Source organism: Pelobates fuscus, chromosome 6 (genome assembly GCF_036172605.1).
Source record: "Pelobates fuscus isolate aPelFus1 chromosome 6, aPelFus1.pri, whole genome shotgun sequence".
Classification (NCBI taxonomy): Eukaryota; Metazoa; Chordata; class Amphibia; order Anura; family Pelobatidae; genus Pelobates; species Pelobates fuscus.
Window position 1 is genome coordinate 103,480,348 of NC_086322.1, and position 72,089 is coordinate 103,552,436.

The following is a 72,089-nucleotide window of genomic DNA, read 5'->3' on the forward strand; positions in this document are numbered from 1 at the left end:
GCCACTGGTGACAAATGCGATCCTCAAAGCTTTCCTAGCAGACCTCCAGAAGACCTTACAATCAGACATGTCCTCCCTCCGCACCGAAATTCAAGGCCTGGCGGGACTTACAGGATCGCTGGAGGTAACCTCTGACCAACACACAAAACTAATAGCCTCCTTGCAAAAAGAGGTCCTGGGTAAAAGAGACTGGGTAAAAGTATAACAGAGAAGGGAAGGGAGTTCCACAGATAAGGTGAAGCCCTGGAGAAGTCTTAAAATTGAGCATCAGAGGTGGGAGTATGGACAGAGGAAAGATGTAGGTCTTCGGCAGAGCGCAGGGGCCTAGACGGGACTTACTTGTGTATTAGGAAGTGCTTTCTCTGTTCCCTCCCCCCTACTTTTGTCTCCTTAAACTAAAGATATCAACTGTACAGTGTAACAGGCTATAAGTATATACACATATACACCTGGGCTTGTAGACACCCTATAAGGGATCACACTTGCTTGCACTGTATCATCTGTTTGTAAATACTTCTCAACACTTGAGGGGTTCTGTACATATGTATGCGCACCAGCACTTTTCTGTTTTGTGATTGTTTCTGTACCTTATTACCTGGGTATATTGTGGGTGCTGCAAACCTATTTATATTTTATCTTAATTTTTTGCGCCAACTTATCTACTGCACATTTTTTTTGTGTATTAGGAAGGATAGGTAAGTTGGTGCAGCATTATGTAGAGACTTATACGCAAGCACCAGAATCTTAAATTGAGCCATATATCTTACTGAAAGCCAATGTAGGGACTGACAGGGGGCGAGGCGCAAGATGCGCAGGCGAACAGGAAGATTAGCCTCGCCGCTGCATTCGTTATAGATTGCAATAAGAACAGATAAGAACACTGAGAAGGGGATTTCAGTAATAAAGGTGAAAGAGAACAACAGCATGGACATGCACCTTAGGGAAAGAGGACCCTGAAGCTCTAACCTGCAACTCTCGCAAGCTTGGAGCGTTGCGGCAGTTACCATCTGCACCCCCAAAACACAATACCCTCACACACACACACACTACTGCCACTATCCCCTACTACAGCTGGTATATTGGCAGAACCCAGATAAGTTGTGAAATGGTTGTTTGTGATTATTAGACATGTGCGATTAATTTAGTTTCGAAAATACATTGAAATTCGGACATTCGGATGCTTACAAATGTCCAAAGTGCAGAAGTTCCGAAGTTCGGTAGTTCGGAAGTGCCGAACCAAATGACATTGGTCCGAATTGCCGAAGTGCTTCGAATTTCTGAAAAGTGGGAAAACAAGAGAGAGAGAGGGAAAATTACGTGAATGATGACAGGAATCTTGACCAATAAGCTAATTCCTGGCACTGGGAGCACTATAGATGTGTAATTGGTTGTGGTGGCAGTACTATAGATGCTTGGGGTGGCATTTTTGCCGCCCCCCTGAAAGTGCAACCTAAATGGTGGGGTTAGCACTATAGGGTCAGGAATACATGTTTGTGTTCCTGACCCTATAGTGTTCCTTTAAGTGTGTGATGCTATCGTTGTTATTACTAAGCACATTAAAAATTTATATTTACAAAAGTAGCACAAATACATATTTTAACACACAAACAAATTGTATATTTGTTTTTAAAATGTAATAATGTGGGGAGAGTCATCATATTGCTTAAAGGGACACTATAGTCACCAGAACAACTACAGCTTATTGTATTTGTTCTGGTGAGTAGAATCATTACCTTCAGGCTTTTTGCGGTAAACACTGTCTTTTCAGAGAAAATGCAGTGTTTACATTACAGCCTAGTGATAACTTCACTGGCCACTCCTCCTAAAATGCATCCAAACATTCATTATCTCCTCCCTCTGCATGCAGACACTGAACCTTCCTCATAGAGATTCATTGATTCAATTAATCTCTATGAGGAGATGCTGATTGGCCAGGGCTGTGTTTGAATCATGCTGGCTCTGCCCCTGATCTGCCTCTAAGCACTGTAATTGGATCAGGCCACCACTTATGATGATGTCAGCAGACTGCTTGTTTTTCTAAATCAAACAGCATGCAGATTTACAGCTTCAGGCTTGAATACAGTAAGATTTTGCTATATTTATGGAGGCATGAGGGGTCCAGGGGGCTAGATGGTGGTGTTAACACTATAGGGTCAGGAATACATGTTTGTGCTCCTGACCCTATAGTGATCTAAAACAAAACTGACACAAATTTGGTTTTTCAACACACATCAGCAAACACAAAGTATAAACAAATGGTATATTTGTTTTTAAAATGTAATAATATGAGGTGCAAAGTGGATGGAGTTTTATCATATATGCTTAATATCTCCAAAAGCAAATCAGCGCAAATGTATGGTATATTTGTATTCACATTTTAAAAACACGGGGTGCCAACTTTACAGAGCTGAGTCAAATTGGATGGCGAGTTATCTAATTTTCCATGACAAAAACCGTACGCTTATAACTAAAAATCCAAAGCAGCATAACATTTTTAACAGCACAGACGCAGCACTAACCAATCAGCTCGGTTTTATCTGTTTTGGCCTTTGTAGGGGAGCTAGATGACCTTTATTAAATCATGAATTACTCAAAAACTAAATAAGACAGAACAGAGGTTTAAATGGAACAAACCAGCACAAAGCAGCACTAACCAACCACACAGTGGATTTAAAAAAAAATGTCACAGATTGTAGGAGGGCCAGCTTCACACAGCCCAATTTTTGCCATTCAGTTTTCAATTGACTACAAATAACTCAAAAGTGAATAAACACAAAATGTATATCATGTTTAGAAACTACGTACAAATTTGCAATACTTACCTAAACATTGAGCTATTTTTTCTCATGCTGAAACTCGACCACGACCTCAATGTATCTTTATTTAACGGTTCTACATTTATTTGCCTGAGATGGAAGCACCCACTGATGACTTGTTTGAGAATTGCAGCAAAGGGTTACATGCTGCTGAATCCAAGCCCATCCCCTAGTGCAGAGCTGTGAACCTTCATTGTGTTACTGGCAGCCTACTCTAGCTGTGGTGAAGCTTTTAACATGGAACAGCACAGAACCTTCTGTATTCTCATTATAACCCTTAGCCTGGCGGCCTCTTCCTTGGCACACCATAAACTGCTGGTTTTTCTTCTTGATGGACTTAGGTTCGATTATGTTGATGATAAAGAACTTGCTGCTCTTCCTGGTTTCAAGCAGATTGTGGACAGTGGGGTAAAAGTGGATTATATGACTCCAGATTTTCCAAGTCTCTCTTACCCAAACTATTACAGTCTAATGACAGGTGAGTAGCACTACTCTGTGGGAATTACTGTTTTATCAGGTTTTTATTCTGTAATGTGGGCTTATTCCAAGAGTTTTGGACCCAAGTTCTACTCCCTTTTTTACTCTGCTCTCCGTCTTTATGGTGAACTCAAAATGTTTGCTATCAGGGTTATTCATTAAATTAGAATTGCTGGAAACTCAGTGAATTTCAAATTTTAGTCTAAATGCGCCAAACTGGAATCATAGCTGACTTGGAGAATTTCAAAATTTTGACTATTTTGTCCTAAATTTTTTAAATCACTGTGATTTCCCAGCAATTCCCAGTTTGCTCAACTTTTTTGAATAACCCTGTATTTGTAAGTAGATCACAGAGCTCCACAACAATAAAACATAGGCGGTGTTATTCACTGAATTGTGTGCTGTTAGGACATAATAGCTTAACCGAGAACAAACCTGTACATTTTTAAAATTCAGCTACAATTTGAAATGTTTTTAATTTACTTTATTTGCATTCAGAGAGCCCTGTATTTTGGTAGGAAACTTCTAATTTAAGAGTTGTGCACCTCGGTGCCTCAATGCATTAGTGGTGTCCTATTTCTAGAGGTCACAAGGTGAAATTCCCTAAAATTGCAGCAGGATATAATTCGCTAAAATGATGTAACTGTAACATTCCAAAACCTAAAGCACTTTAGCTTGCTGAATTGCTTGATGTTTGAAGTGTTTCCTTTTTTTTTAAAAAAATGAAAAAATAGAAATTGACACTTTTTTTTTAATAAATTATACTGGCTACACCCCCCGGTTGTGAAGCACACAATTGGTCCTGTTACTTCCTGGTTCGGTTAGCTTAGTGGAGGCAGCAATTGCTCAGAGCACCTGCCTTGCCAATACTTCTCATTGAGCTGCATTGGAAAGTCTGTGATTGGACAGCCAGATTACATCTGGACTCGGTATAAATTCGGATGTGGACAGTAGAGTGTCTATTAACCAAAGAGGAGTAGTTTTCCATGTGTGAGCATGTATTTGGTAATGTGCATGCTAACCCAGTGTGCATGTGTATCTTGCTGATGCACACTTTGACATAGATGATGTTCACATTGTAATTACCAGCAATCTCAGTACATCCTTTATAATGGCCAAACCTCCCAGTAACTTGGATTGCTGGTAGGAAATGGAGGTATGGCAGGCATATTACTCAGTTCAGAAACAGGTTTAGGCAAGTCCATGGTTTTACAATAGTGTGTCACCAACAGTGAAAGGGCTAAACTTTAGAACCTTTATTCTTAAACACATGTAAATGTTATGATGGAAATTCATTAAGCAGATCCCCTTTTTTTTTTTTTGTCAATCATATTTTATTGAAATTTTTCACAGGTATCAACAATATTACATAGCTCATATGTCAAACAGAGTTTTGTGCATAACATTTGCTAACATGGTTACGTCTAGTGTGTTATTGAAACATTGTTAGGACATTTAAGCAGATCCCTTTTAACTCATTATTTTATACAATTTACACCATTTATGAAGTACAACTGGCATTGCTTAGTGTGTGTTTTCTATTCCACAAATGTTAAAGAAACTTACAATGTGATCTGACATATGATATTCTGGTTATATCATATAACAATGTGTAGTTTATTAATCCATTTTATTGCTGATGTGTAACTTTTGGTGTTTTGTTGCCATTTTGACACAACTTATTTTTAGCCAAATAACTTACTCTACTTTAAATGCTTAAAGCACACAAAGTAGATATAAACACATAAAGTGATCCAAAACTCACCCTGCTCATTCTCTATAGTAAAGCGTTAATATTCTATGCAAGATAATGTCTGAGCCCCCACCTTCTTAAATTCTGCTCTGTATAATGATTGTAGAAATGTGTGGGCTAAGGTTAGAAAAACAGTTCACCAGGAATGGAAATTCACTGTTTTTTTACTAGTTTGCCATGCTACACCATTCTTGCTTTCCCCATGGATAAAGCTCATTCAGTCAGCTTTACACAGTCCCCAGCATTCTATCTCCTTCAGTGTAAACACACCTTCTGCCCACCTACAACTGGCGCATTGTGGACCAGTTTCATCCTTCCAGTGTGGGGTACCTGTATTGTAGTCCCAAACTGTAGTGGACATATAGGATGCTATGGATTGTAACTACTGTATCTTCACTACAATGGCTCACAGCAGTCACAGTTCACAGCATCTAAAGCATAGGTAGCCCTGGCACTGGCCTAACTAGCTATCTAAAACCTGGTGCTCAGTCGTGTTATTAAACTCATCGTCTTTAGAACAAAGCTACACTAACCGTGTTGGAATGGCTTACTTTGCCATTACGCCTCATGCATACTGTGAATCCATTAAGGCCCAGCCAACCAGACGGCTGTACAGTTCAGCCATCACTGCTGTTTAGTTTATTCCATAACAGATACTTGTGCTTTACAATGTTAGGCCAAATTATCAGGAAAAGTGTCCGAATAAGGATTTAAATAACCGTCCCATAGTAGGGCTTGGAGCACTGTTTTTCCAGGCTGTATTTTTTTTTTGTTACTTCATGTATAACCTGGGACAAGGGTTGTAAATTTAAAAACCATGTGCTGCTATTTTTCCTTCACAATAATTTAATTCCAAATTTATAAACGGGACTAATACTATAAATACCTGTATGCCATAAATTAAGTCATGAAGTCTGAGTTTCTCCTCAATAATAACGGCTCACACTTTGGATGATGCCGATACAGGAGGTATTGCACAGGATTTGGTTCACTTGTGCCTTTGTAGGCCTGTAACATGTGCCACCAACAGACTTTCCTTTTTGATGCTCAGTAGATATGTATGACTGGTACTCCTCTTGGCACTTGAAGCAAGGTCTATACATCTGGGTTGCTCTTTTTTTTTTTTGGTCCATTATCACAAAGTATCTCTAACATTTTGAGTATTCTGTATGTCTCCCCAAATATAACGACTAGTAATCTTATTGTGACTGGAGAGATATCAGTCATACCTCCTTTCAGAGTCTGTGAAGAGAGAAATTGTTTGGAGTTGCTGTATATCTCATACAGATATAATGTTTTGATTCCTTTCTTACTAGTATATACTGCTGTTATACCTGCTGAAGATAGTAATGTATGCTGCTTTGTGGGTACACTCAGCCTCTAGCAGTGCTTGATTACAGAATACAGTTATGTACCCTTTAAATCACTTCCAGCTGCCTTGCACTAGACTACAGTGGCATTAGAAGATTCTTGTGCTGGAATGCTCTTTGTCCTGTGGGAATAGGACTGCAGTTATTGAAATGAACACTCAGAGCACTGTAAGAACTTCATTGGAATCAATGGTTTCTATTTTAAATGCAAATATTTCATTTCAGCGCTCGTCAGCTCTGCCCCCTCCACTTCTGTTTGAGTCCAAGTCTTCAGTTAGGAAGACTTGTACCTTTTTTACTCCATTGGTTTGTGACTGGTTTGCTACTGATAGCCTTAGAGTGTCAGCTAACATTCTCAACCTATCAGCAGCTCCCAGTCTGACAGGATTATTCACCAAAGTGAAAATTCCAAGTGAATTTTACATTAAAAGTGATACTAAAGGCACCCAGACCGCTTCTTCTCATCTATCAGAGAGCCACTAGAGGCGCTACCTGGGGTTTCACGAGGTTTGATCCCATGAAACATCGCTGGACGTCCTCACACTTTGCAAGAGAATGCACAGTTTGTAGAAATTTCCTATAGAAAAGCACTGAGGTAATGCTTTCCCATGGGGAAGGCCTAATGCGAATTCAGAACTTGCCGCACATGCGCATTAGGTCCGCCCCATGCCCCCATCAGCTGACGTCAGCCAAGGAGGGGCACAACCCAGCGTCGAAGGACATTGGCACTGGAATCAGTTAAGTGAATAAATGGCTTTTAACCCTTTATTTTCCACGGAGTGGAGGGAGGGGGGCTGTGAAGGAGGTGGTGCCATAGGGCACTATAGTGTTATGAATGCAGTTTAATATTCCTAAAACTATAGTTTTCATTTAAGTCCTGAGTAGTCGAATTGACCACAATGAATTTTACTAGTTTGCCTATCGGCATGTGAGGTTCTCGCGATCACATGGTCGGAATAGCCGGCTTATGTTTATGTAGTGCCTGAGCTCTCAGACTGTCCCCCTCATGCCTGTAAAAAGTTTGTAAAAGTTATAAAACAGTTTTTAAATTAAATAAAAATTACTTATAAAATATATATATATATATCCAAGCAAATACCGGCACTCCAGGAATTTTTCAATAACACAAGTTTTCTTTATTCAATACAGGACGTCAACGAGGAGCTGAAACGTTGACGTCCTGTATTGAATAAAGAAAACTTGTGTTTGCTTGGATATATTACTTTTATATATTACCGGTATTTGCTTGGATATATTACTTTTGCTGCCAGAGCACCAGGTACCAATTTATTCCTTTTGTTGGAGTTTGCAAGAATATATATATATTAAAATACACTTAGAATTACGTTAATTGTGTGTATATATATATATATATATATATCTTTTTATTTTATTTTATTATGTATATATATTAATAAAAAATAACCAAAAAATAAATTGAAAAAAATGAAAATTTAAAAAAAGAAAATAAATTGAATAAAATTATATACCAGTTTTAATTTGTTCTAACTGTATTTTGATATTAATATACATATATATTAAATATAAAATACATTTATAATGATGTTATAATTGCATATACCGGTATGTATCTGTGTGTGTGTGTGTGTATATATATATATATATATATCAAAAATAGGTAAACAAGGCACTCCTCCTATATTAAATCTTATAAAACAAGTGCCTGATTGCTATATATATATATATATATGTGTGTGTGTTTGTATGGCATTTTAACTGTGAATGTCACAATACTGCAATAAAGTACACATTTGTATTCAGCGATGTCTCACGGGCGTGTGTGTATGTGTGTATGTATATATGTATGTGTGTGTGTATATATATATATATATATATATATATATATATATATATATATATATATATATATATATATATATATATATATATATATATATACAATTGTGATTGAAAACCCCTTCCACCTTTAGTCCTTGGAGATAGTTAATACAATGTTAAACAAAAGTCTGCACACCAGTCAAGCCATAAGACTTGCTTTTCCCACAGAAATCACAAATCTGCAGTGATGTTACTAGCGCAAAGGATTATGGGTGGGCATATGCAAATAAGTTTAACAAAGTAACACATTTTTGCCTCATTCCATTTTAAACATGCTGATGATTTGCATTAACAATTAAACCGCTGCCCATGAGTGGTTTACTGGCTTTGCATCTTTTCCCAAGTTGTGTTTCAAAGCTCTTGTATACAGCAAACACAGACTCAAAGGAATCCATGTTTAAAATGGAATGAGGCAAAAATGTGATTCTCCCTCAGGGCTCCCTTTCCCACTGGGCTGAAGCGGTTAAAATCCCAACAGCCACTTACCTTAATCCAGCGTTGTGCTCCCTCAGCGCTGGTGACCTCTCCTCCCCCGCCGGCGTCTGCTCCGAGTGCGCATGCGCAGCCAGATCCATGCGTGCATTCAAACCGCCCATAGGAAAGCATTACTCAATGCTTTCCACACTGAGAATCGCGGAAGCGGCCTCTAGTGGCTGTCAGGGAGAACATCAATGTAAACCGTCAATGTAAACATAGCAGTTTCTCTGAAATTGCTATGTTTACAGCTGCAGGATAAAAACTAGGGGGACCTGGCTCATTGAGCTGCAGTGGTCTGGGTGACTGACTGATAATGAAATTAGTTAAGGTAAAGCTGACTTTGCGCACTATGCAAATAATTTTTCTGCTTCAGTCTCTTTAACACTGTGGCATGTTCCGTTTCTTCTACACTCACTACATACACCTTTTCTCTGTCCCAGACTGAATAACAGGAGCTTCTGCCTGCTAGTAAGAAGGTTAGAACAGGAGCGGGCAAGTGAGTGCTAGGGGACAGTCCTTAGAAAGTGTGGAGCGAGTGCATCATTAGACGCACGTATGTCAAGCTCAGGGTGCTGTATGCATGGTATGCTCTTTGTTTGCGAACATGCATTCTTGGCAGACAGCCTTTCATGCATTTACACCAGGCTGACCTAATTCTTCGTGCAGACACGCCCCCTTTTTGGGCATGTTTGCCCCTTTGGGTGGTTCTGGTTACGTGACTTGCGTCAGTGGCCCACCATTTTACCTAGCCCACCGACATTCTGCTTCACCAGACACTGCTGTTAGGGGATATTAATTTACTTGAAAGATGAAAGTGAGAGGTTAGCATAGAGTATGCGTTTTCTTATAGCTATATTCTATGAGTTTCCCTCCAGTACCACCTCCAACAGATACATGACACTTGGGAGGTATAACTGGTTTAGAGTGTTCCGTCGATAAGATTCTGTAATTGTCAGCACCAGGCCCAATGGGCTCTTAATCTGGCCCTGCCCGTGAGCTGAATACAAATATGTGTATTTTATTGCAGTAACCGCTAACAGTATTGTGACATTCACAGTTAAAATGCCACGCAGAACTAAAAAAATAACATTTCTTATTTCTCTCTCTCTCTCTCTCTCTCTCTTTTAAAAAAAAATATTTTGTATTCATATTAAATTATGTTTAATACACAAATATTTGATGTGACATGAAAGCCCTGTTTCTCCTGAACAAAATTACATCTGATAAGTGTGGGTGCACATAATATGAAAGAGGTGAATTACGCCTGAACAGACATATAGTCAAATTCAAGGTTTTCTTTACATTTGTTTTGATCACAACTTGTACAATTGGCTCCGTCCTTAAGGGGTTAATGGTTTAAACCCTCAAGACAAGCCTGTGCCAGGGATCTACTTGGGATTCATAACAACTTAATTCCGATGAAGTTATGTTGCCCAGAGTGACCCTTTACTTACACCATTTAGTTTTTAGTTCCCCAATATGTTGTCACAGGAGCCAACAGTAAGTTCTACTCAGACTGTTTTTAAAAGCTACATTAATATTGACTTTGAATTACTTCTTAGGACATTCTGTTAACACACTGGGGAAGTCAGGAATGTGTTTAGCGATATGGGAAATATAGATCTGACAGTTTTATCTTTTATGAACACTCTGTGACATTTTAATGTCCAATAATTAAAATTAGATACTTTTTTGTTATAATTATAACACTCATAGCAAGAAAGCAAATGTTACCCCCTGACACACACAATTGAAAAGATATAAGGAAGATATCAGTGAGATGCTTCCCAGTGGTATTGGTCTAACATTTCGATTTATGGTGTTTAAAGGAACACTAATGCGTTAGGACAGTGGTTCCCAAACTTCTTAGGTTCAAGGCGCCCTTAATATTTCAATATTTTTGCAAGGCACCCCAAGTCAAAATTTCCAGGTTGTATATCTGTACAGCGATGCAGCATTTACTGGCGCTATAGTGTAACACCAGTGTTGGTGTTTGAAGGGGTGCTTGTATACATTTATTGTGTTTTAATACAGGGGTGTGTTTGTATGTAATGTTTGCGTCTGATTGCAGGGGTGTGTTTGAATGTAATGTTCACTTTTAAATGCGGATGTGCACTTGTGTGAAGTCAGGGCCGTCTATAATATGATTAGGACCCTGGGCAATGCATTTTCTTGGGCCCCCTGGGCCCTGCCCCTCCTATCCCTCCCCCCAATTACGCCCAATGCGCAATCACACTGACAGACGTACTGGCACATACAGACACAGACAGACATTAAAACATTCACAGATACACACTGACACACAAATATATACTGGCAGACATACTGACACACACACACAGACACATACACTGGCAGACATACTGACAGATATACTGACACACACAGATACATACACTGACAGACGTATTGACACACACACAGGCATACTGACACACACACAGACAGACGTACTGGCACATACACACAGACAGACATTAAAACATTCACAGATACATACTGACACACACATACACTGACACACAATTATATACTGGCAGACATACTGACACACACACAGACATACATACATACATACACACACACACAGGCACATACACTGACAGACGTATTGACACACACACACACACACACACAGACACATACACTGACAGATATACTGACACACACAGACACATACACTGACAGATGTATTGACACACACAGACAGACATACATACACACACAGACAGACACATACACATACACTGACACACACAGACACATACACTGACAGAAGTATTGACACACACAGGCATACTGACATACACATAGACAGACATACTGACACACACAGGCCTACTGACATATACAAACACACATACATACATACACAGACAGACATACTGACACACACAAGCATACATTTAGCCACCCTCCAGGTTCTTACCTTTTCCTGGAGGGTGGTTTCCCTGGGGTCCAGTGGCAGGCTGAGGCAGATGGGAGTTCTCCTCTGGAACTCCCCTCCGTGCCATTCTCCTCCCGCGCGGCTGTGCTCTCCGTCGGGAGGAAGTGACGTCACTTCCTCCCAGCCGGTACAGGAAGGGGCCCGGTCGCGCTGTTTAAGCGTCACAGCGCCAGACCGGGCCCCTGCTCACACATGCTCTCCGGGTGGCCCTTAGTGCATGAGCCACCCGGGGAGCCTCCTCAGCCTGCGGGCCGGTGCGGCTCTGTGCAGCCGCACCGCCGGGTCCAAGGGGGGCTGCGCAAATCGCGGGGCCCACGGGGCAGCTGCTCTGGGCCCCCCAGGAGCTACTGGGCCCGGGGCAGCTGCCCCGTTTGCCCCGCGTTAAAGACGGCCCTGTGTGAAGTATTTCTTTGAGTGAAGGGTTGTGTTTGTATGTAATATTTGTGTTAGATTACAGGAGTGTGTTTTGTATGTTGTGCTTGTGTGTGCATACACTACTACATACATAAATACTTACACAGATATACATACACACAAATTCATATACACACATACACACATAGATACACACACATACACCGACATATACACACGCACCCTGACACACACAAACATTGATACATGCACACACCATGATACAGATAGACAGTGACATAAAAGAAACACACAATGACACACAGATGCACATACAAAGATGTATATCCTGACACACAGATGTTTGCGCGCACACCCAGACACACACCCTGACACAGAAGCACACTGACATATATATATAGAAAGTCTGTGTCTTGGCACTCACCCTTTCCAAAATAAACACTAAGTAAATATAAATGCCTAGGTGCTATCCCACGTTATATTATATGAATGAATGAAAAGAGATGCACTCACAGGTCTTGATAGATAAAAAAATCGGTATTTTTATTCTCCAAACAGGATACACATTGTCCGATCGACGTTTCGACCCCTTAGGGTCTTCCTCAGGATCAATGTACCCCCACAAATAAGACAAATATATACAAAACATAAATAATGTACTCACCAATCGTGATACAGTTCCCCCACCTCCATCGTGTGTACCCGGAAGTGTCCTCGCGATCATGTGACCTGACGTGAAACGTGCGTACTGACGTATTAATTTGTTGCTAAGCAACCAGTGTAACAGTGAGTAAAACAGCGAGAACGTTGCTTGTAGGGTATGAAAATAAAGATCTGCATGTGTGTATGTTATGTATGTGGTAAAGGATCCAAGTGGCAATCCCAAAGCTATGCAAAGCTATGTAAAATCATCCATAGAGTGATCAGTGTATATAGTATATACATGTGAACGAAAAAGTAAGTTAATGAAAATTACCCAGTGAATAAGTAAAACAGTGAAACTACTGATCTCCTCTACATATGTGAAAAAGTGATGTGAGTATATTATACATAATAAACAGTGGAAATATATATATTATTTTCCAAACATACACCTACAATATTTCTAAAAAAATATATCTACTGGAAGACAAGAATGGTTCCGGCATGAGCAAGGAAAAAAGGCATATCTATATAGCAAAAATTTTTTTTTAGGACTTTAAGTATAGGCAAATAGCCAAAATCCATTCCACTTAAGTCAAAGGCACAGGTAGTCAATTGATCACTCCTACCGTCGACAACTATTCACCCTTATGGTTCTGCATAGAATGTCTTTATAACGTCCTCTAGGAATAAATATTCTGAATATAGGTAACGAAATTGGGATAAATCTAATGTCCCCTTCATCCAGACATACAGGAATATAAGAGACAGATCAGAGTCTCCAGATGAATGGACAAAAGTACGAATTCAAATAGTCAAAAAATCAAAAAATCAAAAAAGGGGGCAGCGACAGCAAAACCCAAGCCGAAACCAAACGGAGACATCCACAATAGCTGTCCCTCCCCAACCAGACATCTATAGTCTGGAGAGATAAGTACCCATGACAATGTAAGGTAGGAACTATCCATCCAAAAAAAAGGGGGAGTCTATAGTGGAAAAGTCCCTGCTCTCGGACTAAACTAACAAAGACCGGCTTAGAGCCCTGTACAAAAAGGATCGGCCATAGATAGATACCACAAAAAACAGCTATAAAGTGTTCAAGAAAACCAATGAAAATACAAATATACAGATTTACAAATTTACAAGAACATAGATAGCACTATATTCTCGTTGAGTCCCTTAGGGGCCACAGTGTCCAATCGGTGTATCCATTGGGCTTCCCGTTGTAACAGCATCCTCGATCGGTCACCCCCTCTCGACATTGGGGGGATGTGGTCTATGGCCACAAATCTTAGAGTTGGTAGTCTGTGTTCCATACTTAGGAAATGTTTTGCAACTGGTTTGTCGCTATGTTGATCTCTGAATGCCGTCATAATCGTGGATCTATGTCCTCGTATCCGATCCCGTAGTGTCAAATCCGTTTTGCCCACGAATGATAGACCACATGGACACGTGATCATATATATGACATGATCAGTGGTACATGTGATATAGTGAGGTATTTTGATTTTTAGGCCACTATGTGGGTGGGCAAATGTTGTACCACTGATCATGTGACCGCAGGTAACACAGCCAGTGCATTTATAGCACCCCTTCTTAGAAATCTGTTTAGTTTTGCGATAGCTTGCTACCGGGTCATTCTTTACCAGCAAATCCTTCAAGTTTCTGTTTCTTTTATAGCTTATAGTTGGGGTGTCTTGGAACGTTTTGGGTAGTGTTTTATCCGATCTGAGTATTCCCCAGTGTTTCTGAATGGATTCTCTGATTTTAGCGGTCCCTGTATGAAAAGTGATGGGTAGATAGATCTTGGGTGTTTTCACCGTTTTAGTAGTTCTGGTTATCGATTTTTCCCGTTCCCAGATGTCCAGTGCTCTGGTGTGGGCCAGCCTCAATATGTGTGGTGAGTATCCCCGCTCTCTAAATCTTTCCCACATCTCTTTAATCTGATGGTCACACTTGTCCATTTCCGTGTTATATCACAAGACTCTGAGAAACTGTGAGATAGGAAGGGACCGTTTGAACTTTTTGGGATGGAAACTGGACGCCATCAGTAAGGTGTTGCGGTCGGTCTTTTTCCGATGTAAAGTAAATTGTAGTTTGTCATTTTTCTTATATATTGTGACATCCAAAAATTGGATTGCCAAGCTGTCATGTTCAACACTTAACCTAACAGGCGTAGGTAGTGAATTGATCTCTCCGATCATGGTTTCCAAATCCATCAGAGTCCCAGTCCAAACAAAAAACAGGTCGTCCACAAAACGATAATAGTGCTTGATGTGTTGGCCATATTTATGCAAGATGTATGTCTGTTCAAACATAAACATATATGCGTTGGCATATGACGGTGCCATGGCCGCCCCCATTGCAGTTCCCGCTAACTGAAGGAAAAATTGGTTCTCGAACTTAAAGTAATTACATGTGAGTGCTATAGACAAAAATTCCATGAGGTATTCAATGGGCGGTCCCTCATATACTGTAGATGTAATCAAAATTTCACTCTATGGATGATTTTACATAGCTTTGCATAGCTTTGGGATTGCCACTTGGATCCTTTACCACATACATAACATACACACATGCAGATCTTTATTTTCATACCCTACAAGCAACGTTCTCGCTGTTTTACTCACTGTTACACTGGTTGCTTAGCAACAAATTAATACGTCAGTACGCACGTTTCACGTCAGGTCACATGATCGCGAGGACACTTCCGGGTACACACGATGGAGGTGGGGGAACTGTATCACGATTGGTGAGTACATTATTTATGTTTTGTATATATTTGTCTTATTTGTGGGGGTACATTGATCCTGAGGAAGACCCTAAGGGGTCGAAACGTCGATCGGACAATGTGTATCCTGTTTGGAGAATAAAAATACAGATTTTTTTTATCTATCAAGACCTGTGAGTGCATCTCTTTTCATTCATTCATATATATATATATATATATATATATATATATATATATACACACACACACAGATGCACTACCTGACACTGTATTAAAAAAAAAAATTGAAATAAAAGTAAGCATATTTCTCAACTATTCTAAAGCGCAGAGTCTCCCTCAGCACTGCCGTGACCTTCACCTCCGGTTACGTCATGCCTGCAGAATGACGGGCCAATCCAATTCTCCTTATACACGAGCATTGGGGAACATTGGTGCATGTGTAGTGCTTGCCGTGATGTGCCTACAATTCCTCCAGCACTCCTTATTGTAAAATGATTATAGCCTTTTATTGGCAAAACAACAACATTTCAACTGTGTTTCTTTATCAAGCATTACTTGAAGAAACACAGTCGAAACGTTGCTGTTTTGCCAATAAAGGGATATCATCTTTTCATAATAAGGAGTGTTGGACAATTGTTTTTTGTTTACTCTTTTATACTTATCTGGCAAGGCAGAGCCGGAGTCATTGCATCCTTAAGAAAAATAAAAGTGAGTGCTTGTTCATACCATTGTTACAGTGAGGAGAAAAAGTATTTTTTTTATTTTATTTTTTTATTCTTTCTTTTTGTGTGCATTGGGTAATGCATTTCCGAGAAGATGGCAGAGTGTAGAAGTAGTTGTCGAACACAATAGGGATTTATACTCCTTTAATCCCGCAATACTAATATGTCAAAGCGTCCGGTGAAGTAAAATGAGAGACACGCTGAGCTTATTGGACACACAGATGTGTAATATTGAGTGTGATTACATTGCGTATGGGTCACAGGCTAGTTTTTCATGCGTGTGTAGACTACATTATTGTCACCTGTTCGGTGGATAGGCAAGCTTAGGTACCGTGGGGGGTCGCCAGGGCTCCAGGGAAGTGCAAATGTGATATTAGCGTGATAGGGGTTGGAAATGGTGTCACAGAGTGGTAGCAGAAAAGTAATACAATCTCATGGCTCAAATGAGGCAGAAACCATGCTCAGCTGCAGTGAAAAGAGTCAAATAAGTATTAGACATGACAGCAGTGTGCATTAAAGAAAACAGTCGTCCCCATGAAACATAAAGTAGACACAGGTTGTTAGACACAGGTATCCAGGTTATATTAGGCACTAGTGTTAATGGGTGCTAGCTTTGGTGGCTTTCGGTATGTATGTGCTGGGTGATATGTTCTGCGTCCCCGAGCACAGGAGGTGGGGGCATGAGTGTCACCCTGCTGCCTTTCCTTGTACAGAGCGGTTCTGCCAGTGTCGGTACATTCCCTACATGGTATTGTACCTCTTGCGTTGGCCTTGTGTTCGGTTAGATGTGTGAGGGGGGACTTGTCTGTCTGTTGTGTGCGTGTAAGCTAATCAGGGCTCCAGTGTGGTGATAGTGTAGATTTGTGTATGCTTGGGGTATGAACATGTTAAAGCGAAGAAACATTAAAACAATTAAAAACAACAAAGTAAAAAAAAGAAAAGGAAACTCATAGTCAGCTTGGTCTAGCAGTCCTTTCAGTCAGGGCTCTTGTTTACCCTTTAGAGTCTCAGGTGCCCGTTGGGTGCCGGTTAGCCGTTTGTGCTTTGAATGCGGTGGAGGGTGGGGTGGTGGGTCCGGCTGGCTGAAATGGTCTGACTTTAGCCATGTCCCATACGTGAGGGGGCTTTGGTCTCTGAGCTTGGGTGGTTTGTTCCGAGTAAGGTGGCAGTCCTAGTGCTGTCAGCACGGAGTCCATTTCTGATGCGTCGGTTATGCGGGTTGTTGCACCACCATACGTGATGACCAGGCTTCTGGGGAATGCCCATCGGTATGGGATGGAGTGTTGGCGGAGTGCGGCAGTCAGGGGTTTGAACAAGCCTCTCCATATCAAAGTAGGCCTGGATAGATCTTGATAAAAAGACAAAGTGGCAGTTTTGAAGGGGTGAGTAGCCTTTCCTCTCACTGCTGCCATAAAGTTTAGTTTGGCAGACCGTATCTGGAGCTGTAGTATGACATCCCCTTGACAAGCCAGACACACCTGGTATTACAAGGACTCACTTACATGACGGCAGTAAAGAGTGTACAGAAGTGATACCACAGACTAATAATAATGACAACCCTGAGCAAGCAGGACCTGACAGCAGTCTAGTTCAAAGCATGCCAACAAGGGGTGGGAAGAGTCCAGTAATCTCAGAGAGGGCTAAAAGACTATTTGCACAACCGGGACCATTCGTCACTCTGAGTGGCAGACATTCACAACCACCTGAGAGACTTAACCTCTAGAATGTTTTTACAAGGACAGTGATTTGGACTCCAAATTTCACAATGTTGATTTATTCTAAAAGAGGGAGATGTTGGGTACTATACCAAACTTCTATAATATGAAGTTGTTAAAGTACCTACAGTGTTCCTTTAAAGAAAAGATTTAAAAGTTTAGCATGTCTGGATGTAACATACAATCCAAGTACCACACAACTACAGCACAGGAGCACTCCAGATCACTCTCCAAAAGCCGGTGCTCCACACTGCATGATCCACAATCTGTACAGTGAACTAATAAAATCCACAAAGAATTTATATGGAGGCATAAGAAAACAGGATAGATGACAGTCGGAATTCCTGAATTATAATTTATTCAGGCAGAGTATAAATAATAGTACAGAGGTTAGCACATCATTAACCCTCGAAGGTTCGCCCAGACCACTTCATCTCAATGTCATTTTAACCCTGCTATACAAAACATTACAGAATTTTTTTTAGAGTCCCAGTGCTGGAAACAAGGTACAATCCAGAAATAATGATTGTAATATATGGGGCTATAGGTTCCTATTAACGCATTTCATAAACGAAGCACTTAATCATAAGGTCTAATTGCTTTTTAACACATTTAGTGAGATTACATCCTGTGATTGATTATAATGGGGACTGTAACTACACAGCTGCTTACACGATCTTTTATGGTGTATTTCATTTCTATTAGCCATGTGCCTTACAATCTATAGTTTGACTTTACATTTTCTTTCCAAATATTATTATGAAGTCATTGATTAATTTATCCTCCACTTCCATCCACTAAAACCTAGTTTCTCAACACGTGGTACTAAAGGCAATGCCAAGAGGCAGCAGGCTGGGGGAAAATGGAAGTGGTGGCGGTAAGGGAGCCTTAATCTTGATGATCTTCCAACACTTCAGATTAATAGTTCGTACACTTTAAAAAAAAAAAAAAAAAAAAAATATATATATATATATAATTTACTACCTTTAATCTGGCTTGTTCTCCAATATGGGATTAAATATCAGTGCCTACATGTTTTATTTGGAATTTAAATCAATAGTAATTACTTTCTTGAGGGAGGGGTACTTGGGAATTCTTTTTTTCGACCTGCTGGGGTACTTCTCCATAAAAGGTGAGAGACCCTGCACTGACGCACTCTGTATCTTATTTCATTGTCTCAAGCTGTTTGACTTTAGCTCTTTAAGTAATAATTAACCATTTAAAATATCCTTCCAAGAAACATATACAGGGTTATTCGGTAAAGTGAGAATTCAAAGTGCATTTAAAATTTAAAGTCAAAATAATCAAACTGTAAAATCCTCAGTCAGCTAAACTTTTCATTCAGCTACTTTGGCCTTAAAGGAACATGTGCTAGGAATACCAACCTCTGTGATGGTCCAACCTAATGCTCCTAATAGAAGAGCATTGGGGACCTAACGACAGTCGAATCAATGCTTTCCTATGGGGGCTTCTGATTAACGTAAATTAGTTTTACTTGGTCAGTCTGACTGCCATAGAGGTGGATTTAACCCTACAGTGTAAACCTGCAGGCTAAAAGGACACAGACACGACACCCAGACCACTTCATTGAGATACAGTGTTTCTTTACATTTGAAATTCACCTTAAATTGAGCTTGAATTCTCACTTCAGTAAATATCTAAATTACAAGTCATAATTTTGAGATATATAAATTAATCTGATACATTAAAATATTCAAAGTTCCTTCAAATGGGATGCTAATGCATTGGGCTGAATGTCATACTATAGCGTTACAGCTATCATGAAAATTTCAATAAAATACTTGGCTCAGGTTTAGTCTCGGACAGACTCGCACTGCTTGACATGTACAACAATACATTACACAGAAGACTATTAGGGAATGAGCATGTGGCCATTGTCCTAGCCACCTGCTTGGGAGTGAACTGGTGGTTTTAGAATGAAATCTTATTTAATTTTTTGGCCCGCTGGCTACTATTCAGACTATGGTCTAATATTTGCACAGTAACGCCATGGATTCTGTGTTCTCTTCCCCCAGGTCGTCATTGTGAAGTGCATCAAATTACTGGCAACTTTATGTGGGACCAGAAGTCTAATAAATCATTTGACATCGGTGTCAACGTAGATAGTCGGTTACCGCTTTGGTGGGATGGATCAGAACCTCTATGGGTCACAATGGAAAAAGCAAGAAAGAAGGTCTTTATGTATTACTGGCCTGGTGAGTGTACAAGGTTCATATCCACAGGACATTCTCTTTTGGATGAGACATTCTCAATCTGAACTTGCAAGCTTTTCCCTTTTGTGAGCTTCCAGTTCTTATATTGTTTATACATTTGGATTTACAAGTTGCCTATAGAGTGAATGTAAACGTAACTTACACAATACATTTTATGTATTTTTAGATAGAAAAATTACATTTGAATGTTAATGATTTCCATGCATTCAGTTGGCGGGTGACACTTTGCGGTGGATACCTGCAGAAATTACATCGACAACCATAAAACTCTCTTCCCTATCTCTCTTCTCAGTTATATAATTCCATATATTTCTAATAAGAATTTGTTTTTCTGTGTACTTTTCAGGCAGATTACGTTGTGCATACATTTCTATTCAACCTATAAACAAAATTTACCAAGTGCTAAGGTTTGTTTACATAGCATGTGGTTCTGACAGTCTCGAGTCTTTATCACTTTCTCAGGTTGTGAAGTGGAAATTCTGGGTGTTAAGCCAAGTTACTGCCGCGAATATTATGACAACCCATCAGATGTTAATTTCATGAAGGCAGTTTCCGATGCTCTTCAGTTTTTAAGGTGAGCCTTTAAATCACCAAACTTCTTGATGGCTAAAAAATGAAAGAAGAATGTTTACTAAAACTTATATTATTATTACCATTTATATAATGCCAATAGAGACTCCAAGCACCACGCCCACTTCAAATCACTGATGTGGCCATTGTTCTTAATGGTGCTTTGAGTAAACCTCTAGACACCCTATCCTAGAATTAGTTCTTTCTTTTTTTTAAAAAGTAAAAAAAAAAAAAAAAAAAGTTTTGTATAGATAATACACTTAAACATATGCAAAAACATCACATTCAAAATAATCGATACATTTCAAATTCAGAATAACAGATACATTTAAAGTTCCTTCTGCCTTAAAAGCGGCACTGTCATGCCGAACTTACCTTTCCTCAATCTCTTCCTCTTCTCCCCCTCTCTCGGGATCTGTTATTCATTTCTTCCATTCTTCTTTAGTTTTCTTTAAAATCATAAGACAAAGTAGGGACTCTGTCTTATGGAGGATTCCTCCGCTTGACCAGCTCTGACCAGCGGAGGAGCAAAGTGTGCTTCATTTCCGCTGGTCAGAGCAATTTTCCCATGATCCCTAGCTTTCCTCCCTGTTCCCACAATGCTTCCTGTCAGTATTGCCGAACGTCCTGTCACTTAGACAGAACGCCGGCAAAACTGCCGAATTGCATCCTAACAGAATGAGCACTGTTTCTCCATTGGTGTTAGGATGCAATTCGGTACTTTGTTCGGATCGGAATTTCATTCTAATGAATGAAACTCCGATCCTATTCATTGCTGTGGCTGCATCTTGCAGCCGCTTAGTAGATAACTCCCTAATTCCCACGGTATCAGGGAGCTATCTACTAAAAGGCTGAAAGACCTAAATTGGTCTTTCAGCCAAATTTACTAACATCAAGTAAAAATGACTTGGTATTAGTAAATAATATGCCCCTACTCGCTATACCGCGAGTAGGGGCATGTCTAGTAAGCAGTGAGCAGCCTGTGGCTGCTCACTGTAGAAAAAAAAAAAAATATTGCCCCCCCAATAATGGTAATAAAGGGGGGGGGGACACTTACTGTCCTCCCCCCCGGCCCCCACCCCTGGGTGGCGGGTGGGGGCCATAATAGTAGTAGGGGGGGGGGACACCTACTGTCCTCCCCCCCGGCCCCCACCCCTGGCCGGCGGGTGGGGGCCATAATGGTAATAAGAGGGGGGGGACCTACAGTCCTCCCCCCCCCGGCCCCCACCCCTGGGCGGCGGGTGGGGGCCATCATAGTAATAAGAGGGGGGGGGACCTACTGTCCTCCCCCCGGCCTCCACCCCTGGCCGTCGGGTGGGGGCCACAATGGTAATAAGAGGGGGGGGGACCTACTGTCCTCCCCCCCCGGCCCCCACCCCTGGGCGGTGGGTGGGGGCCATAATAGTAGTAGGGGGGGGGACCTACTGTCCTCCCCCCCGGCCCCCACCCCTGGCCGGCGGGTGGGGGCCATAATAGTAATAGGGGGGGACCTACTGTCCTCCCCCCCCAGGCCCCCACCCCTGGGCGGCGGGTGGGGGCCATAATAGTAGTAGGGGGGGGGGCCTACAGCCCCCCCCCCGGCCCCCACCCCTGGGCGGCGGGTGGGGGCACTAAGTAAATTCCCCCCCCCCCCCATCAAGGTGACTAGGGGTGCCCAAGCCCCTAGTCACCCACCCCCCACCCAAATAAAAAATGCCCCTACCTACCCCCCTCACCCTAAAAAATAGTGAGGGGGGAATAAAATTGCTAACCTGTAAAGTAAAATTAAACTTACCATTCGACGTCTTCTTTTTTCTAAAATCTTCATTTTTCAGCCCCAAAAAAGGCCAAATAAAAAACCATCATAGCCGTCGAACTAAAAATAAAATAAAAAACCCGAGCGCACAAAAAAATAATCCATCTTCACCCATGGAGGGCTCCGCGCAGACTGAGCTCCGCAGGGCGGGGCAAGGCTTATAAAGCCTTGCCCCGCCCTGCAATTAGCCTAAGAACACTCTGATTGGTGGGTTTAAGCCAATCAGAGTGCTCTTTGTCATTTTACAAGCGTGGGAAAGTTCTTTGGAATTTTCCCACGCTTGTAAAATGACACAGAGCACTGTGATTGGGCCCCCCCCCCCTTATTACTATTATGGCCCCCACCCGCCGCCCAGGGGTGGGGGCCGGGGGGGCAGGACAGTAGGTCCCCCCCCTATTACTATTATGCCCCCCACCCGCCGCCCAGGGGTGTGGGCCGGGGGGTGGAGGACAGTAGGTCCCCCCCCCCTTATTACTATTATGGCCCCCACCCGCCGCCCAGGGGTGGGGGCCGGGAGGACAGTAGGTCCCCCCCCCCTTATTACTATTATGGCCCCCACCCGCCGCCCAGGGGTGGGGGCCGGGGGGGGGGACAGTAGGTCCCCCCCCTATTACTATTATGGCCCCCACCCGCCGCCCAGGGGTGGGGGCCTGAGGGGAGGACAGTAGGTCCCCCCTCATTCCCTTTATGACCCCCACCCGCCGTCCAGGGGTGGGGGCCGGCGGGGGAGGACAGTAGGTCCCCCCCCCCCCCTTATTACCCCTTTTTTTTTTTTTTTTTTTACAGTGAGCAGCTGTTTAGTGGACATGCCCCTACTCGCGATATAGCGAGTAGGGGCATTGGGGAGATTTTAATCTCCCTTGTGCTATTATGGGGGTCATATTGACCCCCATAGAGTGAGGAGGGGACCTGGGGGGCTTATGAAGTGGTGGGGAGCACTGCTCCCTGCCGCTTCTGTCTTTACATATTGCAAGGAGGGAGCTGCACGCCGGTAGCTCCCTCCTTGTAATAAACCGAACAAACAAACGAACACTGATACACAGTGTTAGTTTGTTCGTCTGATTTTTTCTATTCATTCATTCGTCTGTCTGATTGTCAGGGTACCTGAGGCCTCTACCTCTAAGGGAGGTAGAGACTTGGTGGTTTATCCGTCCAGGCGAGCTGTTTCCTCCGTTCCTCGCGGTTCATCCAGTCACTTAAACACCGGCCGCGAGGAATCCACGTCCTTTTCTAGCAGGACGCTCAATACGTGACGTCATGACGCTATCACGAGCGACCTGTCACTCAAGTGTCCGATATCCAATCGGTACTTGTCAGAGGCGTGATTTCCATCCAGAGCCAGGGTATTTAAGCTTACTCCTCACTTCAGCTCATTGCCCTGTCGTGGTTCTAGCTTGTCTAGTCACTCAGTGCTCTGGTATTCTGTTTGCTCTATTGGTTTTGACTCGGCTCGTTGTACTACCCTGCTTCTCTGTTATCCCTTGACCCGGCTTGTCTCTCGCTTATCTGTCTTCTCGTTTCCTCGACCTCGGCTTGTCTCTGACTATTCTTTATTACTCTCGGTACGTTAGTCCGGCCATTCTAAGGCCCGGTATACGTACCTTTCCACTCTTTGTACTCTGCGTGTTGGATCCCTGTCCCGATCCTGACATTACGACAGGGCCAATGGATCCTGCAGGTACAAACAGTCAGCTTGGTTCTTCGGATCCCAGGTTTGACGCCATGGAGCATAGGATGGATCAGATGGCTTTGGCACTACAGGCACTTTTGTCTCGTGCTAGTAATCCACCTGAGGAGACACGTACTCCTTCTATTTCTCCTGCAGTCTCAGGTCTAGAGGTAGCCACTGTAGGTGCTTCTTCCCGTATTACCCCACCAGTACGTTATGGCGGGTCACCGGAGAGGTGTCGTGGCTTTCTAAACCAGATTAGCATCCATTTCGAATTACAACCCCGCTCTTATCCCACAGATAGAGCAAAGGTTGGATTTATTATTACTCTACTCATTGAAAAAGCTTTGAGATGGGCCAATCCTTTATGGGAGAATGATAATCCACTAGTCTATAATTATAATGCCTTTGTAGCTGCGTTTAGAAGAACTTTTGACCCCCCTGGTAGAAAGGTCAATGCAGCTAGATTAATGTTGCGCCTTAGACAGGACAATCGAACACTTGTGGATTATGCACTAGAGTTCAGGTCCTTGGCGTCAGAAGTTAAGTGGAACGAACAGGCTTATATAGATGTGTTTCTGAATGGGTTATCAGATGTAATTCTTGACGAGGTCGCTACTAGAGAACTCCCTGAAAATTTGGAGGATTTAATTTCTTTTATATCTCGTATTGATGAACGCTTAAGAGAGAGGCAGAACACTCGAGATAGGACCCGTAGACCCTCCTTTAAACTAGCGCCTACCTTTCAAATCTCTGAGTTCGAAGACTTACGTATTCCTGAACCTATGCAGATAGGCAGTACTCATCTCACTGAGAGGGAGAGACAGTACAGGAGAAGGGAGGGTTTATGTATGTATTGTGGAGTCAGGGGTCATTTACGCCTAAATTGTCCCAATCGTTCGGGAAACGCTCGCACCTAAGTTCCTCTAGAGGACAGGCCTTGGGTGTTTCTACTTTGTCCTCTATTCACAACTACAAAGAGCTCAGGCTTCTATTACCCGTTTCTTTAAAGTGGGAGAAGGGAGTAGTTAAGACTATGGCACTAATCGATTCTGGAGCTGCTGAGAGCTTTATAGATCAGGGTTTTGCTGCCAAGCATGCTATTCCATCCCAGTTAAAAGAGACACCACTGGCTGTTGAGGCCATCGATGGTAGACCGTTACTTGAGCCTGTTATTTTCCATGAGACCATACCGATTAACTTAACTGTTGGCATCCTACATAGAGAAGACATATCCTTACTGCTCATTTCTTCTCCGTCTATTCCCATAGTTCTGGGGTACTCCTGGTTGAGGAGACATAACCCTATTATTAATTGGGAGTCAGGGGAGATAGTTTCGTGGGGACAGAATTGTCAAGAGAAATGCTTGCGGAAGGTCTCACCCCTCGGTTTAACCAACACATCGGCTAACTCTGACAACCCTACAGAGACACAAATTCCGTCTCAGTATCTAGATTTAAAGGCTGTATTTGACAAAAAGAAAGCCGATACCTTACCTCCACACAGGTCCTTTGATTGCAAAATTAACCTACTCCCTGGTACCATGCCGCCCAGAGGTCATGTATACCCGTTATCTACGAAAGAGAACTCAGTTCTAGAGGAGTATATTAACGAAAACTTAGACAAGGGATTCATTAGAAGGTCCTCCTCCCCTGCCGGGGCTGGATTTTTTTTTGTTAAAAAGAAGGATGGTTCTTTGAGACCTTGTATTGATTATCGAGGCCTAAATAAGATAACCATTAAAAATGCCTACCCGATTCCCTTGATTACCGAACTCTTCGATCGTTTGAAGGGCTCTACGATTTTCACCAAGTTAGACCTCAGAGGGGCATATAACTTGGTGAGAATCCAGCAGGGACATGAGTGGATGACGGCATTCAATACTCGATATGGTCACTATGAATATACTGTTATGCCTTTTGGGTTATGCAATGCACCAGCTGTATTCCAAGATCTGATAAATGAGGTTCTTAGGGAATTTCAGCAAGATTGCGTCATTGTATACCTAGATGATATACTCATTCATTCTAGTGAGATTGAGATTCATCACAAACAAGTCAGGAGGGTTTTGCACAAGCTTCTCCAGCATGGCTTGTACTGCAAGTTGGAGAAATGTAGCTTTGATCAAACCCAGGTAACCTTTCTCGGCTATGTGATCTCTGGGGAGGGATTTAAGATGGATCCGGATAAGCTCCAATCCATTCTAGAGTGGCCTTTACCCAAAGGTCTTAAAGCCGTACAGAGATTTATTGGTTTTTCTAATTATTATAGGCGCTTTATTAAGGGCTATTCTTCCATTATTGCACCTATCACTAACATGACCAAACAGGGGGCTGATACTAAGAATTGGACTACTGAAGCTCTCCTTGCGTTCAAGACTCTCAAGGAGCTTTTCGCTTCCGCTCCAATTTTAGTTCACCCCGACACCTCTCTGCCTTTTTTACTTGAGGTAGACGCATCAGAGACTGGTTTAGGTGCTGTCCTATCTCAAAGGTTGGGGGTTGATAAACCATTACATCCATGTGGATTTTTCTCTAAAAAATTGACCGGTACTGAAAGCAGGTATGACATTGGTGACAGAGAATTACTAGCGGTTATCAAGGCTTTGAAAGAATGAAGACATTTATTGGAAGGTACATTACATCCTGTTACCATTCTGACAGACCACAAAAACTTGTCTTATATCGGAGAGGCCAAGCGTCTGTCCTCCAGGCAGGCTCGTTGGTCGTTGTTTCTTACCCATTTCAATTACGTTCTGACTTACAGACCTGGGTCAAAGAATTCTAAAGCCGATGCGCTATCTCGCCAATATGAGCCCTCTGCTTCAGTTGAACCACTTTTGTCCTCCATTGTACCCAAATGCAATATTATTGCTAATACCAGTCTCAAAATTCATTCTCCGCTACTTGACCAGATCTTGAAGTCACAACATCTAGCTCCCGGAGACACTCCTGAGGGAAGAAACTTTGTTCCTCCTGAACTTCAACTGGAGCTCTTACAATGTTTTCATGAAAGTAAAATAGCTGGTCATCCTGGTATTCGCAAGACATACTCTCTGATATCCAAGGATTTCTGGTGGCCTTCACTTCGAAAAGATATTGAGGAGTTCGTCGCAGCTTGTGAGACTTGTGCCAAGACTAAACTACCTCATGCATCTCCATGTGGCCTGTTACACCCCTTGGACATTCCTGAGAAACCTTGGTCCTGTTTGTCCATAGACTTTATCGTAGATTTGCCTGCTTCCAAGAGACAGACGGTTATTCTCACGGTGGTGGATAGATTTACTAAGATGGCCCATTTCGTGCCATTACCTAAACTTCCGACTTCTCCTGAATTGGCGGAGATTTTTGCGAGAGAGGTTTTTCGTCTACATGGGATTCCTTCGGAGATTGTTTCTGATAGAGGTTCTCAATTTGTCTCACGTTTCTGGAGATCCTTTTGTTCTCAAATGGGCATCAAATTGAACTTCTCTTCTGCCTATCACCCTCAGTCTAACGGAGCTGCTGAACGTACTAATCAAAAGATCGAACAGTATCTGCGTTGCTTTGTTTCCGAACACCAGGACGATTGGGTCGGTCTGATTCCTTGGGCGGAGTTCGCACACAATAACCTTGTTTGCGATTCAACTCGCTCTAGCCCTTTCTTCATGAACTATGGCTTTCATCCTTCGATTTTTCCTTCGGTTTCCTCTTCTCAGGGGATACCGTCGGTTGATGATCATGTCGCCAACCTGAAGAAATTATGGGATCAGACTCGGCAAATTCTATTACATAGTTCCTCGCTGTTCAAGAAACACGCTGACAAACATAGAAGAGCGGCTCCTGTTTTTGTTCCTGGGGATAGGGTATGGTTGAGTACTAAGAATATTCGCCTAAAAGTCCCATCTATGAAGTTTGCTCCTCGCTACATAGGCCCTTACAGGGTTCTCACTCGTATCAATCCGGTTGCGTATCGCCTTGCTCTGCCACCTGCCTTACGCATTCCTAACTCTTTTCATGTCTCCTTGTTGAAACCTCTTATTTGCAACAAATTCTCCTCTAAGGTCTCCTCGCCTCGTCCTGTTCAGGTGGAGGGTCGGGAGGAGTACGAGGTCAGCTCCATCATTGACTCCAGAATTTCAAGGGGAAAATTGCAATATCTGGTCAACTGGAGGGGATATGGTCCTGAGGAGAGGAGTTGGGTACCTCAGGAGGACGTTCATGCTTCTCGCCTTCGCAGAGCATTTCACCTCCGCTTCCCATCTCGCCCCGGTTCATTCCGCCCGGTGGGCGTATCTGAGAGGGGGGGTACTGTCAGGGTACCTGAGGCCTCTACCTCTAAGGGAGGTAGAGACTTGGTGGTTTATCCGTCCAGGCGAGCTGTTTCCTCCGTTCCTCGCGGTTCATCCAGTCACTTAAACACCGGCCGCGAGGAATCCACGTCCTTTTCTAGCAGGACGCTCAATACGTGACGTCATGACGCTATCACGAGCGACCTGTCACTCAAGTGTCCGATATCCAATCGGTACTTGTCAGAGGCGTGATTTCCATCCAGAGCCAGGGTATTTAAGCTTACTCCTCACTTCAGCTCATTGCCCTGTCGTGGTTCTAGCTTGTCTAGTCACTCAGTGCTCTGGTATTCTGTTTGCTCTATTGGTTTTGACTCGGCTCGTTGTACTACCCTGCTTCTCTGTTATCCCTTGACCCGGCTTGTCTCTCGCTTATCTGTCTTCTCGTTTCCTCGACCTCGGCTTGTCTCTGACTATTCTTTATTACTCTCGGTACGTTAGTCCGGCCATTCTAAGGCCCGGTATACGTACCTTTCCACTCTTTGTACTCTGCGTGTTGGATCCCTGTCCCGATCCTGACACTGATGAATGAATGAATAGGTGAAATTCCCGTTCGCATGTCCAGATGTTTCACTGGGCATGTGCGGGAATCTCACAGTCTGTGTAGTGTGGGTAGATGACGTGTCCCACAGGGACTTCACCTACCCACACAAAGATGGCGGCGCCCTGAATATAGATCGGGGCAGAAAATAAAGAATAAAAAATAGGTAATGTGGGGGGCATAGGGGCATTTGGGGATGACTAGGGGGTCGATTGGATGTAGTTGAGGCGGGAGTGGGGTTAAAAAAAAAAACGGAATTCGGCATGACAGTGCCGCTTTAAGCTCTTCCACACAGGAAGTGTGAAGTAATAGGTGATGATATTAAACTGTGACTTTTGCCAATTGTCTTCTATGCCAGCTACAGGTAAATTAAACAAGGAAATGTGCCTGTGCAAATATTATGCTAATTATCACACAAATATGAATAGCTTGTAGATTGAAAGGTGAAATGCTGCCATCATCAACAGTATATGCAAAATAGAAAACAAATATTCTTTTAGAGCAGTGAATCCCAACCTTTTTTCACTTGAGTGCCCCTTGGTAGCCAATTTCCATAAATTGTACCCCTCATCATAGCAACATCTTTGTTATTAATACAGTTGCTGTTATTCCACATTTATATGCTCTTCTCTGCCCCAGACACCCCTGTTTTTCTGCCTCAGGCTCTTCCTGCTTCATGTCTGCCCCAGGCTCCCCCTGCTTCTCTTCTGCCCCAGGCTAACCCTGCCTCTCACTGTGCAGATAGACCTAGTGACACAAATGCAGATACACAGACACACACACACACACACACACTGACACACATACAAATACACAAATACATAAACTGACATATGTGCAGATACACAGATACAAACTCTGATACAGATACAAACACTGACACAGATACAAACACTGACACAGATGCACAGACACACAGATACAAACACTGATACACATACAGTTGCACAGACACACCGATACACATACTTACACACATACAGATGTACAGACTCACAAATCAAAGCAATGACACACTCACACAGATACAAAGATGCAGATACACAGACTTGCATAATAAAACATGTAGATTGTAGCGGAATAGATGCTCTAGCTACACTTTTATTCCATTTTGTTTGGCTGTCCGTACACCCCCCATTTGTTTACTTAACCAACTATGTGTGGGTCCCCAGATTCCTTTTGTATTTTGGTAACTCTGTGCCCATTATTGGTGCTGGGTATGTTGAATTTATTGCTTGTCTGTGCCTCTCCCCCTCCCCCTTTTTCCTGTCCTATTGTTTCCCTACCAGGGCGTTGTTCCGGGGACACTGCCAGACCAGTTTAAACTGGCTGCTTTGTCTGTCCTCAATCTCCCATCAGCCCTTGCTATTGTCTGACCCCTCACTTTCTTATACTATAGTAATCTATGCACCATTGTATGTAAATTAGGCTGTTGGGGGCATAAAATATGTGTGCTATATCTATTAAAGTGAATTGACTCCCAGAACTATGTTTCGTCTGGTTACGGGAATGGATGTCTGTATGCTTTAATGGTTCCAGAGTGGCTCAAGGAAGGAATTAGCGGATGTAATCAGTCGGGTTACCTGTGGTCCACTACATAGATATACAAACACTGACACACATGCAGTTGCACAGGCACACTGATGCACATACTGACACACATGCAGATAACACATACACAAACACTGACACACATGCATGCAGATACAGATAAAACACCAACACATACTGACACATACAGATTGTCACGTATTCAACCTCACCTTGTGGTATTGGCAATAGGAATTGTCTTCCTAGCAGTGATGGAGGTGCCATTCAGCGGTCCGGCGCTGGTATACCTGACTGCTGCAGCATATCTGTGGATGCAGGCCGCTGTGGATCTACACCATATTATAGCCCCATGTCCGCCCACGGTAATGACGGCGTCGATGTGTGTGTGACGTCACGTAATAGACGCGCACGTTTAGGGGTCAAAGGACGGTTACGGCCAATCGGATCTGCAAGAGGGTTATTTAAACTAATTTCTCCTTTCATTCATTTCCCTGTCGTGGTTTCCCTTAGCTGGCAATCCAAGACTGTGTTCCTGAGCATTTATTTATGGTAATTAACTTTGGCTTCGTTTTGACTGCCCTGTATTCTGGTATCTTTGACTTATGACTTTCCCTCATTGTTGTATCTCCTTCTGTGTCCCTGACCTCGGCAAGTATTCTGACTATTCTCTGGTACGTTAAGTCCAGCCATTCTAAGGTCCAGTAAGACGTTACCTTTAGTCCTAGGCAGGGCCGGTGCAAGGATTCTTTCCGCCCTAGGCAGCAATCCATTTTGCCGCCCCCTCATAAAGGCAACTACATTCTATCACATGTTTATTCACTAAATTCTGAATTGCAATGAACACACTGCATAGAAACACTCATCCAGTATATGCATCCATATAAACACACTGCCTATTACATACAATCAACCATATGCACATTTCATAAATCCTCACACACACACACCGCCTAATAAATACATTCATACACTCATACTGCCGAATGCATAGATCAGTACACATGTACTGCTTAATGCATACATCAATAGACACATACTGCCTAATAAATATATCCACACACTCTTTTTCAATGTATTTGGTGCTGTTTAATTTTTAATAATATTGAGATTTAATTTATGTTACTACAAACATTTTTTCGGTTTAATATAGAATTCTATTAATATATATTTTAAATATAATTTAATATATAAGTATCTAATTACATGGTCACTCTGACATACATACACATTTTCACTAACACTTTCACTGACATGCAATGTCACATACACATTCTCACTAACACACACTCTCACTGACATACACAGTGTTGCTTACACACTTTCACTAACACACACTCTCACTGGCATACAGTGTCACTTACACATTCACTGACATACACACGGTCACTGACATACACACAGCTTCACTTACACACACACACACTGACTGACATACAGTGTCACTCACACATTCTCACTGACATGCACAGTGTCATTTACACAGTCACTAACACACACAGTATCACACACACACACACTGTCACTCAAGCACAAACTCATACCACTTTACATATAGTCACAATGTATTTACACCCACAAACACAGCAATTCAATACACACAGACCAATTTACCATCATACACTCATTCTCATAATCAGTTCCACTTACCTTCAGATGGATCATTCATAAGTGCTGTGAATGGAGCAGAGGGGTCCATCCTGCAGGTAGCTGGTGCTGTTCCTGGTGGGGGAGCAGGAGAGCCGTGCACTGTGAGCACAGGCTACTTCCTGTTCCCCTCAGAGTGCTTCCGGTGTTCACAGGCAGGGGGCAGCTGGGATATTAAGTCATGTCCCGCTTCCCCTGCCTGCAGGAAGCACAGAGCTCTGCAGGGGTGCTGGGGTTACAGCATACCCCTCTCCCGAGCAGGCAAGCAGTTGAATGGCTGCGCTGGGGGGGTGGCTAAGAAGCCGCTCGCCCAGCACAGCATCCCCAGACAGCAGCAGCAGGGCAGCCCACCAGAAAACCTCCCGGTGGGCGCCCCCCAGAGGCCGGCGCCCCAGGCGAATGCCTTATTCGCCTTAATGGTAGCGCCGGCCCTGGTGTGGTATAATTCTATGTGCTGGATCAACTAGTAATTCTGACACAGCTGTACAGACACACAGATACACACTGCCACACATGCAGATGCACAGATGCAAACACTGACACATATACAGTTGCACAGACACACTGACACACATACAGATGTACAGACACACAGATACAAGCAATGACACACATACAGATGTATAGACACACAGATGCAAACACTGACATAAATACAGATGTACAGATACAAACATTGACACACATGCAGATGTACTGGCACACATACAGATGTAGAGATACAAACAGTGAAACACCTGCAGATGCACATACACACTGATACACGTGCAGATATACAGATCCAAACACTCACATACTTACAGTTGCACAGACACACTGATACACACACCGACAAACATACAGATGTACAGACACACAAATCCAAACAATGATACAGTCACACAGATACAGATCCACACACATGCAGATACATAGACACACAGATACAAACAGTGACACAGATACAGACACAGTTACAAACACTGGCACACATGCAGATACACACAATGACACATGCATATACACAGACACAGAGATGCAATCTCTGACACACATACAGTTGCCCAGACACGCAGATACACAGATATAAACACTGAAACAAACACACAGATACAAATAGTGACACTGACACACACACAGTTGCACAGACACACTGATACACACACTGACACACGTACAGATGTACAGACACACAGATCCAAACAATGACACACTCACACAGATACACACACTGACACACACACAGATACAAACACTGACACATACAGACTGTAACGGACCGTTTTGCATACAAGAGGTTAAAAACCGTTTAGGCGATATTCCCCTTTCCAGATGCACCGACAGCTACTGGAAGCACCAATCTCCCGAACTGCAAACTACATGAATTCACCAACTCCCGAACAGGAAACACACGAATACTGGAAACAGCCGAACAGGAAAAGCATACAATCAGCTTACACTCCTGGCAATCCGCATACAATCCAATTCCCCCAATAACGAGACGACACTTCGTTTTGAGGGTCATGCAGGAACAGACAGAGCTGTGGGTTTATTGTTCTTATATACACATTAGTACCACCCACAGGGTTTTGGAAAACAACCAATAAACACGTACAATACACTCAGACACTCCCACACAAAATCCTCCCCTCTGCCTGTGATACAATTACCTTACACAATGGGTAATGCAATTATCACAGACAGAGAAATACAGTTTTTCCACATTATTCATAACTTTAAAAGTATGCATCACATTCACATAAAACTTAAATTTTCAGAATCAGCATATTCCAAAATCATACAAATTGGTCCAGTGGTTCAAAAGCTAGATCGTAGTCCTTTGTGACCAAATGAAGCATGGCTTTTCTGTCCAAAACCAGTTCCACAGAGTCTTCTATCCTGGAGATAATTGGAAAGTAATCCAATTATCTCCAAGGACAGAGGCAAAACTCCATTTAACACATGGCAGCAAAAGACAATAAAATACATAAAAATATATAACTGTGCAGCCATTGCATAAAACAGGTACATTCAACATATCCCCAGATAGCTCAGATCTGAGCGCACAGTATTACTGAATGGTGCTCAGATCACACACATACAGTTCAATTGCCATGGAGCCAAAGTCTTTCACATAGTCTTTCGTTATACAAATGGGCTCCATAGCATAGCTATCTGGGGTATCACCGCTCAAACAGGGCAAGCACCGAATGACCCGGCTTTCGTGTCTTTGCAGGGGAAAATCAAGCGTTTCAACATGGGGCCATAGTCTAAAGACAGCAGGCGGGCAACCAGGCTCCTCCAATGCACAGTGGCGAGATTGGTTTCGCCACACAGACACCGTTATGAACACTGATACGTTCGGATATACATACTGAAACACATGCAGATACACAGACACACACTGACCCGAAGATACACAGAAGCAAAATGTGACACATGCAGGTGCACACACACATACAGTTGCAATGTCACACTAATACACATACTGATACACATGCAGATACACAGATCCAAACACTGAAAAACACACTGACACATGCAGATACAGACTCACAGATACACATGCAGACATATACAGATGTTTAAACACACACACTTCCATACATGCAAACATTGACACACATACAGTTGCAAAGAAATTCTGATACACACACTGACATACATACAGATACACACACACACACACACACAGTGACTGAATATCTCCCTCATTGGCCCAGTAATCGCTGTAGGAAGACCGCCACACAGCTGAGTGAATTTGTCGCCTAAGTTCCAGCCAATCAGAGCTGTGCTGTGGGTTTCTACAATATGGCTCTTAAACGTTATATGCTTTACTCTATGTGAATTATTACATTGCATGCAGTAAGAGCACTCTGATTCATTCTCTTGTAAGCCAACCAATTAAAGCGTACTTCTCTTGGCTGTCAGAGCGCTGTTACATATATTACATTGTATGGGACAATTTTCCACACAATTTAATAGCGGACATAGCCTGGGATGGGGCCTTTCTAGCAACTGGGCAGCAATGGATGTCCAGTCTCTAGTTTTAAATCTTAAGAGCCTGCCATAGGGAGATTTTCTATATTTAATTTATGTATGTTTTCTTTTTTTAATGTGCTTCCGATTGTTATTTAACTGTTTGCCTGCTGGCTGATAGTGCAGTCAGCACTAAATAGTTAGAATACAAAAAAAAATGTAATCTGAGCACGGATTTGAAGCATCTAGACCCAGATTTGAAATGTACAGTCTATATTTCATCCGGGCCTGAATTGCAAACTCTGGACATTCTTGAATAGGGAAAAATGTCAGGATTTTGCAGTCCGAATCACCCTGTATGCATCCGGGGTTTTTGCCCCATTTAGTACAGGGTCATTTGGACTTTAGCCATTATACCTGCATCTCTTTGTCACTCAGTACCCACGGCATGCCTGCACCCAAATCCTTATGTTGTCATAAGGCACACTGATGAAGCCCCAGGAGGCGAGCCATATAATTAAATGTTTGTCCTCAATCAATCTTGTACTTCACCCAGTTTTATTTATGTACAATTCTAGCTATGCCATATACACTGTGTGTGGGTGCAACATATTTGTCATTATTATAACTTGCATTTATCGCTACAATATATTCCACAGAACTTTACAATTATTGTGTGGGTATTACTTGCAAAGTATTACTGGCAAAGTGATTGACAGACAAACTCATTTTGATGAGGGCCCTGCTTAAACAATCCTACAGTCTAGAACTGTGAACTCTTTGTATGTTTTATTACTCTCATGCCTCTGATCTAAATGTATTGGAATTACAGGAATGGTGAAACTGATATGGCAGCTGTGTACTATGAAAGAATTGATGTAGAAGGTCATCATTATGGACCCTGGTCTGAAGAGAGAAGAAATGCTACAAGAGTAGTGGATCATGTGCTATTGACCTTGAATCAAGAAGTCAAAGTAAGTGTACTTTTGGCCACCTGCAATTTTCTTATACCAGATTTTGGCACCCCGGGGAAACTCAGCTGTTGTGTAAATCGTCTGTATTAGCTAAAGAATATTTCCATTAAAAAAAATTGTTGTGGCAGTATATTTCTTTGGAAGCCATAGTTATTGATAGAAAGTCTTGTGATACTTCTCTCTTACAAACATTGGATGACACTATATGGTGCAAAAGAGTGGTTCCAAATGACATATGGCATCCTTTAAAAGCATTCCTGAAGACAGAGTATATTAATGGCCTGATATGTACCACGACCTTAAAGCGGCTCTGTCACCATCAAGGGCCTTTGCACAATTTGCAAAGACCTCCAACGGTGACTGCTCTGCTAGCAGTGCGATGGCCAAGGGATGCAGGGAAAGATTGTGGCGGAACCAACCTCGCCACTGTGAACTGGAGAAGCCTGGTTGCCCGCCTCTTACCTGCTGACTATGGCCCCTGGTAAATGTGTACTGTGGAATGCAATATTTGGGCATGTGATATTTTATATTGCTGCTACTGGGCCTTTAAGGGCCATACGTGGACATATTGGGACTTTTTGGGATAATGTCCCTTTAAGACTGTGTAGCATATTGCAGTAGTACTGTATTTTAAATTGTATATGTGTATGCAGCATTCACTGATTGTTCGGTAGAATCACTCCATTCATTATATTGAGTGAAACTACCGAACAGCCAGACCACCCAGGAATAAGTGTGCCTCCAATTACCATTTGCAACAATGTTGCAAATGGGTAATTGGCAATCAGTGCAGTGTGGTCTTTGTCCTCTGGGTGGCCGCCATTCGGGAAACAAACACGTGGCGGCGGCCATCTTAAACTCCTGAACAGCGGTGTTTTGCCGTTGAAAGTCTGGAACTAAAATCAGACACTCGACTAGGCAAACACCGCTGAGACCTCCAGACTTCCATGAATTCGTGTAGAAACTACCGAATGGCCCGCCGTTCGATAGAAAGCACCCCACGAACAAGGGAATTCATTCAAACCCTCCCCAGGCTCTCCAACTCAGGCAATTCGTGTGTTTTCATTCCCTTTTCTGTGACCGACTGCAGGGCCAAAATACATGGAACTATTTTCGGATACTTTTGCCATGCGATCGGTCAAAACTTTAACCCTCCATAATTTCCGAACCCCTGGTCCGATCTGGGTGATTTTTGGATATGTGTCTCACCCAGATCTGGGCTACCAGGGACATTTAAAAGGGGAACCCTATGTTTAGGGGTACATCCAGAAATCCAGGGAATTTGTGTCTGGAATAATGGGATTATGTGTTACACTAAGAGGAGGAGATGTGTGGGAGGTAACTGGTACATTATTGGCTGTGGTACTAATTGTTGTGGATCCCTCCCTTGCATGGGAGAATGTCTTAAAAGGAGGTTGTGTGAATAAATCTTGAGTTCCTGTTTTAACCCTCAAAGTGAAGTGTCGTCTCATTCTTGGGGGAGGATTTATTGTATGCTGTTCCAGTTTGACTGCTAGGAGTGTAAACCTATTCGTATGGTTCCTATTCAACTGTCTACAGCATTCAGCGGCTTGAGAGGATTTATATGCTTCTCAGATTCGGTGATTGTGGTGTCTGCCAGAGTGCTTGGAGTCCTCAGGAAACGCTAGGAGCATCCTTTAACGGAGGTACCCAGTCGGGGTGCCAGGCAATCCGTTACAAAGATGTTATACTTAAGTGAATCCGTCTGCTATCTTATTTCTGCCATTTCTCTTCAGCTCCTGGTGTTTCAGCTTCCAGGAGTTGACAACACTGTTGTACTCTCGCACATGGGAGCCCATGCGGGCCCCTTTCTGAGCCTGGAGATCAAAAGATCTTCCTTCTGGCTCTTCAGAAAGGCCTCCCTTGTGGTCTGTGGTCGAACTCCAGTCCTTTGAGGTTACGGCACTATGTGAGGGAGTCAGAGCACAGGTGTCTGGTTCCTCAGCTTGTGCTCTGACATCCTCACAGAGCGCTGGACCGTAATGCCTGTTGCTGCACTAGCAGGCCACTGGATCACCAGGGAACCCACTGGACAATGAGGGAGCTTACTGGATCACTAGGGATGTATTATTGCTCCCCTTCCTGCAAAGGAGGGAAATGTAATAAAACAAAATTTAAAAAATATACATTACTATGTGGGTAGTGTGTTTAAGACAGCCTCCCTACAAACTGCCATTTCGCCCTATCACTCACTCTTCCACAAACACTCACTCCCAAATCTTGTCACACTTACCAATCCTCATCCTGTTACAATTGCACTCTTACCTTGCTGCACTCACCCACCCGCACAGAGGCATAACTAGAAACCACTGGGCCTCAATGCGAAAATTGCCCTGGGCCTCCCCCCCCCCCGATACGTCTGACCTCCACTCCTCTCCCACCAGCCCCTCCATGTGTCACGTTCATACCCCTCAGCCCCTCCATGTGTCTCATTCACGGTCCACAGGGTTAGTGTGTGATGGTTGGGGGTTGAGTGTGACAGTGCTAGATAGGGTGAATTTGGCAGAGTGATGGGAGGTGAGTATGACATGGGTGAGTGACAGGATTGGGGGAGTTATTGTGAGTCTGGCAAGGTGAAGGGGCGTGACAGTGTGTGTGGTGGGAAAAAGAGTAAAATACAAACCACACTCCATTCACGTGAAGATCTGGGTGCTAAACTGGACCAAGGGCCAGCACCAGCCCCAGGGAGTAGATATCAGTGGTAGAAAGAGGATCCAAGCACTGCAACGTTTCGACCCCCGAAAGGGTCTTTGTCAAGCTTGAGAAAGACCCTTTCATGGGTTGAAACGCTGTGGTGTCTCACTTATCCAAATTATTAAAATTGAAGATACTTGGAGAGCCTGGATCCTCATTCTATCACAGTGTGTGTGGTGGGGTGACAGGTAAACAGACACACAGGTGCATACACTGACACACATGCAGATACACACCATATAACACATACCCACGCAAATGCAGACACACAAACTAACACACAGAATGACACACTTTGAGATACGCAGAATTACACTCCTATAGATACAAACACTGACACAAATACAGATACACAGACACATATATACACACATGCAGATACACAGACACACAGAATGACACACTTTGAGATACACAGAATTACACTCCTATAGATACAAACACTGACACAAATACAGATACACAGACACATATATACACACATGCAGATACACAGACACACAGAATGACACACTTTGAGATACACAGAATTACACTCCTATAGATACAAACACTGACACAAATACAGATACACAGACACACATGCAGAGAGATACATAAACACTTAAGGACAAAAATTCAAATACACAGAATGACACTCATACAGATACAAACAGGGTACACACTGACATACAGATACGCAGACATACAAATACACATACAGACACAGACAGACACATGCATACATTAAGACACACACACACACACATGCAAAATGTTTTAAAAAAACTGTTTCCTACCTTTTAGGGTGACTTCCCTGGGGTCCAGTGGCTGGCTCAGGCTGATGGGAGTCAGAGTTTCCACTCTGACTCCCTCCTCTCCTACTCCTCCTTCTTTTCCTTTCACGTAGCGCTCTGGGTAAACTGGGAGGAGTGACTAGGGCAGTTAATTTCTCCCAGGCTGAGCAGGCTCTGACCCCATCACAGGGGGCCCAGTCGAGCTGTTAAAGAGCAGCAGCATTGACCAGGTCCCCTGGTAATACTTTGCCATCGGGTGGCCCTAACAACATGGGCAATCTGATGGGCCCCTGAACGCACAGCCCCGGTGGTTATAACGCGCGGGCCAGCCCGCAACATTTGGCCTGGCAGGTACCCTGGTCGCAAGGTTATACAGGGCGGCCGAGGTAGTTCCGCCACTGCTGCCACACCAATCTTGGAACACGTACCCCTCTACCCTGACAGTCAACACCCCTCATTCTGCCACATACTGTGTCAAACTAATTATGCCTCAGCATGCCACACTCGCACCCCTCACCTTGTAACACTTACCCCCACATATGAATGTTACTTTGACTTTTACCACCTACCTCGAGATCTCTAATGTTCCCTGATAGCAGTGTCCTCTTTAAACAGGGTAATGCACGCTGCAACACTGCAAACATGTCCAGTAATAGTTTGAGAAATATGACAAAGAGTTTAAGGTGCTGGAACAACAAATTGGAGGCCCACCTTTCAACTTGCAGGACTTAAAGGATCTGCTGCGAATGTATTCGTGCCAGATACCACAGGGCATGTTCAGAGGACTTGTGCAGTCCATGCCTTGATGCTATATAGCTGTTTTGACAGCATTAGGGGACATACACGATATTAGACAGGTTGTTTAATTGTTGTGGCTGATCAGTGTATGGCCTTAGAAGATATGGAACAGTGTTAGTATAGGATGACTCAATTATAATATCTTTACTTAAAGGGACACTCCAGGCACCCAGACCATTTCTGCCCATTGGAGTGGTCTGGGTGCCAACTCCCACTACTCCTAACCCTGCAAGTGTAATTATTGCAGTTTTCTATAAACTGCAATAATTACATTGCAGGGTTAACTCCAGCTCTAGTGGCTGTCTACTAGACAGCCACTAGAGGGAACTTCCTGGATTATAGCACAGATTATCTGCGCTAGAGTGTCGCTGGACGTCCTCACGCTGTGTGAGGACCTCCAGCGTCGCTCATTTCCCCATAGGAAAGCATTGAAAATCTTTTTCAATGCTTTCCTATGGGGAGCGCTAATGCGCATGCGCATTAGGTTTACCCAGCTGGTGGGCGGGATCAGTCTCGCCCACCGGCCGACGGAGACAGTAGGAGGAGCGGTGCGGAGGCGGAGACAGCGGCGAGGGACATCATCGCTGCCTCAGGTAAGTGACTGAAGGGGTTTTCACCCCTTCAGTAACCGGGGATTGGGGGGTGGGAGGGAGAGGGACCCTGCAGTGCCAGGAAGACGGATTGTTTTCCTGTCACTGGAGATTCCCTTTAAAGGACCACTCCTTTGCTGAAGTGTTTTATTGCTGAGGAGTATCCTATTAAAAAGGTTCTTTATAAAAGTGCTGATTTATATGAGAAACCTGCACTTTTATTATTAAATCATGGAACACTTCTCCATGTGTTATAATATGTTTGCAGGTGATATGTATGATACATTGAACTGCATGTTGAAGTGGGAGGGTGAGCTGGGTGGGATATCCACTGTAAAGGAGTGGAATGATTTCTTATTATCATTAAAAGGTATCAATTAATGCACAAATCATTTGGCATCCCACTGCAAATTAATTTATAGATGGTACCTAACCCCTTCCAAACTTTTTAACTTTAATCTTAGAGAGAAACTGCGGTCATACTGGTACATTGTTCCACATCTTCTATTCGTGTCCCAAAATCAAATCTTATTGGGTAAAAATGTTCACATTAATTAATCAAATATTAGAATTCAATGTAGTTTTATCCCTGTGTCTTTCTCTCTTTAACCCCTTAAGGACACATGACGTGTGTGACACGTCATGATTCCCTTTTATTCCAGAAGTTTGGTCCTTAAGGGGTTAAGCAAATTCCTTCTAACCTGCCTAGATATAAACAAATGATACTATGCCATCTTTTAATCTCAGCAAATTCCATCATCCCCCTACTCTGGATATCACCCATTATACCAACTGTGAGTGAAGTCATAGCTGTAGTATTTGAAAATAAAAGATGTGAATTAGCTTTCTGATAAGCATCTACCTTCACCTTTATACTGCAGCATGAATGGTCCATGTGGTAAGATGGTTTGAAAAAGGAATACGGACGTTAACCATGTTCCCACCTGACTGAATGTTTGTTCTTCTTACTGACTTTTTGTTTGGTACCATGTTATAATTAATAATTTATTTTCACTTCCATACATACTTTTTTATTTTTATTTCTCCTTTACATAGGAAACTATAATTTGTATGTGTTTTCACTTATTTATCTGTTTTATTTGACAACAGTTCATTCATTATTGTATTGTATTATCTGTTATACTATTAAAAAAAACAAAAACATTAATAAATATATTCGACAAAAAAATTATAATAAAAAAATAATGGAACACGCCACTGTCTGTCAATCAAACAGCCAGGGAAGTTTCCTTCCTTCCTTCTTCAATTAGTTACTTGCGCACGGCTGCCTCCCCCCACATACCAGTTCTCAGACCTCCGATCAGACCAGTCTTGTTTCCAAACGTTGTGTGTCCATGTGCATAAGCCGTAATGCGCACACATTAGTTATTTCCCTGTGAAGAGACTGAAACGGGAGGGCTTGCAAGGGCTGCAGTTCATAGGAACTGCAACTTTTGAGCTATAACCCCAATTACAAAATGCATGCATATACCGGTATTCATTGGCAGTATGTTTACTAAACATTTAATATTTTTATTTTGTTTCTCCATGTTTTTGACCGTGGAGGTCAAAGGAACTGTTTAAGGAACAGTAATCTCATTGAAGGGAGCAGTTCCTTGAACTTTACAATTTCAGCCAATCCTATGGATAGATTAAGGAATAAAGCTTTGAAATAAACATAGAGCAACCACAATGTACATATTAAGGGTTTCTTTTCTGTTTATTTCATCCATATTATATTGTGGAATACTCGACTATACATATCGCTTTCCAGGTAGTCTGAACTAAAGTTCTGTTCTTGGTGGTTAGTTTGCCTGTGTATTTGCACCCTCAACTGACCAGTGACCACACTCCGCAGTGAGCTAAGTACAGCACACTGTAGTGGTTATGGTGCATTATTCCAACAAAAGCTTTAATTCCGCTTTCACATGAAGTGTCTGAATACACTGCAGGCAAAGGATTCCAATTAAGATTCTGTGTTTCCATCAAGTTGAAGCAGAAGTCGATGCTCGTATGTGACTGAGATAAGACACACAGGAATGTGCTAAACAGACAGATGTTTTACATTTTCTCTTACACTTTCTTGCAGAAAACAGACCTGCAGAGTGATCTGAACGTGATCCTTTTTTCTGACCATGGAATGACAGATATTTACTGGATGGACAAAGTCATAGAACTTGTTACATACATTGATCTGAATGACATTACACAGCTGAAGGACAGGGGTGCCGTGGTCAGTGTGTGGCCTGCGGAGGGTAAGGAAGACAAGGTAAACTGTTACTCTGTCTATAGTGTTCAGACTTGTCCTCAAGATCGTTTCGTTGAAGGAAGGACAGAAGATAGGATACGTTTCAGTGACATGAGTGGATATGATACAACAGAAACAAAACTAAATTGAGATACAGCCAGTTGGCTTAAGATTAAGCTAGCATGCATAGAGTGCTGTCACCAGATATCCAATGAGGAATAGCCCCCACCTCTGTGCGCTCATGTCCTTCTCACTATCCATCCCCCTCTGGTGAGGACACCATCATTAAAAGATTAACTCCTACACTATATTAACCTAAAAATATCAAGAAATAAATCTATCTGTAAAACTATCAATAAGCCCATCAACCTTGGATCTTGTGGTATCTTATGATTATGAACTCCACAATGGCATTTTTTCTGTTTCTCACTATGGTATAATACCGGGTAGGCCAAAATTAAGAGTACACCCTGTTCCAAATTATTATGCAAATTATATTTAAGTGTCACAAAGATTAAATAGTTTGTTTTTCAGTTTAACTCATGGATGGCATTGTGTCTCAGGGCTCTTTTGATCACTGAAAATAATATCGGACACCTGTGATAATTAGATTGCCAGGTGAGCCCAATTTAAGGAAAAACTACTAAACGAGGGTGTTCCACAATATTAAGCAGAGCACCATTTTCATGCAATATGGGGAAGAAAAGGGATCTCTCTGCTGCCGAAAAGAGTGAAATAGTTCAATGCCTTGGACGAGGTATGAAAACATTAGATATTTCACGAAAACTTAAGCGTGATCATCGCACTATTAAGAGATTTGTGGCTCGTTCAGAGCACAGACGGGTTTGTGCAGATAAAGGCACATTGAGGAAGATTTCTGCCAGATCCATGCATCGGATCAAGAGAGCAGCTGCTAAAATACCATTACATAGCAGCAAACAGATATTTGAAGCTGCTGGTGTCTCTGGAATCCCACGGACATCAAGGTGTAGAGTCCTCCAGAGTCTTGCTACTGTGCATAAACCTTCTATTCGGCCACCACTAACCAATGCTCACAAGCAGAAACGGCTGCATTGGGCAGAAAAATACATGAAGACTAATTTTAAAACAGTCCTGTTCACTGATGAGTGCCGTGCAACCCTGGATGGTCCAGATGGATGGAGTAGTGGATGGTTGGTGGACAGCCACCCTGTTCCAACAAGACTGCGACATCAGCAAGGCGGTGGTGGAGTCATGTTTTGGGCCGGAATCATGGGAAGAGAGCTGGTTGGCCCCTTTAGGGTCCCCGAAGGTGTAAAGATGACCTCATCAAAGTATGTGGAGTTTCTGACTGACCACTTTCTTCCCTGGTACAGAAGGAAGAACTATGCTTTCCGTAATAAAATAATCTTCATGCATGACAATGCACCATCTCATGCTGCAAAGAATACCTCTGCATCAATGGCTGCTATGGGGATAAAAGGAGAGCAAGTCATGGTGTGGCCTCCATCCTCCCCTGACCTCTATTCTATTGAGAACCTTTTGGAGCATCCTCAAGCAAAAGATCTATGAGGGTGGGAGTCAGTTTACATCCAAACAGCAGCTCTGGGAGGCTATTCCGACATCTTGCAAACAAATTCAACAGAAACTGTCCAAAAACTCACAAGTTCAATGGATGCAAGACTTATGAAGCTGCTATCAAATAAGGGGTCCTATGTTAAAATGTAACGTGACCTGTTAAAATGTTTAAAAAGTAAAAATGTTGTTATATGTTTGATTGAAATTGCTTGTGATTTCTGTAAATATGCTGCAAACACAACAAATGACATTTTCAGTTCTTAACAACCTATAAAGTGTTTTGCAACTTCCTGTGCATAATAATTTGGAACAGTGCCTTGTAAGTTTTTTTTTATGTTTAAAAAAAATACTGTTATCATTAGGAGGTTTGTTCAATAAAATTTGAATTGTACTCTTAATAGTTGATAGCATGAGAATTATGCTGACTGTTATTTACATCAATTATTTAGGCAAATGAGAAAAATATAATTTGGAACAGGGTGTAGGGTTTAAGGAGTCAGAAACATTTTTTTAATGATAACAATTTTAATGATATTAGTTACAATGAATGTTTAACGTATGGAGATTGACTTGATATGAAAGATGACACCTTTTAAATGAACTAAATTTGCCTCCTCTCAAAGGCGGACTCTTTCGATTGCATTGTTCATAACATCAGTTAATGTTTAAGGCTCTAGCCACTCAAGCTTATGCGGTTTGTTCATGTTCACCTACTCCTTCAGATAGCCCCACAGTAAGTAATCGGGAGATGAATGGTCAGGCGAACGTGTCGGCCAATTAATCCAGAATTTCTTGAAACTATCCGCTCACCGAACAGTTGTCTCAGCAGGTCCATTGTCACCCTGGCCATATGGGCAGTAGCGACATCCTGATGTCTCATACCAATAAAACTTATCATTGGTAATTTGCTTCGTGAAATTACCAATGAGGAATCTCCCAAGACTCAGTTATAATATAATTACTTACTAACAAATAAGTTATTTACCTGAATTGTGGCACACCATGTACATAGATATAGATATATAGAGATAGTTTTAGTCAAACACAGAGAAAAATGTAAATTCCCTATTAAAGAGCAATTTATTTTCTGTAATTTTCTAGTTTTTTTTTTTTTGGTGATTTTGATATCATGTATCCTAAAATCTCATTATAATTGTACTCATGTTTGCATTTTCTCTAGATATACAATCAGCTGCAATCTATAGAGCATGCTAATGTTTACAAGAAGGAAGATATTCCGGACAGATTCCACTACAAAAAAGGAAAATTTGTGTCGCCCCTAACTATCGTTGCTGAAGAGGGATGGTTTATAACTGTGGTAACATTTCTCCTGCCACAATGGTTTTATTAGATTTTTGTTTGTTTTTGTCTGCAAGTCTTACGTGGTTTTCATAGTTGCCAATTATTCCACATTTTCATTATTTTCATTTGATCAACTGTGAGTGTTAATTTTAAGCATTTCAGTGCTTAGTATAAAAATAACATGTGGCGTTAATATGACCAGACTTGGAATAAGATATCAAGCAATCTCAAAAGAAAAAAAAAAAACAAAGCAAACAAAATCCTGGCATCAGAATGAAACCCCAGACTTGGTTAATCCTTGGTCTAAGATTCACATATACCTATACACATTTATATTAAGAGTCTGCCGTCCAAACTGAAATATTTCACCTGCTTACATCGTATAAGTATCCCTGAATGTTCCTCAAACCACCAGTGGCAAACAGTGAGAACCTGTAGTGACTATTGGCTCTGCTTGGATGGAAGATGATCAACCTAGAGAGAAAGTCTATAGGTCTAGAAGCAGTGTGTGACATAATGGTGGAAACCAAGGCTTGCACTTTCTCCTCTCTCCCAAGCAGAGGATTGTTACTTGGACAAACACTTCATACTGTCTTGAAACTGGAAGTAGCAACTAGACTAGTAGAAGCTAGATAATATAACTTACTTAGTTTTCCTTAGGAGATATTCAGAACTACGGTTTTGTGCCTGGCTTTATCATAGTTCTATGTACTCGATAAGTAGGTTCATAGAACATCTGTATGTTTGCCCTGAGATTTGAGACCAATGACACACATAACCACTATAACCACTCACCAATATCTGAGTGAAGCAGGACTAGTGAGGAATAGATTTGTTTAAGAGACACTTACCTTCTATTGTGGATATAACTACATAGTGTCTGCAATTGGTCTACCAACCTCCGGGCTGCGATTAGTCTACCAACATAGGAAGAAAACAAAATATTCTTTGGATATTAATATAATTTAGGATAGTGGATTTTAATTAGTGTTTGCTACTATAACACCGTTTCTATAGTAGATTAATCATTTTATTAAAGAGACACTCTGAACCCCTAAATCACTTCAGCTTTTCGAAAAGCTTTATGTGTAAAAAGCATGTCCTATTTTATTAATTTTACAAAAAGTGCAGGTTTAAATAAAAAAGTTACTCCCTTTTGGCTTTTTTTTTTTTTTTTTTATATTCTTTATTTTTGAGTGCAAAAGAGATAACACGCATAGGGTACCCCGAAGGCAATCCACATGCTTTTACGTAACATTTTTCAGCATTCAGGAGTATGTTAGTACTTGCACATTTTTATGGTTTTTATGGTTAGTCCGCATTTATACTAGTTTAGTCACAAGATTTTGTGAGTGCAGAGTTTAACAGACAAGCTTACAGTGACTTTACACATGGGAGTATACAAGAGTAGGCATAATAAGGTTGAGAAATACTGCACTGTTTATAATAAAATGATAGGATAAGATAAAGTGTAGATTTGTCATGGAAGAGAGAGTAACATAAATCAATCAGCAGGCTGCTCTAGCTGACAATATGAGTATGTTAACACCACCGGGTAGATAACAGTGTGAGAGAGATCGTGAGGCAAATAACATTAAAGCATAAGGCACACATTTTAGAAAGAGCTCTTAATCAATAGAAGTTAACACAGAACATGTGTGAGGTGTCCCTGTGGTAGAGCAAATTTTGTCAGAGTCTCGTCAGGACTGCCATATGACCCCTCCACCAGACTGCTGTACCGAATCTGTTTACCAACATACTGCATTTGGTGGGGTATGTCTTCTTTCTGAGTTACTTCGCAACTCCAGCTCCGGGCCTTAATGAGGGCTTGTGCTTTGTGTCCATTGACCTGCCTTTTCCAAGAGGCTAAATCTTGGGCCCACTGGATCTCTGTGGCTCGGTTTCTCCCAGGGGTGTATGGTCGGCTGCCTGAATGTCCCTCCTTGCGGGCCCTCAGCTCAGAAATCAAGTGAGGAGCTGGGTTCGCTGGTGTGATCGTTAGTGGGCAAGAGATGTGAGTGCCTGTCAGGCTTCAGCCCCCAACAGAGGTTGATGGTCTGCTACGGTTTAGAGCTGTAGTGGGTCCGTTGGCTTAGCAGGGTTGTGAAAAGTGCACTCATGACTTCGCTTCAAGTTGCTACCTCCAGGCTAGACTGCCTAGCCGATGCTCCGCTTTTACCGCCTCTGTTCTTCAGCTTATAGTAGGCACGGCGGCCATCTTGTGTTTTGCCATGCGGTCTCAGGATTATCTTTCCGCTGCACATATGCCTTAAATGCTCGCTGCGTCTCCGGTGGGGTCCGGGATAACCCCCCCGGCCCACAGGGGGGGGAGTACAGGGCCCTCGTTAGGCGCGTGGGGGGTCCCGCCGGACTAAGCCCAGGGGATCGGCCGTTTCCCCCGCCAGAGCCTCACAGCAGGCCGCAATCCCACTCGCCGATCGGTTGGCATCGCCAGCAGGACGGGAGCTGGCTGTTTCACTAAGGTAGTCGTTCGGATCTCCTCTACTGTCCTGCCTTAGCTGGATGTTTGTCAGGTAAGAAAATTAGGTTTTAATGCTGCTTATGCAGGATTCGTCAGGGAGCCGAGGTGCTCCACGTCCGTCCAGCTTTAGCAGCTAAAACTGTCTGTTACTTCCTGGTTTGGTTAGCTCAGTGGAGCTAAACTCGAGCAATTGCTCAGAGCACCTGCCTTGCAAAGAGTTCTCATTGAGCTGCATTGGGAAGTCTGTAATTGGACAGCCACAGAAAGTCTGGGAAGGCTTAGAAGGGGAAGGTTTGTAAAGGCAGCAGAGAACTGTATCTTCTTCAAGCTGTTTTCAGGTATACTCCAATGAAAAAAATATAATTAAATGCATGCATGTTTTACTTGGGGGTATATTTACTAAACAGTGATTTATTTATTTTGTATTTGGGCAGTGGGGTGTGCTTTTAAAGATGCCCCCTGCAAACTCACCAGTTCCCCAAGTTCCCCAAAATGCTGCTCACATAACTAATTTGACTGAATCATTCTCTGCCAACCAAAAATCATAAAGGCTGGCAGCGGTTTGCTAAATCTCTGAACGTTACCAGTATGAAGTGATGACTTCAACAACTTCTGAGCAAACCCACTATTTTTTCAAAACATCCCAGGCATTGTAGCCTTCACATGGCCTCATGTGTATAAATAGATGATATTATGAGGTACATAGAACACAGAATATATTGTCCACAGTAGGCATGGTTTAAACAGTTTGAGTAAGCTGTGGAAGGAATACATGCACAATATTTGAAATGATCTGTTTGCCAATTCTATGTGATGTCTATTCTGACCTAGAGTAAAGACAGACTACCCTTTTGGAAGAATGGTACCAGTCAGGCCTGGCAGCATGGGTGGCACGGATATGACAATGAGTTTATTGACATGAGAGGATTTTTCATGGCCTATGGTCCAGGTAAATACAAATAAAAGTCGCAATTGTTTAATATGAAACCTGTGCTTTGAAGTAACTAAGAGGCCACAGACTCAGCAGAGGTTGATGATAACCTTTAATTACCATATAATAATAATAATATATTTCACCTATAATCAGGGGCATAACTTGGAATCACAGGACCCCCGTGTAAAACTCAAAGAAGGGCCTGCTTTATCACCCCTCCTTGCTCCCCCCTAAGCAATACACATGAGTAGGATGTGTGTGGTGGCTGCAGGTTTTGGCTGTGTGTGATTCTATGTGGCTGGTTGAGTGATAGTATATGGGGTTTGACTGTGTGTATGGAGTGATTGGCCTTGCTTGGGGTCACTTCACTGAAGTACAATTCAGTTAGGAATTCTTCTATAAAGAATATGAATAGAGATGGTATTAATCAGGCCAGTAAATGGGATATTTTAATATTATGCATTAGGTTGCATTTTTTAGAATTTTCTGTAATAAAACAAGGAATAAACTCCACATAAATTAATTGAACACAAGTCATTATTTTATTGGCGCAATCATCCGCTGGGTTCACCCGATTAACGTCCAAAAATGCTTCGAGAAGCTCCACCAACGAATGTGCGTTCCCCTTTCAACAAAGTTTTAGATAGAAAATCGTCTAAAAGGTGTAAAGTAGCTGTGCTCTGCTGTTTAATTTAAAGGGATTGTGTAACAATTTCATTGTAAAAACCAATACAAGGTAATGGGATATGAGGAAAAACTTAACAAAAAAAGGTTAGTACATGAATTCATATAAAAAACATAATCATTATATATAAGATTTGCTTACTGTAATGAACATAGTTAGGCCTCAGTTACCAAGCACCATAGGCCATTGTTCTGCAGGTAACTTTGTTTGTGCTCCGTAATTAATTAGTCTACTTAGAAAGCTTGCATTGAATGCTGTTTAACATTTTTGTTTGTTTTTTTCTTCTTTGTAAGATTTCAAAGTGAACTACAAGTCGGGTCCAATCCGAGCTGTGGATGTGTATAACATTATGTGCACAGTTCTAGGAATCGAGCCACTGTCTAACAATGGATCCTGGTCGAGGATAAAGGACATATTAATAAACCAGGCTACCATGGTACGACCTGTACAGGTGGAGCACGGCCTCCTGCTTATGTTTCTGTTATTACTTTTATCGCTATGGGCCTAGGGGAAAACTATTTCTCCATCTATTTTGTAAGACAATAGATGATTTAATAAAATTCGCTTTCATTTTTTTTATTTTTTGTGATTGATGGTTGTGGTGTTTCTCCCTACATTACACAATGTATCTTATTTTTAAACTTGATATCTATTCTTCAGCTGATGACCATGCAACATCTTTCGCCAAAATACTAAAACAAAATAAAAAATAAATAAGTGCGCTTTTTCGGCTTTCACTATTCCCAAGTCATGGATGCACTAGTGAAGCACTCACGTATGGTTTTTCCTGTTCAGATTTGTGTTCCAGTAGAATAGAACCTCATGGTGGATTGAAGCACTCAGCTGAATAGTGTGCCAGCCACGTTTTATAGATAGCATACCTACCATTCCAGGAGGGGATGAACTGTGAAAGGAATTAAAGAGGCCATGGCTAAATATGCCCCACATTTAGCGAGCCTCCTCTGGCTGTTGTATGTTAGAAGTGTGACATGTTTTGGGTTTCAGCTGTCACTTACGAGTTAGAGAGTAATCGGAGGCTAGGCGTTAGCAAGCTTTGTTATTGGCTTGATGGAACTTTCCATGTTACTGAAGCAGCAGCTCTAATAGAACTTACACATTCCATTGAAAATAGTTTGTGATTGCCAGACAAGCCAATTTATACATAAACAATTAGGTTACACTTTCTTCAGTGGAAGTTAAAGGGGCAGTAGAGGAGTGGAATAATTTCCTATTATCATTAAAAGGCATCACTCGATGCACAAATCATTTGGAACCCCACTACAAATTAATTTATAGAAGGTACCCCTTTCAAACTTAAAAAAAAAAAATATATTCTTTATTTCTTTTGTGCTTTTAGAATACAAGAAAAACATAAGAATCCTACACTAAATTTGAAACCTTCTGTGTCAACTACACCATCAAAACTAAACACATCTCCAAGTTTAACCAGCTTCTACTACTACAGCTCCCACTTTAGCTACTTCGCTCTGTAACTACCTTCTACTATCTCCCTGTTTCTGCAGTTCGTATCAAATTACGTTTAGCTTTCATATATTATTACAATGTTAGCTCTACCACTCTCCGTCTAAATCCAGCTTTGGTATCATACTAGGTTGGTTTATTAATACATTGGGTATCCATTATCATACTTTGATATGGAGTGAGTCTAACCACTGCCACTAAGCACTGTTTAAAAGACAATTCTCCTCACCCTATATTTTCCTATGTCTTATCTTGTTTTTATTTTATTGTATATTGTGCACATAGTTTTGGGTGTTAGGTTTTAGTTACTGTATTAAAAGTTAAGTTTTATAAACTCCACCCGAAGGTGGATTCTTTCTTTGTGAGGTACCATGATCTATTTAAAGTCCACCTAGGGCTCCCACTTCATAGGATACTACATACTACTTCCTACTCCCCCTGACATTCCTGTATGTTTTTTGTTCATTGTTAGTGATTTTATTCACTAGGGCTTACCCTCCATTCAGGAGATACATTAACTTATATCTATTATTTTCCAGTTGTTACTTTATTTATCTATGTTATATAGGAAACTATAATTTTTATGTGTATTATCAGTTTTATTTGACAACAGTTCATACATTTATTGTATTTGTCATTATTATATTATCTGTTATACTATTTATTTATTATAGGGGCATTCTAAGTACCCATACAACTACAGTTTATTGGGAGGAGAGGGGGGGATTTATTAAAGCGACCCCAACACCCTCACTCATTCAGCCTGAGTTGCAATGAAAGATTAAGACTGCTCAGGTGGATCAAAACAATTGTTGGTGTATCTCTAAGGAATGTGAATGGACATAACTTAAGTTTAGGGATGTATAAAATATTTTGCTCACTGAAGAACTAATCCGATGATACGAATTTCAAATATGCATATATTTGCTAGGCTATTATTATGTAAAAAAATGTTTCTATTTTAAAATATATTGTAGTGATGTTCCTTAGTTTCAAACATTTCATTAACAGTTTTCTTAGTTATTTTATTTATTTTTTTGACAATTTTTATTAACCTCTTTTATGGGATCAATACTTACATAGATAAAGCAAGACACGAGGCAACAGCTGGGGTAAGAACCATATGCCAACACTTTAATCCCTTTCGCATAAGGGTACATTTGGGACCTGATAATGACAGTATTTCAGTGTTAGAATGTCCCTTTGATCCATCGATCTCGACAGGACCATTCCTTAAGTGCGATCAATGTGATGGCTTTGTCATAGCTTGGAAAAGGTTTGAGCACTTGGTAAAGTAGGTACCCATCCAACAGGTAAGAGAAGAGAAAATAAGATTAGAAAAGAGTAGATGGTGTTTTTTTTTTTGTGCTGAGAAAAGAAGTAAAGATGGGGAGAAAAAAAAGAGGAGGGGGGGAGCCAGAGATGGAGGGGGGTGGGTATAGGTACCCCACATCTATACTAATTGAAGTATCCATTCAAATTCCCTTTGCAGATGAGTCCACAACTTGCAGTTAGGCGTACATAATATACACCCATCATATTCCTCTTTACCTGCCCTGTCTAAGTAGTTCACTGTCCACTGTAGCTAAGGTAAAATTGCCATGGCCTCTATACCTTCTCATGTACCTCAGTACACCCCTTCACCATGGCCATACTCTCCTCCCTTGGGCATATTTCCTCCACTCTCTCTCGAGCCGGGCCCAAAACATCGGGGAAGTCTTGTCACAGCCAGAGAGCAGGGATTAAAGAGTGCAAAGTTTCCTTATATATGGAGCCATTTAAAAGCATATCCGTTGAGTGAAAATTCACTCCTTCATTTGCCACAGAAGACTTGACCAGACAAGCCTACTGCTCCCAGGCATTTCCAGTATACATCATTTCCCTCATTGCAAATCTCTTTTTAGGTGAAATGAGCTCTCCCAGACGTTGGGAGCAACTTACACCTTTTTCAGTAATAAATAATTATAATGATGTCAGCCAAGTAGGCAGATCAGAGGCAAAGCCAGTACCAGCAGACTGGAATAAAGGTAAGATTTTACTACATTTAGGGGAAACGGGGCAGGTAGATGGTGTTTTTAAAACTATATTGTCAGGAATACATGTTTGTTTTCCTGACCCTATAGTGTTTCTTCTACTTTACAAAGTTTTAAAGTATAACTTTGCTCCTGCATAGGGTGCCCACGTGTCCCGGATCGCCCAGGACAGTCCTGCATTTTGAGAGGCTGTCTCAGGTCCCGGGCACCCTCATTCCAGGACAATGTAGTGTCCCGGAATGAGCCGAGCTGCACCGCTGCTGTTTCATTGTGGCTGTGTGTCGTCCTCCCCTGCCCTGCTGCACCAAGTAGCATGACCACGTGAGCACTAGACGTCACGCGTCTGGGGTCACGTGACATCAAGCGGCAGCCTAGGAGGAAAAGACCGGTGCTGCACTGCTGAGCTAAGAGACTGTGTGAGAGTGAGTCTCTCAAGTTCACAGCTAAGGCATGAAGACTAGTACTATCTTTTTTTATATAACAGATTAAGATGCTCCTTAGCAAGGCCAGTCCAAGACATTTCACAGGGAGTGCACTCACCGTCATGCACATTTACAATACAAATATTGAAGTACATTTATTGAAATGGAATGGCACAAGACAAAGAGACCCTGTGAGTCAGTGTTCCAGCAGGCCTGGACTGGCCATCGGGCAATCTGGGCAAAGGATCTCCCTGGCTGGTCCATGCAGAGCCGGCACTATCCGAACGCCGGCTCTGCTGTGTGCCTTCATGGGCCGGTGGGGAGATCAAAGATCTCCTCACCGGCCCACTAGCACTAACAAGCAGCCACCGGCTGGGGAGGGAGAGGAGGTTGCCATGACATTGTTTCGATCTCATGACAGTCAATTCATCACTGCGACTGCCAGTGATTCACCTTCACTACGACCAACAGGGATTCACCTCTATGTCCCCCCTCCCAGGCAAAGGATATAAAGTATAGATTTTTTTTTCTTAAATAAAAAACAGACATATTTATGTATTACTTTCATCTCCTCCCCCCCCACTGCACACCAAACACACACACACACACTAACTACACCCTTCACACACTTAACTCCTGGCACACGGAACCCTTCACACAGACACACACATTCACACAGCACCCTTCACATAGACACACATACACACAGCACCTTTCATAGACACAGAACCTTTCATACACAATGCACCTTTCACAAACACTGCACCCCTCTCACACACACACATACACCTCTCGCACACAGCCTCACACTGCACCCCTCAGACACACACACTGCACTCATTCCCCTCCCGTACACCAAACACACACACACTCCACTCATACACTGAACTCTTCACACAGACACATACACACACTGCACCACACACACACATACTGCACCCCTTAACACACACACTGCACTCCTCTTCCCTCACTGCGCACCAAACACACACACACTAACTACACAGTTCACACACTGCACTCCTCATACACTGCACCTTTCATCCACACACACACACTGCACTCACACACTACACCCTTCATACAGGCACAAACACACTGCACCTTTCATACACACACTGCACCGTTCATACACACTGCACCTTTCACACACACATTGCACACATCAAGAGCATTGAACCAACATGCTCACTTTGAGAGAGGGCATGCTTGTCATTGGTGATGACAAAACACCCCCTTCTCAGTTGGCTGCTGTGACTCAAAAATTGTAATAAGTGTTTGGCGCTTCTCTCCACAAGTCCACTACTAATGTTGCATATCCCCCCCAACATCACTGGACGCTGGTGGGAGGGAAGTAAATGGGGTGGGCCAGTGATGTGATTGCACCATACATTCCAGGCTGCCTGCCAATCAAGCAGGCCAGCCCACCAAAGGCAGACCATGCAGGGAGCACTGTTCCAATTCTCTCTGCATGGTCCTAATGCCCTTAGTGTAGCACAAACACTTCTAAAGATTTCATGGCTCACGCTACAGTTTTTGGGGACAGTTCCTTGGTCCCAAAAGCAGGACATCAGGGAACAAATTCAGGATGGCAGGACAGGACCCTTAAATCTGGACTGTTGAGAGACATGATGTTAGAGAGCCAGAAGTTCCTAAGGTATCCCTTCTGTTGTGTTTGTCTTCTGATCAGAACCAACTGCTATGTGAATCACTGATGCTAAAATATTCCAATATAGTTAGCAGCAGTGGTGAGCCTTCAACTTCTTCAGAAGAAGAGAAATAAAAAAAAGATAAAGCGAATGTTCCGATTCTGAGACTCATGGAAAACAACTTGCATAACAACAGTGACTGGTAACGGTCGTAGGGCATATTGTACTCTCCACAGGTGAGAGTTTGGAATCAGTCATGGTGGTAAAGGTGACATCCACCAGAAGCTTCATGCTATAAATGATCTGATATTGCCAGCTGACTGTCCAGCTCATATCCTTCATAATACAGCTAAAAATGCTTCATATGTCTTAAACTGTGACGTGGAAAGTCTAATTTTGAAGTTATATAATTACTTCTCAATATCAGCCAAGAGAGTTGCCACACTGAAAGAAATGTTTGACTTTGTTGACCTTGAATGGTCAGAACTTCTTTGACATGTACCAACGAGATAGTTGTCTCTTTATCCAGCAATTGAGAGAGTTTTAGAAAATTGGTCAGCTGTAAAAGCTTACTTTCAAAGCAGTGGTGAGGACGAAACACCTAAAGTGATATGGCAATTTATTGTGGATGTGAGACTGAAGGAGAACCTTACGTTTGATAACCTGGTGGCAGCAATTGAAAGTCTGAATTTAGAAGACGCTTTTTTAATGGATGGCCTTTATGAAGAATATACTTGTATTTGTCCACACCTTCAAACAAATTCCACCAGTACTGAAGTGGATGATGACCTCAACACTGATGTTATATGGTCAACAATATTCATGAAAGCTGGACCTGAAAAACTGCCAAACCTCTTGCAAGTGGTTGCTTTTGTCATCAGCATTCCATGCTCAAATGCAGCAGTTGGAAGAGTGTTCAGCATGATGGGAATGTGCTGGTCTCACACAAGAAGTAGATGTAGCATAGAGCTAAAATCCTAACTTCAGGTGAAAATCAATTTTGACATGGACTCATTCTTTTTACAGCTTTGTAAAACAAAATAAAAAAAACTCTTGCATTGTGCAAGAAATGACAAGAAATATATATTTAGACATTTAGTGTTAAAACAAAAGATACTGAGCTGGTGCCATGTAGTCTAGTATGGAAGAGTTTGATGAGCTGAACTAGAATCAGCATTAACATAAGATAATTTTCCAATTTACTGTATTATGTTTATTTTCAATAATATATTGTAGAGTTATATATTGGTTATGTATACATTAAGATATATGTGGGGGGGCGGAGCCAAGCAGCAGAACGAGACGGTCGCACGTACGATGGGCTCTGCGCCCAATTTGATTAAACTTACCGTTCCCAACAGAAAACACGGGAGTGACAGTCCCCAACCGGACCACAAAAGGCATGGGGAGAAAAACCAAAAAAAACTGACAAACCCAAGCCGGGAGTCAACATTGGCGATTTGTTCCGCCAAGCGCACATGGAGCCAAGATGGCCGCCGAATTAGAGGAATATATAGACTCCTCAGAAGATCTCAGCCTAGACGACTATGCAGGCAGCATGTTCGCTCCGTTGGCGCAACAGGCTCCCACAATAGGGAACTCCAGGCCTGTCACGGCAGAGGTGCTCAAAGACATGCTGGGGGACCTACAGAAAATAATCCAGGCCGATGTGGCCCAGCTACGTACAGACCTCACGGGCCTAGTGGGTCGTATAGGGAAAGTGGAGGCCTCCACTGAAACCCAGGCCCAAAACATAGCAGAGCTTCAACAAGAGGTGAAGACGCTTAAAGCACAACAATCCAAGACGGAACAGCGATTTCCGGCGCTGGAAGATCAAAGGCGCCGCAACAACGTGAAGGTTAGTGGAGTCCTCAAGGACATCCCGGTGGAAGAACTCCCGCACCTGACATGGAGACTCCTTGGCAACTGCTGGTACCCAGGCAAGCCAAAAATACCCAGGTAGAGGCAGTTTTCCGGGTCCCTAAACCCCGCAGAGCCCCAGCGACAGCGCCAAGAGACCTTGTGATCAAGTTCCGCACATATACAGAAAAAACAGCAATGCTAGCTGCCCTTAAAGGGTCCACGCCTTTTCAGTTTCAAAACATGACACTACAGTTCTATGCGGAATTGTCCGGGGACACCTTATAATGGCGGGGATCGCTACAACCATTCACGGCCTTACTCAGAAAGAGCAAAATACCGTACCGCTGGCGCACACCGCGGACACTGCAAGTTACGCACAACAACACGACCCACTCCATCACAAACCTGGAGGAGGCTACCGCACTGCTCCGGTCACTGGGCCTTCCAGAGGACTCTCTAACTCACATCATGCCACCAGAGAACAACCCACCCGCGCACAGATGGAAGCCGGCATCAACCAAACCGTTTGTGCCCCAGAGTGAGAGACCAGAGTCACACGTTGCCACCGCCACCTGACTCACAGGACTCCTAGCCCCAATATGCCACCCACAAGCAAAAGTACACTTACCCATTGCAGCCCGCAGCTTCTTACATGCCAACAGGAATACCTCCCTCAGCCTTGTTCCGACCATAGGACACCGGGAACTACAAGAGGACACCCACGACCTCCCACAGGGCTCCCCCATCCTAAAGCAGCCCAAACAGGACCTCGAGACATCAACTCAAGGGGGCTCTAAATTGAGAACTTTTGGCATGCTAAACCGGACTGTGATAATGTGTTTTTTTGGGGGTTTTTTTCAAACTTGGGTGACATTAGACCCTTCGCGGGGAATACCAATCCACTGGTACGACTGGCAAAGCGGCCAAAATACTAAATGGACACTCTCTGGACTTTAATACCCAACCCCTCACTCCCCCCTCTCACCAACACCCACACTGCACCAAGGCACTAGACACCTTCCTTTCGGTCTTACAGACCTCTCGGCCCAACACCCTAAGGGTTTTTGTGATGAGTATACATTTGCAGAATTTCATAAAAATGGTCACTTCAGTTGTAGCATTATTGAATAATACTGGTTAACGTTGCTTACAAAAGTCCTATAACTATAGACTTACTTTGCTTCGATCTCCTCCTCTTCACTTCCTCATAAAGTTGAACCCACAGCACAGATCTAGCTTATCCCACGAATAGAGTGAAAAAAGTGTGAACTCTGTGGTCAAGGGCGCTTAAGAAAGATGTTATAATATACAATCAGATGGTAGCGACTAACACACCAAAAGTAGGAACTCTCCCACCTACTTGAAATAAATGATATACAAGAAACACTGCTGTGCAATTACATGCAAAGATGGTGCAAAAGGTGGAGCGCTTACAAATAAAATAGAACACTTACTCCTATGGACTTTAGGAGGTAATACCAATAATAAAAACAATTAAAATAAAAAAAAAAAACAATAAAATAAATATAATATACTCAAGTGCTGGGTCCAAGTGCTGGACCCAGCACTTGAGTATATTATATTTATTTTATTGTTTTTATGGATAAAGTTACAATAAATGTTAATTATTTTCATCAAGTGGACCAGTGATTTATCTATGCTGCTATAAAGAAGGGAACTGCCACCCTATAATTGACAGTATACCATCATACTTGGAGCCCAGTTATAGGCTCCTAATAAGGTGAGAAGAAAATTGTTGTTTATACTTTATTTCTCAACATATTAAGGATTCCTGCACCAGGGTTAGCACTGCTTCCCTGTTTTTTTTTATTTTCTGTCTCCATTTTGAGGTTTCCTCACAGCCTACAAGTATCCTATGTGTGTGTGACACATCTATACCACCACCAAGAAGGGAACTGCCACCCTATAATTGACAGTATACCATCATACTTGGAGCCCAGTTATAGGCTCCTAATAAGGTGAGAAGTAAATCGTGATTTTTATCTTATTTTCCAACATATTAAGGATTTTTACACTAGGGTTAGCATTGCTTCCCTGCCTCTTTTTTTATGTCTCCATATTGAGGTTTCTTCACATTCCATGAAGACCTAAGAGGACTCTAACAACATTGGTATTACCTCCTAAAGTCCATAGGAGTAAGTGTTCTATTTTATTTGTAAGCGCTCCACCTTTTGCACCATCTTTGCATGTAATTGCACAGCAGTGTTTCTTGTATATCATTTATCCCACGAATAGCCTCTCTCGGAGGACCCATGATATTTAGCCCGGGCCAGAACCACCTCATGTGAAGCGGGTCATACTGTCAGAAGACCTAGCCAATCTATGAACGCAGCCAAAATGCTGAGTTTCCATTTAATTTAAATCCCCACGGAACAAAGGGTGAACCTACAGCCCAGGGGCAACGTAATAAAAATCTAAAAGCCCAGTCTGACAACCACTCTCCGACCATATTAAGCTTACTTAACCGAGAGAGTACTCTACCAACACGGGAGACACATCCCCTGACAATCCTCCTATTCCCAGAGACCCTCTGCTGTAACTGCGATATAGCCTAGCTCTTGTTTTACATACCTAGTTTATATTTGTGTAGCTCACTAGCGTTAACCACTAGAATTTCCTTAAACAAAAATTGTGCTGTATCATATGCCATGCTCTTGCCTTACACTATTGTCATTAATGTACCTGCCCATGCTGTCGTGGCTGTGCAGGATCTTTTGTTACAACATGCACAACAAAAATAAGGAATAAAAAAAAAAAAGGATATATGTGGAATTGTTTTGCAGTCTGTTATTTATGGTTAGTAAAGTAAAGTTCCTGCTCATTAAGAAAAAAAAATACATTTAAAAAACTGTTCTTTAATTCGACTTGTTTTGTTTTCTTTTTCTATTTCTTAAGAGATGTCGAAGTAGCCAGTTAATGTTTGCAGAAATACTGAAAATGCAGACATGTTTTTGCCAGTCTCAAGGATAAATTTGATGAAATGTACTTGTGAAAGTAAGTGTCCCCGAATGGCAGTTAGGAAATGTGGTCACCCTACTCGGGCAGGGATTAGTAAATTTGAGATGAATTTCCTTCCTCACTCTATCTTGCATTCTGTCTCATGTACTACAGCATTTCTTGTGCTTTCCAATGCTTCCCTCTAGTGGATATTAACGGTAAAGCAAGGATTAAATACTATTAAACATAAATTTGTGTTTTTTGCTGGCATTTGTGAAATGTACACAAATTAATTGGCTATATATACATATATCTATGCATTATAATTCTTTATTTAAGAGAGACAGACATGTAGATATGTACAGTGTATAAATCAGACAGAATAAGCAAAAAAAAACAATCCTTATCCACTCCGACTTGTAAAGATTTCAGGAGAACTAATTAAACACCCACTTAAACAACATTTAGAACAAGAAGGGAAAGTAATACCACCTACAGACGGAATAACCTTTGGGGAAGGGCAGAGAGAACTAGGAATGGACCTGCTAATAAAGGAGAAAAAAGAACCTATGCTCAAGTAACATCTATTGAAAGCAATCAAGGTAACGAGAGAGGAAACATCAGAAAAACAAGGGGGCGAGGGGTTTAGACCCAAATCACAAAAGGTAAGAAAAAAATATAACGAATTACTTTTTAATCAAAGAGGGGACATGGGAACACCCCAATCATTTTTTTTTTTGCCCCTACAAACAAAATCCCTTCTGACGAAAATAAGGGTGGAAGAAGAAACATCAAGCCCACAGTGGAGGTCAAGGAGTTAATAAATCAAACCAATAAATGAATCTTTAATTTAACAGGTTCCACTTTAACAACATAAGAAAAACAGGTCCTTCAAAAAGGTTTAAAATTTGCCCCAAATCAAACTGTAGATAAGTTTGAGTTGGCAATAGACCTCAAAGAATATATCATAAATTTAACCAGAAGGAGATATTTAAAAATAAATCTCATTGAAAAATCAATTACAGAGAACGAACCAATTGAAGCGAATCAGCATAAAGTGTTTAAGCCGACATCTAATTTTTTCTCAGTATATAATACAGGTCCATACTTGGAAACCTTTGAAAATATGATGACTCATGAAATTGAGAAGTTCAATGCCAAGACCACTAAAAATATAACCCCACTAAAGAAACAACATCTATGTCTAAAAATCTTATGGATAGAGAAGATATTACCATCAAAGAAGCAGATAAAGATTCCAGACATATAGGAGTCCCACAGGCGACATCCTTACTCACCCTCCAACAGAGACTGCCATGGGGCGCAAAAATCGAAAATACCAGCCTCCAGCGATGCCGAGAATGCCGGACATAAGGCTCTCCTTTGAGAGACCTGCAGCCGCAACTGCGGCTCCCGCCAAAATGGCGCCCGCGGCCCGGGCTGAAGAGGAGGCCTCAGACGCATCCCAAGAGGAGGGAGACATATCCTCCTCACCCGAGCCGGGAGAAGACTACCCAGAAACGGACTCCGAGGAGGACTCCTCCCCAGTGACTAAGGGAGACATAAAAAACCTCCTGCAAGAAATAAGGCAAGTCTGGAAATCGGACCTGAAAGAGGCCCAAGCAGACATAGGAGACCTCCGCAAGAGGATCTCCGAAATTGAAAATAAAGAGCAAACACGAGAACACCAGGTGCAGAACACCCACAACCAAATAGAGGACCTGGCTACAAAGGTGCAGAAACTTACACGGTCGGTGACCGCACTGGAATCCCGCCACAGACGCAAAAATGTCCGCATGGGGGAATACCGGAAACGGTGTCTGACGAAGCCCTGCTACCCTTTACCCAGAGGCTGGTGGCCTCGATGGGCCTAAAGAGCAAAGACACCAAGGGGATGTTAGTCTCGGCGTTCCGAGTGCGGAAAGCGGCAGCAGCACCTCCAGGGGCTCCGAGAGACACAATAGTCATCTCCAGAGACATTGCAGTGAGGACCGCTATCCTCAACAGATCCAGAGAGATCAAGTCGTTCCGGCTCGAGGGCTGCTGCGTGACGATCTATGGGGACCTTCCCTTCGAGGTACTAGTGGCAAGGAGACAACTGGCTCCAGTAGCCAAGAAACTGAGAGAGGCAGATGTCCGGTACCGCTGGGGAGAAGATGGAACGCTGAACGTCCAAAGGGGAAATGAGACACTTACACTATCGGCCGGGGAAGACCCCACGGCGTTCTGGAAGTCCATAAACTCACCGGGCGAGGACCGACAAAACACTGGGGCCTGACCCTGAGAGTGCAAATAAGGGGCGAAAGAGAGCCTGCGAGATGAGCAGCCCTATAACAAGGACTGACCCACTACTTGACTTACCACATAACAGACAACACGCCTAATCGTCTACACAATGACTCACATAATCAGGGAGGGAGACAGCCTCACACTTGGACGACATGGAAAGTAACCTATGACACGTTGCCCCCCCAGACATGCTATAAGACATAATATAAGCCACACTACGAGAAGCAGTACCACACAGCCCAGACGCCCAACATCATAGCCACACGAGACTACACAACATAGACAACACAAAACAACTCATAAGAGACGAAGACACACACCAGACTATAACAAGCCCCAATTGAAGGCAACCTATGTGTCATGTATAAAAGAACAGCAGAACTTTTGAAATTTAAGACCTATAGAAGAGGCACAGAATATAGCGTGCCTCCATGACATACTCTGTATTAGTTGTATTTTTTTGATGCAAAATCTCAATAAATATAAATTAAAAAAAAAAAAAAAGAAGCAGATAAAGAGAAGGCATAGTTTTGATGACTAAAGATAATTATTTAAAAGACCAAAAGAATATTAAAAATCCAGTTAATGGAGCACATCAATAACATCAAAAAGGGGATAACAACCCACTCGCTACCAGTGCATTGCTGTCAATGTTCTCTCTTCAGTTAGAAAGAGGTCAAATGCATAGGTATAGAACAGGTGTGTCACGAATACCAGGAGAAGCTAAACAAGCAGACAGATCACAGACACAAAGATATTGCAATACCGGTCCTTAGAATGGCCGGGCTATGCAAAAGAGTCAGAGTACAAGCCGAGGTCAATGATCACAGAAAACAGAGTAAATAAGAAACAAGCCGAAGTAAGTAACCAGAGAATAAACCACAATACAATCACACTATTGGGCTATGAAAGACCACAACAGGGCACTGAGGCAAGGGGAAGGTGAACTTATATACACACAGGGTGTGTCTGATTGGCTAACTTCTAATTAGTGTTAATTACAACACGTGGGAGGTGTCTTTTCCCTCTCTTGTGATCAGTGAGGTCATCACTGTGTGCCAGGTCACATGATCGGGTCTGACACACATATAAGGAAGCTGCCTTGGAGCGTGCAGCATCAGAAACACTGTCAGGTTGGGAAGTGGCAGAAGGAACAGCTGCAAGCTGTGGACAGGAACCAGAAGACGCCGCACGCGGTGATGGGGTAAGCAAGGACACCATGAGCGGCGCAGGGGCAGGGGACCTCACAAGGTGCATGCCAATTGGAGAGGGGGAGATAGAATCCGACAGCTGTCTCAGAGAGAAACTTTTTGGATCCATAGACCTACTGGAGCCGAGAGTTTAAATATTGATGTAGATTTGGTTTGTTTTCTGTAAATAGTTTAGATGTGCTTTTTGACAGAATCGCTGTATATTATCTTCTTATAAATGTCAGCAATTGGATAAGTATGATTTGTTATTCTGAGAGATCCTTACAATTCACTTGTACAGGGAGTGCAGAATTATTAGGCAAGTTGTATTTTTGAGGATTAATTTTATTATTGAACAACAACCATGTTCTCAATGAACCCAAAAAACTCATTAATATCAAAGCTGAATATTTTTGGAAGTAGTTTTTAGTTTGTTTTTAGTTTTAGCTATTTTAGGGGGATATCTGTGTGTGCAGGTGACTATTACTGTGCATAATTATTAGGCAACTTAACAAAAAACAAATATATACCCATTTCAATTATTTATTTTTACCAGTGAAACCAATATAACATCTCAACATTCACAAATATACATTTCTGACCTTCAAAAACAAAACAAAAACAAATCAGTGACCAATATAGCCACCTTTCTTTGCAAGGACACTCAAAAGCCTGCCATCCATGGATTCTGTCAGTGTTTTGATCTGTTCACCATCAACATTGCGTGCAGAAGCAACCACAGCCTCCCAGACACTGTTCAGAGAGGTGTACTGTTTTCCCTCCTTGTAAATCTCACATTTGATGATGGACCACAGGTTCTCAATGGGGTTCAGATCAGGTGAACAAGGAGGCCATGTCATTAGATGTTCTTCTTTTATACCCTTTCTTGCCAGCCACGCTGTGGAGTACTTGGTCGCGTGTGATGGAGCATTGTCCTGCATGAAAATCATGTCTTTCTTGAAGGATGCAGACTTCTTCCTGTACCACTGCTTGAAGAAGGTGTCTTCCAGAAACTGGCAGTAGGACTGGGAGTTGAGCTTGACTCCATCCTCAACCCGAAAAGGCCCCACAAGCTCATCTTTGATGATACCAGCCCAAACCAGTACTCCACCTCCACCTTGCTGGCGTCTGAGTCGGACTGGAGCTCTCTGCCCTTTACCAATCCAGCCACGGGCCCATCCATCTGGCCCATCAAGACTCACTCTCATTTCATCAGTCCATAAAACCTTAGAAAAATCAGTCTTGAGATATTTCTTGGCCCAGTCTTGACGTTTCAGCTTGTGTGTCTTGTTCAGTGGTGGTCGTCTTTCAGCCTTTCTTACCTTGGCCATGTCTCTGAGTATTGCACACCTTGTGCTTTTGGGCACTCCAGTGATGTTGCAGCTCTGAAATATGGCCAAACTGGTGGTAAGTGGCATCTTGGCAGCTGCACGCTTGACTTTTCTCAGTTCATGGGCAGTTATTTTGCGCCTTGGTTTTTCCACATGCTTCTTGCGACCCTGTTGACTATTTTGAATGAAACGCTTGATTGTTCGATGATCACGCTTCAGAAGCTTTGCAATTTTAAGAGTGCTGCATCCCTCTGCAAGATATCTCACTATTTTTGACTTTTCTGAGCCTGTCAAGTCCTTCTTTTGACCCATTTTGCCAAAGGAACGGAAGTTGCCTAATAATTATGCACACCTGATATAGGGTGTTGATGTCATTAGACCACACCCCTTCTCATTAAAGAGATGCACATCACCTAATATGCTTAATTGGTAGTAGGCTTTCGAGCCTATACAGCTTGGAGTAAGACAACATGCATAAAGAGGATGATGTGGTCAAAATACTCATTTGCCTAATAATTCTGCACTCCCTGTATTATTATCACCATCATTTTTACTTAATCTTTACTTATTAGTCACATTTTTATTTTATTTTTCATTTTCATGTTTATTTTTATTTTCATTTCCATTTTATTTTTATGTTTATTTTTTATTTTTATTATTCTTTTATTTTTTCATTTTTGTTTCTTCTTGATTCATGACTTTATTCTCATATCTATATATAATTTTTTTCTACATATTTTTATTTATTTTTAACATATTTTTTAATGTGTGTTGTGTTATTTTCTTAGTTTTTATTTTATTTCATTATTATGTATCATTTTCATTTATTTTTTCTTTTTACTTTCTTTTTACTTTCAATTTCATCTTCATTTCTTTGTTTACATTTATGTAGAATTGATATCACCTCTTTTTTTCACCCATTTTAGTGCAACCGAGGACCCTTCTGATGTTTTTGATTATGTATGTCTATATAAAATGTCCACATAAAAGTTGTGATGTCCCTCTTTTCTTATATTCTACATTTAAAATTAACAGTTGGTTAAATTCTGTTTCTCTGTAGTAACAGAACTAGTTCCTGTATGCAGCGATCAATAGGCGTTCCAAAATGGCCCTGGAAAGCAAGAAGCCAAAACCATGCGATTATGGGATCGCAGAAGTGATTTGGCATCGGTGGAACGCATTCAAGATGGTGCTGAAACACATACTGGCATTCCAAGAAACAAACGTAATTACACAAGACTATCAGCTGGATTCAGAAGGGGGACCCCACGAAGACACATGGAGTGGAGGAGCTTCAACCAATAAAGGGAAGAATATGGAAAACACCCACTGGGCCACCAATGAACTCTAGAGGTTAGCCCTATATAAGAACAGGGGAGGGAAGAGTTTGTTATGCTGTTTTTTTCTTTGGAAATTGTTTTTGCACTATTGCACTTTGAGTCTATCTTATCTCATTGTGACCGTGAAGAAGTCCACTTAGGTGGAAGAAACGCATTGGACTTATTTTATTCATTTTATAATTCATGTTGGTTTTTTTTTATATATTTGTGTGCAATAAAAAAATATGCAAATTATTGCAAAAAGTGTATTTTCACCTTACTGCTGACCCCTGGACGTACTGCTAGTGAGGAGGAGGTGAAGAAGGTTTTAGCCCCCCAGCATGAATCAAAGGAGGCACCCCAAGGCCACAAACTCTACATCTTCTTGTGAGTGTACATCTAGAGTGCAAAGTTCATTTATATTCTGACATACTTCACTGTGTACTTTTTGTTTATCCCTATTTTAGATACATAGATGAATCCCAAATTTCTATTTGTACATTTTACTTTCCTTACTGTGTCTATTATTGAGAAAATACGTAACAGTTGTACGGTATCAAGATTTGTGTCCTGCTCTCATAATTTTTTTTTTCAATTTGACAAATATTATTGTTTTCAGGAACAAGTTCACATTGTCTGTATATCATTTAGTTCACACAGATTCAATTCGTACATTTGTTCTATGGTACTGTTTCCGTTTGCAGTAAGCAACACAGAGTCATGGAATACAAATCATGTAATACATGTAATACATTTGGCACATTTTGTACATTATCTAGCAAGGGCTTCATGGTTATCTCTTATACGTTTTACCACCCTGGCAGTGGCAGCCGCAGCCTACCCGAGTTCTGGGTTCCGGGTTACCATGGCAATGCTCCGCGCAGCGCGCACACCGCGCTCGCGGGAGTTACAGAGAGGGAAGTGCTTGTAAGTACACTTGCAGTCCGCTGGGCCCCCTCTGCAAGTACAGGGAGCCGGGGGGCCCCACCATGCCACCGGACCACCAGGGATCATGGAATCTCCCCCCCTCCCTGAACCAGGTAAGAACTAGGGAGGGGGGGAATAACCTTTTTCACTTTTAAAGTGGGGGCGGGGGAGGGGAGGAATGCTCCATTTACACTATATGCATACACTGCACTAACACACACACACACACTCTGCATACACTACACTAACACACACACTCTGCATACACTACACTAACACACACACACTCTGCATACACAACACTAACATAAACACACTCTGCATTCGATACACTAACACACACTTTGCATACACTACACAAACACACACACACACACACTCTGCATACACTACACTAACACACACACTCTGCATACACTACACCAACACACACACACTCTGCATTCATTACACTAACACACACTCTGCATACACTACACTAACACACACATACTCTGCATACACTACACTAACACACACTCTGCATACACTACACTCAGTGGCGTACATACCGCGGTCGCAGGGGTCGCAGCTGCGACCGGGCACGGCACTCCAGGGGGCCCGGCCGCATGTCAAGGTGTCCATCGGGTGGCCCATGCTGTCAGGGTCACCCGATGGATATAGATTGTCAGAGCGTTTTAACAGCGCGACCAGGCCCCCTGTGATTACATTATTGCTGGGAGGAAGTGACTCCCAGGTCACTCCTCCCAGCATACAGAGAGCCCGCGCGGGAGGAAGGAGGAGGAGGAGGGAGTCAGAGTGGGAACTCTGACTCCCATCAGGCTGAGTCCCCACTGGACCCCAGGGAAAGTCACAAGGTAGGAAACATTTTCTATATGTGTGCGTGTCTGTGTTTCTATGTGTGTCTGTGTTTCTATATGTGTGTGTCTGTGTTTCTATATGTGTGGGTCTGTGTCTTTGTATGTGTGTGTCTTTGTATGTGTGTGTCTGTGTCTCTTTATGTGTGTGTGTGTCTGTGTCTCTGTATGTGTGTGTCTCTGTATGTGTCAGTGTGTGTGTCTCTGTCTGTGTGTGTCTCTGTCTGTGTGTGTCTCTGTATGTGTGTGTGTCTGTATCTCTGTGTGTCTGTGTGTCTCTCTGTATGTGTGTCTGTGTGTCTCTCTGTATGTGTGTCTCTGTGTGTCTCTGTATGTGTATGTGTGTGTGTCTCTGTATGTGTGTGTGTGTGTCTGTATGTGTGTGTGTCTGTGTGTGTATGTGTCTCTATGTTTGTCTGTGTGTCTCTGTATGTGTGTCTCTGTATGTGTGTCTGTGTCTCTTTATGTGTATGTGTGTGTGTCTCTGTATGTGTGTGTGTCTGTGTCTCTGTATGTGTGTGTGTGTGTCTCTTTATGTGTATGTGTGTCTGTGTCTCTGTATGTGTGTGTGTCTGTGTCTCTGTATGTGTGGGTGTCTGTGTCTCTGTATGTGTGTGTGTGTGTCTCTTTAAGTGTATGCAATAAAAAAATATGCAAATTATTGCAAAAAGTGTATTTTCACCTTACTGCTGACCCCTGGACGTACTGCTAGTGAGGAGGAGGTGAAGAAGGTTTTAGCCCCCCAGCATGAATCAAAGGAGGCACCCCAAGGCCACAAACTCTACATCTTCTTGTGAGTGTACATCTAGAGTGCAAAGTTCATTTATATTCTGACATACTTCACTGTGTACTTTTTGTTTATCCCTATTTTAGATACATAGATGAATCCCAAATTTCTATTTGTACATTTTACTTTCCTTACTGTGTCTATTATTGAGAAAATACGTAACAGTTGTACGGTATCAAGATTTGTGTCCTGCTCTCATAATTTTTTTTTTCAATTTGACAAATATTATTGTTTTCAGGAACAAGTTCACATTGTCTGTATATCATTTAGTTCACACAGATTCAATTCGTACATTTGTTCTATGGTACTGTTTCCGTTTGCAGTAAGCAACACAGAGTCATGGAATACAAATCATGTAATACATGTAATACATTTGGCACATTTTGTACATTATCTAGCAAGGGCTTCATGGTTATCTCTTATACGTTTTACCACCCTGGCAGTGGCAGCCGCAGCCTACCCGAGTTCTGGGTTCCGGGTTACCATGGCAATGCTCCGCGCAGCGCGCACACCGCGCTCGCGGGAGTTACAGAGAGGGAAGCGCTTGTAAGTACACTTGCAGTCCGCTGGGCCCCCTCTGCAAGTACAGGGAGCCGGGGGGCCCCACCATGCCACCGGACCACCAGGGATCATGGAATCTCCCCCCCTCCCTGAACCAGGTAAGAACTAGGGAGGGGGGGAATAACCTTTTTTTTTTTTTTTTTTTTTAAATAATCCAAGCCATTATTTATTCATGTCCTGATACCAACAAGCCTCATGCTGAAGCGGAAACGCATTTCGCTGGGTTTGTTAGCGATCGAGACGGAAGGATTTACATCGGTCATATTATTTTCTGATGTGGGAGTAAAATAGTTTATAAGGCTCTGTATATTTTAATAACACATTAACATTTCATTTTAGCATATTAAATATTCATTTATAAAATATTAGAATTCAGAAAAGGTCTACGTTGGTATTTGAGTTGACCTAGAGTGCGATCCGATGCAGTTCTTGAGGAGGTCCATGGTTGGAACACGCAGAGTCTCAGACAGGGATCACTGAGAGGGAACTAATGCAGCGGATGAGGTTTTTGGCGTTTAAGGCGGGCTCGGTGCTCACTTCGTGTTTCTGAGGACGGGAGTATTTCTGCCATGTGGATTTGGCTTCGCCTCGGAGGGCAAATTGGGCCATGAGCTGCTGGCTGCTGATAAGTTCTGCGTCTATGTAGTGTCCATAAGGTGTATAGTTCCTGGGGTGCCGTCTTCAGGTGGTGATCGCTGCGTAGGAGTCAGGGGTTGAACCTCTCGGGACAAAGGGGTTGATTTTCGCCGGGTCCCAGGCCTGTGCTGGGGTGGTTGGGTGGGGAGGTTGTTCCTGGCTGAGCAAGGTCTGTTGTATGCCCAGTGTCCGCAGGAGGTCAGTGGCTTCCTCTACGCTGTGTACCAAATGAGATGCCGTGCCTTTCCGTACACTGAGAGCTCTGGGGTTCTGCCAGCGGTATGAAACGCCGTGTAGTTGGAGCAGTGTGGTGAGCGGCCGAAGTGTCCTGCGCCAGGCCAGGGTGCTGCCGGACAGGTCAGCGAAGAAGGTCAGATCCCTGTTTTCAAATTGCAAAGGGGTCTTACCTCTGAGGGCCGAGAGAATCGTCGCTTTTTCTGTTACGCTTCGGAAAGTGATTATAGTGTCTCTCGTGGCCGTTGGTGGTGCCTTGGGAGGTTTCTGGGTCCGAAATGAGTTAGCCGGGGTGATGGTCCTAGCCTGTTCGTTTGGCAATATGGCGGCTATTATACGCTGTACCACCTGCGGTAGGTTGGTCTCGGGAATTTCGTCTGGAAGCCCTCTGACCTTTATATTCTGCCTTCTCCTGCTGTCTTCTTGCGCTGCATAGCGGCTTTCATGGATCTGGTTCTGTTTTTGCAGGTCCAGTACTGCCTGTTGCAGGGTCGTTAGGTCCTGCTGATGTCCCTGAGACGTTGTCTCTAATGTGGTGATGCGGCCTGACAGGCCCTGCAAGTCTCCCCTGAGGGCTGTTACATCTGCCAGAATATTTTTCTGCAGATCCGCCAGAAGTGTCTTCAGGACCCCTGTGGTTACCAGCTCCCCGTCGGAACCCGCTGGTTTGGCTCTTCTTGTGATGACCGGGGCTGTCATGTAACCATCCTCATCTTCTCCAGACAATTCGTCTGAGAAATCTGAACAGCCGCCGTGGAGGGCCGCCATGTTAGGCTCCAGCGTGCCTCGTGTTTGCCTCCACATATCGCCGATCGTCCGCTCAGAGGTATGTTTGATTGGTCCCGGCTTTTTGTTTTTCTTCCCCATTGCGCTGTGCTGTAGGGGGATCTCCTCCGTTGTTTGGGGGTCCGTGGGTGATTTTTGGGGAAATTTGGTCTATTTGTCGGCGTTTGAGGAGAGGAGCTCAAGTTTTCTGCGACCGTTGTCCTCGGCAGTCCAGCCACGCCCCCCGGGAATAACCTTTTTCACTTTTAAAGTGGGGGCGGGGGAGGGGAGGAATGCTCCATTTACACTATATGCATACACTGCACTAACACACACACACACTCTGCATACACTACACTAACACACACACACACTCTGCATACACTACACTAACACACACACACTCTGCATACACAACACTAACATAAACACACTCTGCATTCGATACACTAACACACACTTTGCATACACTACACTAACACACACACACACACACACTCTGCATACACTACACTAACACACACACTCTGCATACACTACACCAACACACA

The 72,089-nt window shown here is 42.5% G+C and overlaps 1 protein-coding gene across 1 annotated transcript; it reads left to right on the forward strand.

Annotated features, from left to right (window-relative positions):
- The first annotated feature begins 2,984 nt into the window (after positions 1-2,984).
- Positions 2,985-50,755, forward strand: ENPP6 (ectonucleotide pyrophosphatase/phosphodiesterase 6). The gene is made up of 8 exons (XM_063460000.1): positions 2,985-3,294; positions 19,922-20,101; positions 20,582-20,693; positions 36,007-36,148; positions 43,117-43,296; positions 46,013-46,150; positions 49,448-49,565; positions 50,529-50,755. The coding sequence occupies exons 1-8, from the start codon at positions 3,054-3,056 to the stop codon at positions 50,741-50,743; spliced, it is 1,326 nt and encodes a 441-aa protein (XP_063316070.1). The 5' UTR covers positions 2,985-3,053; the 3' UTR covers positions 50,744-50,755.
- The last annotated feature ends 21,334 nt before the right edge of the window (positions 50,756-72,089 follow it).

What these genes read in the sequence shown, in the direction of transcription:
- ENPP6 (XM_063460000.1), top strand. Translation starts at nt 3,054, where the DNA reads ATGGAACAGCACAGAACCTTCTGTATTCTCATTATAACCCTTAGCCTG. An exon ending in CCTTGAATCAAGAAGTCAAA is followed by an intron (nt 36,149 to 43,116) that starts GTAAGTGTACTT and finishes ACTTTCTTGCAG; the next exon opens with AAAACAGACCTGCAGAGTGA. An exon ending in AGGGATGGTTTATAACTGTG is followed by an intron (nt 46,151 to 49,447) that starts GTAACATTTCTC and finishes ATTCTGACCTAG; the next exon opens with AGTAAAGACAGACTACCCTT.